The sequence below is a fragment of the Primulina eburnea genome, chromosome 3 (genome assembly GCF_022965805.1).
Source record: "Primulina eburnea isolate SZY01 chromosome 3, ASM2296580v1, whole genome shotgun sequence".
Classification (NCBI taxonomy): Eukaryota; Viridiplantae; Streptophyta; class Magnoliopsida; order Lamiales; family Gesneriaceae; genus Primulina; species Primulina eburnea.
In genome coordinates, this window is record NC_133103.1 from 53,489,198 (window position 1) to 53,559,805 (window position 70,608).

The following is a 70,608-nucleotide window of genomic DNA, read 5'->3' on the forward strand; positions in this document are numbered from 1 at the left end:
TCAGCAGGGGATGCAGGAAAAGATGGGACCGAGTGACTGCTATGATTTTCAATACAAGCCTCCGGGGGGACAAACACAGTCACCACATCCGGGCGTGGAGACCCAAGGTCATCCACGCAGTCCACAAAAGGAACGCTCTCATCGTCATCAGCCACCGAGACCTCAGGGCGGTCAAAAATAGTGGCCTCCTGATGAGAACTCAAACCGACAGAGGGATCAGGAACACCTAATCCAAGCTCCTCAGAGCCGACCTCTGTCTCCTGCAAATGGGAAAGAACTCCAAAAGAGTTCGACGCAAGAGGATCATCTCTCGGGAGAACCTGACGCACAGGCCTCCGTCTCTGTCTACGCTGGGGACCATGGCCATTGACATGAAGCTGGGGCTGTGGTCCCGGGACAATGACAGGAACAGCACCCTGAGGAGGTGCCGGAGCAGGAGGGGCCTCTTGCTGAGGATGATCACGATCAGCAGGCTTGGATCGAGCAGGTCTAGGATTTTTCCCATGGGAATAGCAAACATTGGTTGAATGGCCCAACATCTTGCAATCCAAGCAATACCCAGGTATTTTCTCATAAACAACATCAATCTCCTGGGTATGATCACCCCAGCCCACCCAAATTTGCTGAACAGGTGGTTCCAACACATTCAACTCCACACAGACCCGAGCAAAAGCACTCCGAGAGGAGTCAGCAGTAAAGTCATCCATTTTCACCGGGTTGCCCACAATCTTGGCAAGGGCAAAAAGACTTTTCTTGTTAAACAGGTGAATGTGCAAACCCGGGAAACGCACCCAAACCGGGGCTATGGGAGATTCTTCCTGAAGATTGAATTCCGGGGTCCATTTGGAAAAACGGATCCCCAGAGGTCCCACCATCATCTGCCCACGCGTCCAAAAGAGCGCATAATCCTCTTCACACTGAAGTGACAGGATCAGAAAACCCCGAGGCAAGAACCTCAAATCAAAAGATCGCTTCAATCCCAAACGAGCAAATGCCGCAGAAATACCCGAGTTTGGGACTAAGGATCTATTACCAGAAATCTTCAAAGTCGGTTTCCCATTCTTAAAAGGCTCGGTCAGAGAAGACATTACCTCATCCGGGAATAAAATACCCGGTTTCCCATTCTTCAAAGTCGGCAGGGGCATGTCATCCATAGCATTCACGACATCTCCAAAGCCATTCTTCCCCGAGCGAGGCGAAGTAGGAGCCAGAGCATCCCTAAATGACACCGGAAACGTCTTAGTCGCCCGAAAATCAGATTTTGAAGCCGAACCCGAATTGTTGACTGTTGGGTTGACTCGGTCAACTCGCTGAGTTGACCCGGCCGAGTTGACCGGCGAGTTGACCACCGGAGATGTACCAAAGATCGGCGACGGCGAGGTGGTCACGGAACCGGTCTTCAATCCACTAGAACCGGGCATAAGAGGGGTCGATTGAACCAAAGAAGGTGAAGAAAATCGAAATTGATTATGAAATTGGGGGTTTCCGATCGGTGGTCGGAAACCTGAAATTGACGATGGCAATAGACGACCCATGGCTGGACGAGGATGTTGGCCAGAGGAATCGAAGAAAGACGACGTGCCGGCGCCGGAATTTGAAGAAAGGTGGGACGTGAAATGTGCGACAGACACCGCCGGCGTAGATCTGAAATTGCCATCGGAGGCGAACACCGTTGGGGCCGATTCTGGTGGCATTATCTTCGTCTGGGAGTGGGCATTCCAGATCGGGAGCCCATTTGCACAAAGGTGGTCGGCGACGACCGGAATCGAAGAAATGAATTCCGGCGACGGAATGAACAGTGGCGGCGTCACTTTGCACGTCGAATCTGGGTGATTTACGGACTTGTTGAGGGTGGGGCTTGGACCAATCGAACCGTCTAGCAGAGACGATTCAGATGATGTATGTCCGGCGCCGGGAGGAGCGGTACTCGTCGCCGGCGAAAGTTTGGACGGAAATCCAGCTTTTTCGGACGTTAAATTGACGGGGTTGCCGGACTCCAAATGTTCTGAAATTTTGCAGGTAGACTCGCCGGAGGATGGCAGTTCAGGTGGTGGGTGTGGCCTGCCGGGATCCGGCGGCGGAAGCATGGCGGTAGAGAGGCGTGAATAGTGCCGAAGTTACTGTGTGTTTTCGCACCTTTTAGTGTGTGGTTTAGGGTTTAGGGTTTTGGGTTTAGGGTTTAGGGTTTAGGGTTTTTTTTTTTTTTTTTTAATATAAAACACCGCCGGAAGCGGGGGGGTTAGGCAGACCCCTACCTGTATATATCATCAAAACAGATATACAACATAAAACCTAACGAGAGGGGGACTATACCAAGACCTCTCGAAAAGCTACTACACAACACACAAAAAACAAAAATCTAGGGTGGCAAATAAATGAGCCAAAAGCTAAGCCCTAGCTAAAGCGCATAATACATATGAAGCTCAAGAAGCAACGCTAAATACATGGGAGTAAAATGAAATCTATCTAAGCAGTAGAGATCCGGCTCAGAAATATGTGCAAAAGACCACCGATGGTGCCCATCTCTGAGCCATCTGCCAGTGTAATACCAACCTGAAGAATATAACCTACACCGAGATCGATCTGCTGTACCCGATCTGGCAGTCAAAATAGTAAGCAGCTGGAAAGTCACTGTGCAAAAACGGTCGAAACACAAAAGGAGGACCGTAATCCAGCTCAAGTCATTGAAGCTCGAAGACATAAAGAGAGGGAGAAAGCTGACGGAGCACATAAAATCAGAGATCCAAACATGACTGTAGCTCTGAAACAAGAAGCAACCAAAACAGATCATCCAGAGCCACCAATGCACGGAACGAGAGTAGAAACTATATAAATCCCGACATGAATGAGGCTCCGGACCAGAGAAACCACTGACATAGATCATCCAGAACCACCATAAATTTCGACCAGCGAGCATAAAAGTAAGAAAGCGGCGGGCAAGGAGAAGCCTGCAGTGAGCGCCTGCCGGAAAACAGAAATAAACCAAAGAAAAGCACCAACGGAGACAGTACTGGGACCCATCCAAATCCAAAGGAACAAAACACGAAAAGTGCAAGTGTCTGGGCCAACTTGCACTGCTCAAATGTGAGATAAAAAACAACCTCCAAGGACAAAAGACCTGCAAGAAAAATAAATACATATATATAGATACAGAAAGAGAGCCAAAAGGAAGAAGGGGCTGCAAATGGCTAAGAATATCTGGATCTGAGGTAAGGGAGCCCTGAACGATCAGAACGGGCAAGAATGGAGATATGGCTGGGTAAGGAAGGACCTAACTCTAAGGTAAACTGCCTAAGGTCATGAGCCCTAGCCGCCAAAGCATCCGCCACCGAATTACCCTCCCGGTATATATGCGAGATATGAACCATACGCCCCCTCAAGAGAACCAAAATCCTCGACACAATGTGATCTAACCCCCAACGACACTGACGAGAGCGGAGGATCTGAATAGAAATCTGAGAATCAACCTCGATCCAAAGAGGGAAAAGAGAAAGATCAGAACAAAGGATAAGACCCCTCCAGACCGCCCAGAGTTCCGCTCGGATAGTAGACCCAGCTCCAATGAACTCACTGAACGATAGCAAGACCCGCCCAGAATGATCACGAACGACGCCGCCAACCGAGGAATCCCCAGGATTCCCTCTCGAACTCCCATCCACATTCAGCTTAAAACAACCAGACGGCGGCCGAAGCCAACGAACAATCGCCGTCCGATGATATCTGTAAAAGCAAACTGAAAGCCCCAGGGATCGCGCCGCCTGGAAATAACCCACCCAATGCTTGGGTTTGACAGTACGCGCAGAATGGGCGAGGCGCAGGTAAGACAAGATCTGGAACTTCACCGTCTCTCCAGAAATGGAGAGCTGGCGGTGCTTCGCATCATTCCGAGCCGTCCAGAGAAACCACAAAATAATGAAAGGGAGAAACTCCCTCACATGGCCCCCTGGAGCCCAGACCAGATCCCGCTTCCAGGCACTAAGGAATAACCGGAAATCCTCGGTGTCAGGGATACGAACCCCAAAGACAGCACCAAAAAATTGCCAAACAGGACGAGCCACCGGGCTGCGAATAAACACATGCGTGAATGTCTCAGACATATCACAACACTGACAACGAGACGCTAACGCAAAGCCACGGCGCTGAAGCACCTCATCAACTGGGAGCCACTGATGCCAAAATCTCCAAAGAAAGAATGACATCGTAGGCCTCAACCAGCTACCCCAACAGGGGCGATTAAAACCAGAGATCGGGGCGCGCAAACGGATCAACTCCCAAGCGGACTTGACAGAAAAATCACCATCGGAGCTATGGATCCATCGAGCCGAATCCAACTCTCCCGAAAGAATCGGGACCAACACAATCTGCTCCGCAAAGGAAGGAGCAACAACTGAACAAAGAAGGTCAAAATCCCAGGTTCCCTCCGAAAGAAAATGGGAAACCCGGACACCACGATCCCCACAGACCTCAGTCTGACTGGACAGGGGAACATCCCTGAACCAACAATCATCCCAAAAAGAAACATCTCCATGGCCAACACGCCAGCGAATACCACTCTCCGCACGAGGCCTGATCTGGAGCAAACGCCGCCAAGTGGGAGAGATAAAACCACGAGAAGAAACACAAGCTGGGTGCGCCAAGAGACAATATTTCCTCATCAAAAATTTGGCCCAGAGGGAAGATCCCTGCCTGAACCGAAACCACAGTTTTATGGAGAAGCTATCCACGAGATCTTTCAATCTCCGGAAGCCAAGACCCCCCTCTTCCACGGGGAGGCAAGCCCGAGACCAGCGAGCCCAGTGCCATTTCTTCTCCAAGGGCCTGGACCCCCAAAGGAAGGCATTAAAGGCTCTCTCGAGTTTCTCCATGACAGCCAACGGAGGTTGAACAACCTGAAACAAATATATGGGCATCGAGAGGAGCACGCTACGAATGAGGGTCATGCGGCTCCCCGGAGAAAGAGTACGAGTCTCCCAACCCTCCAACCGCCTCCTCACAGACTGTAAGAGGGGCTCAAAAAGAGAACACGTCCTATTGCCCCGAAATAAGGGGACACCTAGGTACTTGATCGGCAAGTGACCCTCCTCAAAGCCAGTGATACGCAAAAGTCTAGAGCGAAGGCGCTCAGAGCATCGCGGAGGTAAAATCAGGGAACTTTTGACAGCATTCACCATCTGTCCCGAACAGTTCTCATAGTGATGCAGAAAGTCTAAAAGACGCTGCATCCCACGAGACCCACCATTGGCAAAAATAATGATATCATCAGCATAGGCCAGGTGGGAAATCAAAAGATCACAACTAGAACGGTACCTAATAGCAGGATGACGCAAGTAGAGTCTGTCAAAGCCACGCGAAAGATACTCCGCCCCTAAGATGAAGAGAAGAGGGGACAATGGGTCTCCCTGCCTGAGGCCCCTGGTAGAACCGAAGAACCCCGAGAGAGAACCATTGATACTAACGGAGAAATGACAATGAGAAATACAGGCCGAGACCAACGCCACAACCCGCTCTGAGAAACCAAAACTACGCAAAACATCAAAAAGGAAAGGCCATTGGACCCGGTCATAGGCCTTAGCCATATCCAGCTTCAAAATCACATTGCCACCACGAGTGGGAAGAGTAAGACTATGAGTCAGCTCCTGAGCAAGGAGGATGTTATCAGAAATCATCCGTCCCGGAACAAAGCCACTCTGATTCAAAGAAATAAGTCTCTCCGCCACAGCCCGCAAACGAGAGTACAACAACTTAGAAATGATTTTGTTCGTGACATTACAGAGGCTAATCGGACGGAAATCCGACCAAGCCCAAGCACCCTCGACTTTTGGGATCAAAGTAATCGTGGTGGCAGTAAAGCTCTGAGGCAGGGGAGAACCTCGGAAAAAATCCAAAACCGCATCCAACACATCCTGATGAACGATCTCCCAGCAGTGCTGAAAAAATGCTGAAGAAAATCCATCAGGGCCTGCCACACTATCAGGAGAAATGGAGAAAACAGTCGCCCGCACCTCCTCCAAGGAGGGGGTAGCAGTAATCCCATGATTCTCCTCATCAGAAATCACCGAAGGAAACCCCGAAAAATCAGGACGATCAAGCACAAAGGGATCCCCAGTGAGTAAATGCTGAAAAAACGAGGCACCCGACTGTTGAATCAACTCAGGAGACGTCAGGCAAACCCCATCATCCCATATGCGGAAAATCTTATTCGCCACACGCTTCTTCTTAACCATGTTATGAAAGAGTTTGGTGTTCCGCTCACCATCCTCTAGCCAGTTGCATGCAGCTTTTTGTCTCCAAAAATCCGCCTCCATGGCGGTGACACGAGCCAGATCCTCATTACGATCAGACAGGACAGTCCAATTCGAATCAGAAGGATCGGCCTCACATGCAAGCTCAGCAGAACGAACCGCACTCTCAGCCTGCAGTGATTTTATCAAAGATGTTACCAAAAACATCCCGATTCCACCACTTGAGGTGATTCTTAAGGCGCTTCAACTTGACAAAAAGACGCGGCATACCAATCAGACTGCAAGGTAAATCCAATTGAGCCTAACAGTCTGCAAAAAACCATGATGCCGAATCCACATACGCTGAAAGCGAAACGAACTCGGCCCACGGGCAAAAACTGGAGCAGTAACCAAAAGAGGACAATGATCAGAAACAGTGCGGGCAAGATGTTCAACTCGAATGGAGTTGAAATGATCTCCCCAATCAACAGAAATCATAACCCTGTCCAACCGCTTCCAGATGGTCTTATTCGTCCAAGTGAACGAAGACCTCTCAAAGCCAGCATCAACTAGACCAGACTCCAAAATGAAAGTGTTGAACTCCTCCATGGGTAGAAGCCTACCACCACGGGTGCCCAAACACTCAGAAGCATCTCTGACGACATTAAAATCTCCCCCAACCAGCCAAGGACCTAGAGCAGGCTTAACCTGAAGAAGGGAAGTCCAGAGATCTCTACGCTCAATGTAGTCGCATCTGGCATAAACAAAAGAGCAGTAAATCTCAGTCGGCAAAAAAGATGCAGACACCTTGATGTGCAGAAACTGAGCATGATCAAAAACACACTCAGCCCGCACATCAGCAGCAAAAAAAGCCCAAATATGACCAGAAAGATTCGAAATGACTCTAGAAAAGCCCAAACGGCGAGTCATGAATCTCTGATCCAACTCAATCATCGGCTCCAAAATAACCAGAACCTTAACCTGCTTCTCTTTCACAAAGGCATGCAGCCTCTGCTGGGACCCCGAATTCCGAAGTCCCCTAATATTCCAGATCATGAAATTCATAAAGAGTGGGCATCAGGATCACCCTGTCGCCTCTTGGACGAATCCTCAAATTCGTCCACCTTCCTCTTCTTCACCTCAGACATACTAATTTCTGGGACACCAGACGCAGAGTGTCTATCAAATCCCGTGCCGGGGTCCTCCTCAGACACCTGTCTGGCAACAAATTCAGAAACAGGGGGCCCCTGTGTAGCAAACAGTTCCTCCACCATGGAGGAAACCTCCGGAGAAGCAGGAAGGGAAGGAATCGAATGGCTACTATGATTCTCCAAACACAGAACCGAATCATCAAACAAAGGAGCCACCCCAACTTTCGGAGAGCCCAGCTCATCCATACAATCCTGAAAAGGAATAGACTCCTCATCCTCAAAGACCTGATCACGAGACTGATCAGACACACCAACCGTGCCTGAAGGGAGCATCTCAATGGGGGAAGTACCCGAACGAACAAAATCAACACCAACAGGAGAAATCTGCTCCAAGGGAGCATCACCAGATAAACCAGCTCCCACGTCCCCCAAAGGGAAAACAGCATCAGGGCTGTCTCCAACTACCATGGAATCACTACCTCGCTCTGCCTCCGCCTGCCAAGGTGACAAGACATCAAAAGCATTCGAGGTGCCCACCGGGACAACATGCCCAAATGGAGGAGCCCTCACATGAGGAACACGAGGAGCAGCCCTCCTCCTCCTCCTACGCCTAGGGCCAACAAACGGCTCAGGATTGGGGTCCTGAGGACCCTGAACAACCTCAAGGGCCACACCCTCCTGGTGTGTCTTGCCCACAGTCTCCTCCTGAACCGGGGGAACAGGACCAGCAGGCCTGGTCCGGACTGGACGGGGATTCTTACCATGTGAATAACAAACAGTGGTCGCATGCCCCAGCATCTTGCAATCAGTACAATAAGCTGGGATCTTCTCATAGACGACCTCAATCTCCTGAGAATGATCACCCCAGGACACCCAGATGGACTTGACAGGGGGATCCAAGACATTGATCTCAACACAAATGCGAGCAAAGGCCCCCCGAGTACCATCAGCTGTGTGATCATCAATCTTAATGGGAGTGCCCAAAAGCTTCGCAAGAGCACAAAGGCTCTTCTTGTCATAAAGATGGAGCGGTAACTCCGGAAGTCTGACCCAAACCGGGGCTAAAGGAGACTCCGCGTGGAAATTGAACTCCGGTGTCCACTTGGATAGTCTGATACCCAGTGGACCAATAAACAGACTGCCCCTAGTCCAGATACGAGCATAGTCCTCCTCACAAGAGAGAACTATCACAAGAAAACCCCGTGGCAAGAATTTCAAGGTATACGGTCGCGCAAACCCGAAATTGGCAAAAGCCGTAGATATAGCATGATTGGGCACAATCGATCGGTTGCCAGAAATTTTACCGACCAACGCAAACTTAAATGGTGCAGATAAAGATGAGATGATCTCATCCGAGAAGTGAATGCCCGGCTTACCATCCTTAAATGACGGTGCGGGCATCTCATCCATCGACCCAAGAACATCCTCGAAACTGTTCTTGGTCGTCCGAGAGGACGACGGGGCCAAAATATCACGAAATGACAGTGCAGGTGTAACAGGTGCAATCTTGCGAGTAGAACCCACAAAATTACCTGGATTGACAGAATTCAAACGCCGAGTTCGCAGAGTTGACTGATGATTGTTGACCGTTGACTTTCCAGTTGACTTTTCGACCGATGAACCAGCGGTGAACGGCGAGGTCCCAGGGAGCATGGAACCGGACCCAAACACTGCAGAACCGGGCGGCAGAGGGGGGAAATCGGCGTGAACAGTTGCCGAAAATTGACTAGAAATCGGAATTTGGGCGTTTTTGTCTCCGGTGGGATTTTCCGAAATTGAAGTCATAGGACTCTTACCCATGACTGGACGAAGCTTACTGGAAGATGAATTGAAAAATTGCGCCGGAACGGCGCCGGAATTTGAGCTTGAATCGGACGGAATCTGCGCGACAGAAGCTACCGGCGTAGATCTGAAATTGCCGCCGGAAGAGAACACCATTGGACCTGATTCATGAACCAATGTCTTCGTCTGGACCTGAGGATCACAGATCGGGGTCACTTGTGAATTTTGGATGACGGAGGTAGCCGGAATCGGCGAAATAACAGACGGCTGCGCAGTGAACAGTAACTGCGCAGCTTTAACCGGAGAATACGCCAGAACGAGGAACCAGCTGGTCGCGCAGGTGTCGGAAATGAAAGCTGAGACTGAGGCGAAGAGAAGGAAGTAAGGCTAGCACTAGGAGGAGTGGTGGTTGCCGGCGACGAAGAAGGTGAAGATTTGGCCGGAAATTCGATAGGAGAGAAGACGGGGCAATCGGACTCCGATTGACCTGAGATTTTGCAGGGAGGTTCGCCGGAGGGAGGTGGTTCAGGTGGGTGAGGTTGCCGGCCGGAATCCCGCGGCGGAAGCATGGTGGCGAAGACTGTGTGAAAAAAGCGTGTTTTACAGTGTGAAATCGCACCTAGTACTGTGTATTTTTCAGAGAAAAAATTTTGGGGGCGAAAAGGTGGTTCCCGGTTAGGGTTTAGGGTTTGGGGTTTGGGGGTTTCGGGTTTAGGGTTTAGGGTTTTAGGGGTTTGGGGTTTGGGGTTTAGGGTTTAGGGTTTTAGGGTTTAGGGTTAGGGTTTAGGGGTTTAGGGTTTTAGGGTTTAGGTTTTAGGGTTTAGGGTTCGGGTTTAGGGTTTAGGGGTTCGGGTTTAGGGGTTGGGGTTGGGGTTGGGGTTCGGTTCAGGGTTCAGGATTCAGGGTTCAGGGTTGAAGGTTTGGGGGGTTTGGGGGGTTTCGGGTTTAGGGTTTAGGGTTTAGGGTTTAGGGTTTTTTTTTTTTTTTTTTTTTTTAAAAAAAACCACCGCCGGAAGCGGGGGGTTTAGGTAGACCCCTACCTGTATATATCATCAAAACAGTGATACAACATAAAACCTAACGAGAGGGGGGACTATACCAAGACCTCTCGAAAAGCTACTACACAAACACACAAAAACAAAAAATCTAGGGTGGCAAATAAATGAGCCAAAAGCTAATCCCTATGTAAAGCGCATAAAACATATGAAGCTCAAGAAGCAACGCTAAATACATGGAAGTAAACGAATCTATCTAAGCAGTAGAGATCCGGCTCAGAAATAAGTGCAAAAGGCCACCGATGGTACCCATCTCTGAGCCATCTGCCAGTGTAATACCAACCTGAAGAATAAAACCTACACCGAGATCGATCTGCTGTACCCGATCTGGCAGTCAAAATAGTAAGCAGCTGGAAAGTCACTGTGCAAAAACGGTCGAAACACAAAAGGAGGACCGTAATCCAGCTCAAGTCAGTGAAGCTCGAAGACCTAAGGAGAGGGAGAAAGCTGACGGAGCACATAAAATCAGAGATCCAAACATGACTGTAGCTCTGAAATAAGAAGCAACCAAAACAGATCATCCAGAGCCACCAATGCACGGAACGAGAGTAGAAACTATATAAATCCCGACATGAATGAGGCTCCGGGCCAGAGAAACCACTGAAATAGATCATCCAGAACCACCATAAATGTCGACCAGAGAGCATAAAAGTAAGAAAGCGGCGGGCAAGGAGAAGCCTGCAGAGAGCGCCATGCCGGAAAACAGAAATAATCCAAAGAAAAGCACCGACGGAGACAGTACTGGGACCCATCCAAATCCAAAGGAACAAAACACGGAAAGTGCAAGTGTCTGGGCCAACTTGCACTGCTCAAAAGTGAGATAAAAAACAACCTCCAAGGACAAAAGACCTGCAAGAAAAATAAATACATATATATAGATACAGAAAGAGAGCCAAAAGGAAGAAGGGGCTGCAAATGGCTAAGAATATCTGGATCTGAGGTAAGGGAGCCCTGAACGATCAGAACGGGCAAGGATGGAGATATGGCTGGGTAAGGAAGGACCTAACTCTAAGGTAAACTGCCTAAGGTTATGAGCCCTAGCCGCCAAAGCATCCGCCACCGAATTACCCTCCCGGTATATATGCGAGATATGAACCATACGCCCCCTCAAGAGAACCAAAATCCTCGACACAATGTGATCTAAGCCCCCAACGACACTGACGAGATCGGAGGATCTGAATAGAAATCTGAGAATCAACCTCGATCCAAAGAGGGAAAAGAGAAAGATCAGAACAAAGGATAAGACCCCTCCAGACCGCCCAGAGTTCCGCTCGGATAGTAGACCCAGCTCCAATGAACTCACTGAACGATAGCAAGACCCTGCCCAGAATGATCACGAACGACGCCACCAACCGAGGAATCCCCAGGATTCCCTCTCGAACTCCCATCCACATTCAGCTTAAAACAACCAGACGGCGGCCGAAGCCAACGAACAATCGCCGTCCGATGATATCTGTAAAAGCAAACCGAAATCCCCAGCAATCGCGCCACCTGGAAATAACCCACCCAATGCTTGGGTTTGACAGTATGCGCAGAATGGGCGAGGCACAGGTAAGACAAGATCTGGAACTTCACCGTCTCTCCAGAAATGGAAGAGCTGGCGGTGCTTCGCATCATTCCGAGCAGTCCAGAGAAACCACAAAATAATGAAAGGGAGAAACTCCCAAATAATGGCCCCCTGGAGCCCAGACCAGATCTCTCTTCCACGCACTAAGGAATAACCTGAAATCCTCTGTGTCAGGGATACGAACCCCAAAGACAGCGCCAAAAAAATGCCAAACATGGCGAGCCACCGGGCTGCGAATAAACACATTTGTGAATGTCTCAGACATATCACAACACTGACAGCGAGACGCTAACGCAAAGCCACGGCGCTGAAGCACCTCATCAACTGGGAGCCACTGATGCCAAAATCTCCAAAGAAAGAATGACATCGTAGGCCTCAACCAACTACCCCAACATGGCCGATTAATATCAGAGATCGGAGCGCGCAAACGGATCAACTCCCAAGCGGACTTGACATGAAAAAGCACCATCGGAGCTATGGATCCAACGAGCCGAATCCACCTCTCCCGAAAGAATCGGGACCAACACAATCTGCTCCGCAATAGAAGGAGCAACAACTGAACAAAGAAGGTCAAAATCCCAGGTTCCCTCCGAAAGAAAATGGGAAACCCGGGCACCACGATCCCCACAGACCTCAGTCTGACTGGACAGGGGAACATCCCTGAACCAACAATCATCCCAAAAAGAAAGCATCTCCATGGCCGACACGCCAGCGAATACCACTCTCCGCACGAGGCCTGATCTGGAGCAAACGCCGCCAAGTGGGAGAGATAAAACCACTGAGAAGAAACACAAGCTGGGTGCGCCAAGAGACAATATTTCCTCATCAAAAATTTGGCCCAGAGGGAGGATCCCTGCCTGAACCGAAACCACAATTTTATGGAGAAGCTATCCACAAGATCTTTCAATCTGCCGGAAGCCAAGACCCCCCTCTACCACAGGGGAGGCAAGCCCGAGACCAGCGAGCCCAAGTGCCATTTCTTCTCCAAGGGCCTAGATCCCCAAAGGAAGGCATTAAAGGCTCTCTCGAGTTTCTCCATGACAGCCAACGGAGGCTGAACAACCTGAAACAAATATATGGGCATCGAGAGGAGCACGCTACGAATGAGAGTCATGCGGCTCCCCGGTGAAAGAGTACGAATCTCCCAACCCTCCAGCCGCCTCCTAACAGACTGTAAGAGGGGCTCAAAAAGAGAACACGACCTATTGCCTCGAAATAAGGGAACTCCGAGGTACTTGATCGGCAGATGACCCTCCGCAAAGCCAGTGATACGCAAAAGTCTAGAGCGAAGGCGCTCAGAGCATCGCGGAGGTAAAATCAGAGAACTCTTGACAGCATTCACCATCTGTCCCGAACAGTTCTCGTAGTGATGCAGAAAGTCTAAAAGACGCTGCATCCCACGAGACCCACCATTGGCAAAAATAATGATATCATCAGCATAGGCCAGGTGGGAAACCAAAAGATCACAACTAGAACGGTACCTAATAGCAGGATGACGCAAGTAGAGCCGGTCAAGGCCACGCGAAAGATACTCCGCCCCTAAAATGAAGAGAAGGGGAGACAATGGATCTCCCTGCCGGAGGCCCCTGGTAGAGCCGAAGAACCCCGAGAGAGAACCATTGATATTAACGGAGAAATGACAATGAGAAATACAGGCCGAGACCAAAGCCACAACCTGCTCAGAGAAACCAAAATGACGCAAAACATCAAAAAGGAAAGGCCATTGGACCCGATCATAGGCCTTAGCCATATCCAACTTCAAAATAACATTACCACCACGATTGGGGAGAGTGAGACTATGAGTGAGCTCCTGAGCAAGGAGGATGTTATCAGAAATCATCCGCCCTGGAACAAAACCACTCTGATTCAAAGAAATGAGTCTCTCCGCCACAGCCCGCAACCGAGAGTACAACAACTTAGAAATGATTTTGTTCGTGACATTACACAGGCTGATCGGACGGAAATCCGACCAAGCCCGAGCACCCTCGACTTTTGGGATCAAAGTAATCGTGGTGGCTGTAAAGCTCTGAGGCAGAGGAGAGCCTCTGAAAAAATCCAAAACCGCATCCAACACATCCTGATGAACTATCTCCCAGCAATGCTGGAAAAACGCCGAAGAGAAGCCATCAGGGCCTGCCACACTGTCAGGAGAAATAGAGAAAACAGTCGCACGCACCTCCTCAAGGGAGGGGGTGGTAGTAATCCCAGAATTATCCTCATCAGAAATCACCGAAGGAAACCCCGAAAAATCGGGACAATCAAGCACAAAGGGATCCCCAGTGAGTAAGTGCTGAAAAAACGAGGCACCCGACTGCTGAATCATCTCAGGAGACGTCAGGCAAACCCCATCATCCCATATGCGGAAAATCTTATTAGCCACACGCTTCTTCTTAACCATGTTATGAAAGAGTTTGGTGTTCCGCTCACCATCCTCTAGCCAGTTGCATGCAGCTTTTTGTTTCCAAAAATCCGCCTCCATGGCGGTGACACGAGCCAGATCCGCATTCCGATCGGACAGGGCAGTCCAATTCGAATCTGAAGGATCGGCCTCACAAACAAGCTCAGCAGAACGAACTGCACTCTCAGCCTCGGTGATTTTATCAAAGATGTTACCAAAAACATCCCGATTCCACCACTTGAGGTGAGTCCTTAAGACGCTTCAACTTGACAAAAAGACGCGACATACCGCTCTGACTGCAAGGCAAATACCAATTGAGCCTAACGGTCTGCAAAAAACCATGATGCCGAAGCCACATACGCTGGAAGCGAAACGAGCTCGGCCCACGGGCAAAAACCGGAGCGGTGACCAAAAGCGGACAGTGGTCAGAAACAGTACGGGGAAGATGTTCAACTCGAATGGAGCTGAAATGATCACCCCAATCAACGGATACCATAACCCTGTCCAACCGCTTCCAAATGGTCTTATTCGTCCAAGTGAACGAAGACCCCTCAAAACCAGCATCAATCAAACCAGAATCCATAATGAAAGTGTTGAACTCCTCCATGGGTAGCAACCTACCACCACGGGTGCCCAAACACTCAGACGCATCACGAACAACATTGAAATCCCCACCCACCAGCCAAGGACCCAGAACAGGCTTGACATGAAGCAGGGAAGACCAGAGATCACGACGCTCAATATAATCACATCTGGCATAAACAAAAGAACAAAAAACAGATGTGGGCAAAAAAGGAGCAGAAATCTTAATGTGAAGGAACTGAGCATGATCAAGAACACACTCAGCCTGCACATCAGCAGCAAAAAACACCCAAATGTGACCAGAAAGATTCGAAATGACCCGAGAAAAACCAAGACGACGAGTCATGAATCGCTGATCTAAATCGATCATCGGCTCCAAAACAGTCAAAACCTTAATCTGTTTCTCCTTAACAAAAGCGTGAAGCCTCTGTTGGGACTCCGAACCCCGGAGTCCCCGGATATTCCAGATTAGGAAATTCATGATGAACGGGCAGCAGAAATGCCCGATCGCTTCCTGAGCGACCCAGGGAGGTCATCCCTCCCCCTCTTTTTCTTAACATCTGGCATATCTGAGTCCAGGATGCCGTCCTCAGAAGCACGACCATCACCTGGTTCAGAATGTCTATCAAAACCCTGGTCAAGATCCTCAACAAGCCTCTCACAGACAACCCTCTCAGCAACAGGAGAACCCTGCCTATCAACCAAGTGAGATGAATAAAGAAGAAGCATCGGCAGGGGACGGAGGGCCAGAAGGTATCGAGTGAGAACTATGATTCTCCAAACAGATCACGGGTTTCAGAAAACACCGTGTCAATACCAGCATGCGGAGATCCCAAAACCTCCGCACAGTCCACAAAAGGAGTGACATCCTCCTCCTCCAAACTTTAGCCCCAGACTGGGCTGACACACCTACCTAAAGCCAACGGGAGAAACCTCAACGGTGGGTGAACACACATCTTCAGAACCCATACCCCCGGAGGGATCAAGCTCCAAAGGAGGACCACCGGTGATATCAACACCCACCTCCCCCAAATGGGGCCCACTAACCAGAATTTTGTCCAACCAAATCATCAGGGTCAAAACGCTGGGCCTCATTACGCCAGGGGGATAGGACTTCAAAAGCATTAGACGAAACCAATCCCTGCGGGACAACAGTGTCGGGGGGGGTAACTCCAGCAGGGGGACCCCGACGCACAGGACGCCTCCTCCTCCTCCGTCTGGGACCGAAGCCTATTTCTTGAAGCTGGGGCTGTGGTCCCGTAGGAAAAGCAGGAGTGACACCCTCCTGGGGTGTCTGGACTGTAGGAGCAACTGGCTGCTTAGGATTAGAAGAAGCCTGATTAGGCCTAGCAGGCCTAGGGTTCTTCCCATGAGAGTAACAAACACTAGTGGAATGTCCCAGCATCTTGCAATCGGTGCAATACGTAGGGATTTTCTCATAAACAACATCAAGAACCTGGGTATGTTCTCCCCAACCAACCCAGACCTGCTTAGTGAGAGGCTCTAAGACATTAACCTCCACACAAACACGAGCAAAAGATCCACGAGAAGCATTAGCAGTGTAGTCGTCCATTTTCACCGGTTTACCCACAAGTTTAGCCAAAGCAAAAAGAATGCGTTTGTCAAACAAGTGCAGGGGTAAACCTGGAAAACGAATCCAAACTGGAGCAATGGGAGATTCTTCTTGTAACTGAAATTCAGGAGTCCACTTAGAGAATCTGATCCCCAGTGGTCCCACCATCATGGTCCCCCGCGTCCAGATACGCGCATAGTCCTCTTCACAGGAGAGGGAAATAACAAGAAAACCCCGGGGCAAAAATTTTAAATCAAAGGAACGCACAAGCCCCAATTTACCAAAAGCCGCAGAAATCATTGAATTAGGAACAAGTGACCGGTTGCCTGAAATTTTTCCAACCAAAGCATATTTGAAGGGCTCAGTCATGAAGATATGACCTCAACCGGGAATCTGATACCCGGCTTACCATCCATCAAAGACGGTGCAGGCATCTCTTCCATCGAATTGAGGACATCATCAAAGCTTTTCTTCACCGTACGAGGGGACGGTGGTGATAAAACATCACGAAAAGACACAGGAAAAGAAGCCACAGTATTCGTACCTGAGCTGGCCGGTGGAACAGGAGAGTGGACTGTAGAGTTGACTCCATTGAGTTGACTGAGTGACTCGACCGAGTTGACTGGCGAGTTGACTGCCGGAGCACCACCGGGGGCCGGCGAAGCAGCGGAGAACATGAAACCGGTACCCAATCCAGCAGAACCGGGCGGAGGAGGGGCGAAATCGGGAAAAACAGTCACCGGAAAAGGAGATGAAATCGGATTTTGGGCATTTCCGATTGCCAAGCTATTTCCAGAAATTGAAGGCATGGCAATGTTACCCATGACATGGGAGTAAACGCCATGGACGAATTAAGAAAAGGAGTAGCGACGCCGGAGTAATTGAGCGGAGAAGTAGTCGCAGTCGGTGAACAGTAGCTGAAAATCGTAGATCTAAAATTGTCGTCGCATGCGAACGGCGTTGGGGCTGATACCAGAGGCGAAATGATCGTCTTGGAGAGGGGATTCAAGATCGGGGTTCCATTAGCAAAGAGGTTACCTGAGGTGGCCGGAATCGGAAGAAAACCAGACGGGGTCCCAATGAACAGTGCAGGCGAGGAAGAAAATGCAGTTTCCGGCGGCTGTGGTACAAGAATGGATCGCGCAGGTGTACCAATGGAAAGCTGATGAAATTCCGAGCCAGGTGAAGTGCAGCCGGCGCCGGGAGGAGCAACGTTCGCCGGCGACGAAGAAGAAACAAAAAGCGGCGAGTTTTCGATCGGGAAATAGACGGTGTTGCCGGAGTCAGATCGGTCTGAAATTTGAGTATGGTGGTCGGCGAGGGAAGGCGGTTCTACTGGTGGTGGTGGCCGGCCGGGATCCGGCGGCGGAGGCATGGCGGCTGTTTGGGGGTGAATAGTGACTGATTTAGTGTGTTTTTTCGCACCTTGACTGTGTGTTTTTTCAGAGAAAATTTTTTGGGGGCAAAATGGGTTTTTTGGTTTGGGGTTTGGGGTTTGGGGTTTCGGGGTTGGGGTTTAGGGTTTAGGGTTTAGGGTTTTTTTTTTTTTTTTTTTTTTTTTTTTTAAAAAAACACCGCCGGAAGCGGGGGGGTTAGGCAGACCCCTACCTGTATATATAATCAAAACAAAGATACAACATAAAACCTAACGAGAGGGGGACTATACCAAGACCTCTCGAAAAGCTACTACACAACACACAAAAAACAAAAATCTAGGGTGGCAAGTAAATGAGCCAAAAGCTAATCCCTAGGTAAAGCGCATAAAACATATGAAGATCAAGAAGCAACGCTAAATACATGGAAATAAAACGAAATCTATCTAAGCAGTAGAGATCCGGCTCAGAAATAGGTGCAAAAGACCACCGATGGTGCCCATCTCTGAGCCATCTGCCAGTGTAATACCAAACTGAAGAATATAACCTACACCGAGATCGATCTGCTGTACCCGATCTGGCAGTCAAAATAGTAAGCAGCTGGAAAGTCATTGTGCAAAAACGGTCGAAACACAAAAGGAGGACCATAATCCAGCTCAAGTCAGTAAAGCTCGAAGACCTAAGGAGAGGGAGAAAGCTGACGGAGCACATAAAATCAGAAATCCAAACATGACTGTAGCTCTGAAATAAGAAGCGACCAAAACAGATCATCCAGAGCCACCAATGCATGGAACGATAGTAGAAACTATGTAAATCCCGACATGAATGAGGCTCCGGGCCAGAGAAACCACTGAAATAGAACATCCAGAACCACCATAAATGTCGACCAAAGAACAGAAAAGTAAGAGAGCGGCGGGCAAGGAGAAGCCTGCAGTGAGCGCCAGCCGGAAAACAGAAATAATCCAAAGAAATGCACCAACGGAGACAGTACTGGGACCCATCCAAATCCGAAGGAACAAAACACGGAAAGTGCAAGTGTCTGGGCCAACTTGCACTGCTCAAAAGTGAGATAAAGAACAACCTCCAAGGACAGAAGACCTGCAATAAAAAATAAATACATATATAAAGATACAGAAAGAGAGCCAAAAGGAAGAAGGGGCTGCAAATGGCTAAGAATATCTGGATCTGAGGTAAGGGAGCCCTGAACGATCAGAACGGGCAAGTATGGAGATGTGGCTGGGTAAGGAAGGACCTAACTCTAAGGTAAACTGCCTAAGGTCATGGGCCCTGGCCGCCAAAGCATCCGCCACCGAATTACCCTCCCGGTATATATGCGAGATATGAACCATACGCCCCCTCAAGAGAACCAAAATCCTCGACACAATGTGATCTAACCCCCAACGACACTGACGAGAACGGAGGATCTGAATAGATATCTGTGAATCAACCTCGATCCAAAGAGGGAAAAGAGAAAGATCAGAACAAAGGATAAGACCCCTCCAGACCGCCCAGAGTTCCGCCCGGATAGTAGACCCAGCTCCAATGAACTCACTGAACGAAAGCAAGACCCGCCCAGAATGATCACGAACGACGCCACCAACCGAGGAATCCCCAGGATTCCCTCTCGAACTCCCATCCACATTCAGCTTAAAACAACCAGACGACGGCCGAAGCCAACGAACAATCGCCGTCCGATGATATCTGTATAAGCAAACTGAAATCCCCAGCGATCGCGCCACCTGGAAAAAACCCACCCAATGCTTGGGTTTGACAGTACGCGCAGAATGGGCGAGGCGCAGGTAAGACAAGATCTGGAACTTCACCGTCTCTCCAGAAATGGAGAGCTGGCGGTGCTTCGCATCATTCCGAGCAGTCCAGAGAAACCACAAAATAATGAAAGGAAGAAACTCCCTCACATGGCCCCCTGGAGCCCAGACCAGATCTCTTTTCCACGCACTAAGGAATAACCTGAAATCCTCAGTGTCAGGGATACGAACCCCAAAGACAGCGCCAAAAAAATGCCAAACATGGCGGGCCACCGGGCTGCGAATAAACACATGTGTGAATGTCTCAGACATATCACAACACTGACAACGAGACGCTAACGCAAAGCCACGGCGCTGAAGCACATCATCAACTGGGAGCCACTGATGCCAAAATCTCCAAAGAAAAAATGACATCGTAGGCCTCAACCAACTACCCCAACATGGCCGATTAATATCAGAGATCGGGGCGCGCAAACGGATCAACTCCCAAGCGGACTTGACTGAAAAAGCACCATCGGAGCTATAGATCCAACGAGCCGAATCCACCTCTCCCGAAAGAATCGGGACCAACATAATCTGCTCCGCAATAGAAGGAGCCACAACTGAACAAAGAAGGTCAAAATCCCAGGTTCCCTCCGAAAGAAAATGGGAAACCCGGGCCCCACGATCCCCACAGACCTCAGTCTGCCTGGACAAGGGGACATCTCCGAACCAACAATCATCCCAAAATGAAGCCTCTCCATGGCCGACACGCCAGCGAATACCACTCTCCGCACGAGGCCTGATATGGAGCAAACGCCGCCAAGTGGGAGAGATAAGACCACAAGAAGAAACACAAGCTGGGTGCGCCAGGAGACAATATTTCCTCATCAAAAATTGGGCCCAGAGGGAGGATCCCTGCCTGAACCGAAACCACAATTTGATAGAGAAGCTATCACAAGATCTTTCAATCTGCGGAAGCCAAGACCCCCCTCTTCCACAGGGAGGCAAGCCCGAGACCACCGAGCCCAATGCCATTTCTTCTCCAAGGGCCTAGATCCCCAAAGAAAGGCATTAAAGGCTCTCTCAAGTTTTTCCATGACAGCCAACGGAGGCTGAACAACCTGAAACAAGTATATGGGCATCGAGAGGAGCACGCTACGAATGAGAGTCATGCGGCTCCCCGGAGAAAGAGTACGAATCTCCCATCCCTCCAGCCGCCTCCTAACAGAATGTAAGAGGGGCTCAAAAAGAGAGCACGACCTATTGCCTCGAAATAAGGGAACTCCGAGGTACTTAATCGGCAGATGACCCTCCGCAAAGCCAGTGATACGCAAAAGTCTAGAACGAAGACGCTCAGAGCATCGCGGAGGTAAAATCAGGGAACTCTTGACAGCATTCACGAGCTGTCCCGAACAGTTCTCGTAGTGATGCAGAAAGTCTAAAAGACGCTGCATCCCACGAGACCCACCATTGGCAAAAATAATGATATCATCAGCATAGGCCAGGTGGGAAACCGAAAGATCACAACTAGAACGGTACCTAATCGTTTTGGGATCGAAGTAATCGTGGTGTCTGTAAAACTCTGGGGCAGGGGAGAGCCTCGGAAAAAATCCAAAACCGCATCCAACACATCCTGATGAACGATCTCCCAGCAATGCTGGAAAAACGCCGAAGAGAATCCATCAGGGCCTGCCACACTATCAGGAGAAATGGAGAAAACAGTCGCACGCACCTCCTCAAGGGAGGGGGTGGTAGTAATCCCAGAATTATCCTCATCAGAAATCACCGAAGGAAACCCCGAAAAATCGGGACAATCAAGCACAGAGGGATCCCCAGTGAGTAAGTGCTGAAAAAACGAGGCACCCGACTGCTGAATCATCTCAGGGGACGTCAGGCAAACCCCATCATCCCATATGCGGAAGATCTTTTAGCCACACGCTTCTTCTTAACCATGTTATGAAAGAGTTTGTTGTTCCGCTCACCATCCTCTAGCCAGTTGCATGCAGCTTTTTGTTTCCAAAAATCCGCCTCCATGGCGGTGACACGAGCCAGATCCGCATTCCGATCGGACAGGACAGCCCAATTCGAATCTGAAGGATCGGCCTCACAAACAAGCTCAGCAGAACGAACTGCACTCTCAGCCTCGGTGATTTTATCAAAGATGTTACCAAAAACATCCCGATTCCACCACTTGAGGTGATTCTTAAGACGCTTCAACTTGACAAAAAGACGCGACATACCGCTCTGACTGCAAGGCAAAAACCAATTGAGCCTAACGGTCTGCAAAAAACCATGATGCCGAAGCCACATACGCTGGAAGCGAAACGAGCTCGGCCCACGGGCAAAAACCGGAGCGGTGACCAAAAGCGGACAGTGGTCAGAAACAGTACGGGGAAGATGTTCAACTCGAATGGAGCTGAAATAATCACCCCAATCAACGGAGACCATAACCCTGTCCAACCGCTTCCAAATGGTCTTATTCGTCCAAGTGAACGAAGACCCCTCAAAACCGGCATCAATCAAACCAGAATCCATAATGAAAGTGTTGAACTCCTCCATGGGTAGCAACCTACCACCACGGGTGCCCAAACACTCAGACGCATCACGAACAACATTGAAATCCCCACCCACCAGCCAAGGACCCAGAACAGGCTTGACGTGAAGAAGGGAGGACCAGAGATCACGACGCTCAATATAATCACATCTGGCATAAACAAAAGAGCAAAAAACAGATGTGGGCAAAAAAGGAGCAGAAACCTTAATGTGAAGGAACTGAGCATGATCAAGAACACACTCAGCCTGCACATCAGCAGCCAAAAACACCCAAATGTGACCAGAAAGATTCGAAATGACCCGAGAAAAACAAAAACGACGGGTCATGAATCTCTGATCTAAATCGATCATCGGCTCCAAAACATTCAAAACCTTAATCTGATTCTCCTTAACAAAAGCATGAAGCCTCTGTTGGGACTCCGAACTCCGGAGTCCCCGGATATTCCAGATTAGGAAATTCATGATGAACGGGCAGCAGAAATGCCCGATCGCTTCCTGAGCGACCCAGGGAGGTCATCCCTCCCCCTCTTTTTCTTAACATCAGGCATATCTGAATCCAGGATGCCGTCCTCAGACGCACGACCATCACCTGGTTCAGAATGTCTATCAAAACCCTGGTCAAGGTCCTCAACAAGCCTCTCACAGACAACGCTCTCAACAACAGGAGAACCCTGCCTATCAACCAACTGAGTGAACAAAGAAGAAGCATCGGCAGGGGACGGAGGGCCAGAAGGTATCGAGTGAGAACTATGATTCTCCAAACAGATCACAGGTTCAGAAAACACCGTGTCAATACCAGCATGCGGAGACCCCAAAACCTCCGCACAGTCCACAAAAGGAGTGACATCCTCCTCCTCCAAAACTATAGCCCCAGACTGGGCTGACACACCACCTAAAGTCAACGGGGAAACAGCAACGGTGGGTGAACACACGCCTTCAGAAACCAGACCCCCGGAGGGATCAAGCTCCAAAGGAGGACCACCGGTGATATCAACACCCACCTCCCCCAAATGGGGCCCAGAACCAGAATTTTGTCCAACCAAATCAGGGTCAAAACGCTGGGCCTCATTACGCCAGGGGGATAGGACTTCAAACGCATTAGACGAAACCGCTCCCTGCGGGACAACAGTGTCGGGAGGGGTAACTCCAGCAGGGGGACCCCGACGCACAGGACGCCTCCTCCTCCTCCGTCTGGGACCGAAGCCTATTTCTTGAAGCTGGGGCTGTGGTCCCGTAGGAAAAGCAGGAGTGACACCCTCCTGGGGTGTCTGGACTGTAGGAGCAACTGGCTGCTTAGGATTAGAAGAAGCCTGATTAGGCCTAGCAGGCCTAGGGTTCTTCCCATGAGAGTAACAAACACTAGTGGAATGTCCCAGCATCTTGCAATCGGTGCAATACATAGGGATTTTCTCATACACAACATCAAGAACCTGGGTATGTTCTCCCCAACCAACTCAGACCTGCTTAGTGAGAGGCTCTAAGACATTAACCTCCACACAAACACGAGCAAAAGAACCACGTGAAGCATTAGCAGTGTAGTCATCCATTTTCACCGGTTTACCCACAAGTTTAGCCAAAGCAAAAAGAATGCGTTTGTCAAACAAGTGCAGGGGTAAACCTGGAAAACGAATCCAAACTGGAGCAATGGGGGATTCTTCTTGTAATTGAAATTCAGGGGTCCACTTAGAGAATCTGATCCCCAGTGGTCCCACCATCATGGTCCCACGCGTCCAGATACGCGCATAGTCTTCTTCACAGGAGAGAGAGATAACAAGAAAACCCCGGGGCAAAAATTTTAAATCAAAAGAACGCACAAGCCCCAATTTACCAAAAGCCGCAGAAATCATAGAATTAGAAACTAGTGACCGGTTGCCTGAAATTTTTCCAACCAAAGCATATTTGAAGGGCTCGGTCAATGAAGAAATGACCTCAACCGGGAATCTGATACCCGGCTTACCATCCATCAAAGACGGTGCAGGCATCTCTTCCATCGAATTGAGGACATCATCGAAGCTTTTCTTCACCGTACGAGGGGAAGGTGGTGATAAAACATCACGAAAAGACACAGGAAAAGAAGCCACAGAATTCATACCTGAACTGGCCGGTGGAACAGGAGAGTTGACTGCAGAGTTGACTCCATTGAGTTGACCGAGTGACTCGCCCGAGTTGACTGGCGAGTTAACTGCCGGAGTACCACCGTGAACTGGCGACGCAGCGGAGAACTTGAAACCGGTGACCATTCCAGCAGAACCGGGCGGCGGAGGGGAGAAATCGGGAAGAACAGTCGCCGGAAAAGGAGATGAAATCGGAATTTGGGCATTTCCGATTGCCAAGCTATTTCCAGAAATTGAAGGGATGGAAATGTTACCCATGACATGGGGAGTAAACGCCATGGACGAATTAAGGAAAGGAGAAGCGACGCCGGAGTAATTGAGCGAAGAAGCGGTCGCAGACGGTGAACAATGACTGAAAATCGTAGATCTGAAATTGCCGTCGCAAGCGAACGGCGTTGGGGCTGATACCAGAGGCGAAATGATCGTCTGGGAGAGGGGATTCAAGATCGGGGTTCCATTTGCAAAGAGGTTACCTGAGGTCGCCGGAATCTGAAGAAAACCAGACGGTGGCGCGATGAACAGTGTGGGCGAGGAAGAAAATGCAGATTCCGGTGGCTGTGGTACAAGAACCGATCGCGCAAGGGTACCATTGGAAAGCTGAGGAAATTCCGAGTCAGGGGAAGTACAGCCGGCGCCGGGAGGAGCAGTGTTCGCCGGCGACGAAATTGAAACAAAAAGCGGCGTATTTTCGATCGGAAAATCGGAGGGGTTACCGGACTCCGATTGGACTGAAACTTGGACAGAGTGGTCGCCGTGAGGAGGCGGTTCAGGTGGGGTGGTTCGCCGGCCAGGATCCGGCGGCGGAGGCATGGCGGCAGGTAGGGCGTGAATAGTGACGGTTTTAGTGTGTTTTTTCTCACGTTTTACTGTGTGTTTTTTCAGAGAAAATTTTTTAGGGGCAAAATGATTTGGTTTGGTTTAGGTTTAGGGTTTAGGGTTTAGGGTTTCGGGTTTTAGGGTTTAGGGTTTAGGGTTTAGGGTTTAGGGTTTTTTTTTTTTTTTTTTTGGATAAAACACCGCCAGAGTGGCGGGGGGTTAGGCGGACCCCAACCTGTATATAAATAAAGTAGTAAAAGATGTCCGTACAACAAAATTAAAACCTAGGTGAGGAGGGGTACTAGCCCAAGACCTCCTCAATCAGCTAAGCACTAAAGACATAGGCGAAACCAGAATAAAAGAAAGCAAATAAAACGATAGCATCTAACGGAGAAAAGAGACAGCAGGCCCTGAATGGCTGAACGGGACCAAATCCATGAGAGCATAGTAAAGCCTAGTAGGGACACAGGACTGTCGAGCAAGCAGATGAAAGAGCTGTCCAGTGCCAAATCCACGAAATCAGGGTGGACTTCGGAACACGTCAAGACTCCTGGGGAAGCGTATTCACAAAAACGGCCGAGGAAAAAGGCCGCAAGCAAGAGTCCAAAGACCAAGAACCAAGTGGGGCAGATGGATGAGACACCGAGAATCCATAGCGAATGAAGGGAGCGTCTGAACCCGCCTGGGTGGAACAGCAAGCTCCAAGAGCACGGCTGGCGCAAGAGGGCCATCAAACAGCACCGAGTAGAACAAACCAAACGCACGCACGCGGGGAACGGGGGTAGAGAAACACACGCACGCACCCACGCACTCACACACACAACCCGAGAACAACAACACGCACGCACGCACGCGGGGAACGGGGGAAGAGAAACACACGCACGCACCCACGCACTCACACACACAACCCGAGAACACCAACACGCACGCACGCACGCGGGGCCTCTAACACACGCACACTAAGAGAGGAACACAAACTAAATAACAAAGGGGAAGACAACAAAAAGGAGAGCAAAGCAAAGAAAAAAACAAAAATAATACCCGAATTTTTTTTTTTTTTTTTTCCGGGTTTTTTTTTTTTTTTTTTTACCCGGAATTTTTTTTTTTTTTTTTTTTTCCGGATTTTTTTTTTTTTCCGTTTTTTTTTTTTTTTTTTTTCAAAAAGAGGACCTCGATCTGAGGTACGGGAGCCCGGTAGAGTCTGAACGGGCAAGCATCGAAATATGACGAGGCAGGAAAGAACTGAACTCTACGCTGTACCGTCGAAGCGAGTGGGCAACCGTCGCTAGAGCATCCGCAACCGAGTTACCCTCCCGATAAATGTGAGTCAGATGAACTGAACGCCCTCTCAACAGGCCGTGGATACGGGAAACAATATGGTCAAAACGCCACTGACACTGACGAGAACGGATGATCTGAATAGATATCAAGGAGTCGGTCTCGATCCAAAGTGGAAAAAGGCTAAGGTCAGAACAGAGTAGAAGACCTCTCCACACCGCCCACAGCTCCGCCCGAACATTGGTCCCAACTCCGATGAACTCGCTGAAAGACAAGACAACACGGCCCGACGAGTCCCGAACAACCCCGCCAACAGAAGAATCACCCGGGCTACCTCTCGAGCTCCCATCAACATTGAGCTTGTAGACCCCGGGAGGGGGTCTAAGCCAGCGAACAATCGTCATCTTCAGGACAGGCCGAAGAATGACGGACACTCCAAGCAACCCAGCCGCCTGAGAAAAGCCCAACCAGAGTTTAGGCTTGACGAGGGAGGCCGAGTGAGCGAGACGAATATAAGAGAGGATTTGATGTTTGACCGTCTCCCCAGAGATGGGCCTACGACGGTGTTTGGCATCATTACGCGCAGTCCAAAGGAACCACAAGATCATGAAGGGGAGAAATTCCTTCATATGGCCCCCTGGCGTCCAAGCCAAATTCCTCTTCCAGGAGCTGAGGAAGAGTAAGAAATCAGAGGTATGGGGTATCTGGACCCGGAAAACTGCCCCAAAGAAGTGCCACACAGAGCGGGCAACGGGACCATCAAGGAAAATGTGACAGAAAGTCTCCGGCATGGCGCAACATTGACATTTCGACCCAAGGGAAATGCCGCACGATTGGAGGACCTCATCCACCGGAAGCCACCGATGCCAAAGCCTCCAAAGGAAGAAAGAGATGGTAGGACGAAGACACCTCCCCCAGAAAGGGGTGAAAATGTCAGAAACAGGTGCTCTCGTTCGAATCAGCTCCCAGGCCGATTTCAACGAGAAGACACCATCAGCACTATGAGTCCAGCGCGCCACGTCTGACTCCCCAGCAGTAACGGGGATCAGGGTGATCTCCGTAGCAATGGAGGGGGGAACGATAGAGCAGAGGCTATCGAAGTCCCAGGAACCCTCCGAAAGAAAACTAGAAACACGGGCGGCACGAGGCCCCCAAACCACACTCTGGTCAGATAAAGGGGTATCCCCAAACCAAATATCATCCCAAAAAGAGACATCTCCAGAACCGACTCGCCAACGAATGCCGGGCTCGGCACGAGCCCGGATCTTAAGAAGGCGATGCCACGTGGGAGAAACGGAGCCACGAAGGGGGACGGAAGCAGGATGGTCAAGACGACAATATTTCTGCAGGAGGAAACGCGCCCAAAGAGAGGCGCCCTGTCTGAACCGGAACCACAGTTTGACCGAGAAGCTGTCAACCAGGTCTTTCAGCCTGCGAAACCCAAGGCCTCCTTCCTGAGTAGGAAGACAAGCACGAGACCAACGTGCCCAATGCCACTTTTTCTCGAGAGAGCGGGAACCCCAAAGAAAACCATTAAAAATCAGCTCAAGCTTTTCGATAACTGCTAGGGGGGGCTGGATGACCTGAAAAAGGTAGATCGGCATAGAGAGTAGAACACTGCGGAGCAAGGTCAAACGACTACCCGGAGAGAGGGTGCGGGACTCCCACCCTTCGAGTTTTTTCCTGACGGCCATCAGAAGAGGCTCGAAGAGGGTGGACTTGCGGTTCCCCCGGAAGAGAGGGACTCCAAGATACTTCAGAGGGAGCTGCCCTTCCGCAAAGCCAGTGATACGCAGTAAGCGTGTGCGGAGGCGCTCAGGAGATCTGGGTGGAAGGATGATCGCACTCTTAGCTACATTGACCAGCTGGCCAGAGCAGTTTTCGTAGTGCCAAAGAAACTCTTTGATGCAACGCATCCCGCGGGCCCCACCGTTGGCAAAGATAATGATATCATCAGCATAGGCCAGGTGGGAGATGAGTATGTCGCAGCCGGAGCGGAACTTAAGGCTCGGATGACGAAGGAAAAGGGAGTTCAGGCCTCGAGAAAGATACTCAGCCCCAATGATGAAGAGGAGAGGGGACAGAGGATCGCCCTGTCGAAGACCCCGCGTGGAGGCAAAGAAACCAGCCGGGGTACCATTGATGTTGACGGAAAATTTGCAATGAGAGATGCAAGCAGAGACAAGAGACACCACAGGTTCCGAAAAGCCAAGATGTCGGAGGACAGAAAGGAGGAAAGGCCACTGCACCCGATCGTACGCCTTAGCCATGTCCAATTTGAGGATGACATTACCCCCGCGAGAGGGTAGACCTAGGCTATGCGTGAGCTCATGAGCTAGGAGGATATTGTCAGAGATGACTCTCCCCGGCACAAACCCGCTCTGGTTCGGGGCAATAAGTTTTCCCACCACCTTCGACAGACGCGAGTAGAGAAGTTTAGAAATGATCTTATTGGTGACGTTGCAGAGGCTAATAGGGCGGAAGTCCGTCCAAGCCTGAGCGCCCTCAACCTTTGGGATCAGGGTGATGGTGGTGGCAGTGAAGGATTGCGGCATAGGGGAGCCGCCGAAGAAATCCCGGACAGCAGCAAAAACATCCTGGTGGATGATCTCCCAACAATGCTGGAAGAAGGCAGAAGAATACCCATCAGGGCCCGCCGCACTATCTCGATGAATGGAGAAAACAGTGGCTCTAACCTCCTCAAGAGTGGGGAGGGCAACGAGACAGTTGTTCTCTAGATCAGAAATGACCGGAGAAAAGTCATGAAAGACCGGGCGATCCCAAGCTGAGGGGTCCCCAGTAAGCAGGTTCTCGAAGAAAGCAGCCCCCGATTGCTGGATGAGGGCTGGGGAAGTGAGACAAGTCCCATTGTCCCAGATACGAAAGATTTTATTCGTGACACGCTTCTTCTTAACCATATTGTGGAAGAGTTTGGTGTTTCTCTCACCATCCTCAAGCCACTTGCAAGCAGCTTTTTGTTTCCAGAAGTCTTCCTCCATTGCTATGGTTTCGGCAAGCTGAGCATTACATTCAGAAAGCCGGGACCAGTGTAGGGTGGAGGGATTAGTCTCACAAGCAGCCTCAGCTAATTTGACCGCTTTCTCGGCCTGAATGATGTTATCAAAGATATTCCCAAAGACATCTCGATTCCACCACTTGAGGTGATTCTTGAGGCGCTTCAGTTTGGCAAATAACCGGGGCATGCCTGCCCCATGACAGGGCAGGTTCCAGTTAAGCCTAACTGTCTGAAGGAACCCATGGTGCCGGGTCCACATACTCTGGAAACGAAAGGAACAGGGGCCACGGGACAGAGGGTGGGCAGACACGAACAGAGGACTGTGATCAGAGACAGAACGGGGGAGGTGTTCCACTCTGATAGAGTGAAAGAGATCACACCAACCCGCAGAGACAAGGACTCTATCCAGACGCTTCCAAATGGTTTTGTTGGTCCAAGTGAACGAGGAGCCTTCAAAACCAGCGTCGATGAGACCAGAGTCAAGGATAAAGGAATTAAACTCATCCATGGGGAGGAGTCGTCCACCGGAGGAGCCAAGACACTCCGAGGACTCCCGACCGACATTGAAATCGCCTCCCACGAGCCAGGGACCACTAGCGGGCTTCACTTGGATGAAAGAATCCCAAAGGTGGCGCCGCTCAATGTAGTCGCACTTAGCATAAACGAAGGAGCAAAATACATCAGAAGGAAGAAAAGGGGCAGAAAGTTTGAGGTGGAGGAATTGCTCATGGTCAACCACGAGCTCGACCGTCACACCCTCGGAGAAGAAGACCCAAATCTGATTAGAAACATTAGAGACAACACCGTGAAAGCCTAATCGCCTAGTCATGGAACTAGGGTCAAGGACAGACATAGGTTCAAGAATGGCTAGGATCTGAACACGCTTAAGCTGAATTAAGGCATGAAGCCTCTGTTCAGATTTCGTGTTCCGGAGACCCCTGATGTTCCAAATGAGACAATTCATGGGGAACAAGCAGAGGGGGACCTCGTCCGACGCCGAGGGGACCTGGCTCTGCGCCTGTTCTTTTTCGGTTGGAAGTCACCCGAATCAGTGAGGCGCTTATTAACTTGGGACATATCAGTGTCCCGGATCTCACCGTCAAGGTCAGTCCCATCACAGGATTCAGCTCGACGGCCATGAAAGAGCGAGTCATCCCCAATCGAGGGGGAAATGAAAGAATGGGGATCAGAATGGGGGGCACCCTGGCTACGGACAAGCTCCGCTAACGACTGGGAAGAGACCTCCGGAGGGGAATTAGGATTAAAGAGAGCTCGCGGGTCAGTGATGGAGACAGTAGGGACCGAATGACTACTGTGATTGGCCACACAAAGGCCAGGGACAGTCGCAGGATCAAGAGGGAGGGGGTGCGGGGAACCAAGATCCTCCACACAGTCGACATAGTGAGCAGCATCCTCCTCCTCCACCTCCTTGGCCCGTTGAAGAGCTAGAGGGGCACATTTAACCGAGAGGGATGGCTGTGTATGACCGACAAGATGAGGCTCACCGACAGTAGTGAGCGGGGAAGCAGAGGAAGCCACAATGACGTGCGGGTCCAGATCAGGAGAGGCCAGAGCGGGTATAGGAGGGACCTGAATCTGGGGGGTGGGTGCAGAAGGCCCATCCTCTTCTAGGTTCCGAAGAACTTCGAAGGCATTGGAGTGAGTGGGAGCTTTGATATTAGGGCCAGGATGGGCCGGCCGCCTGTTCCTGCGACGAGGGCCCCAAATAGCAGCACCCGCTTGGGGCTGGGGGTTCAAAGGAGAGGCGTGTTGGGTGGGGAGGAGGCCATCAGACGGCATATGATTAGTATGAGAGGGGAAATGGGCCGAAGGAGACTCAGTGGGGAAAGGCTTGGGACGAGCCGGCTTGGGGTTCTTCCCATTGGAGTAACAAACGCTCGAGGAGTGTCCTAACATCTTGCAATCTGTACAGTAAGCTGGGATTCTTTCATAAACCACATTAATTTCTTGCGAGAAGTCGCCCCATCCAACCCAAATTTGGTCCCTACGGGGTTCTAGGACATTGAGTTCCACACAAACACGGGCAAAGGCACCACGAGACACCTCAGCAGTGAAGTCATCTATCTTAATCGGGTTCCCCACCAGTTTGGCAAGTGCATAGAGGCTCTTTTTATTGTAGAGGTGTAAGGGTAATTCAGGAAAACGAACCCAGACTGGGGCAATAGGTGATTCGGCCTGAAGTCTGAACTCAGGCGTCCATTTGGAAAAGCGTATGCCGAGAGGTCCCACCAACATCACACTCTTAGACCAAAGGAGCGCATAGTCTGATTCACAAGAAAGTGTTATTATTAAGAAGCCCTTGGGCAGAAAGTTCAACTTATAATCCCTGGTGAAACCCGTTTTGGAGAAAGCTGAAGTTATATGAGCATTGGTGACAAGAGATCGATTACCAGAAATTTTCCCCACCAATGCAAATTTAAAAGGCTCAATTAAATCAGAGATAAATTGGTCCGGGAATTTGATTCCTAATTTGCCATTTAAAAGAGATGGTTCCGGAAGATATACCATCGAGTGACGGATATCCTCGAAACTTTTTTTCCTGGATCTAGGTGAAGGGGGAGTCAAAGCATCACGAAAAGATACAGTAGGAGTAGAATGGCTCGTACCTGGGGGCATAGCTGCCGAGTTAAGGGCTGAGTTGACCAGGGCGGGTTGACTCGGTCGAGTGGCTGGGTTGACTCGGCAGGGGACTATCGGAGCACAGCCGTGGGCCGGCGAGGTGGAGGAGAAGACGAATTGGGGCATGTGACCAGGAGACTCGGTCAAATCAGAGGTGAATCGGCCTTGACTCGGTGACGAACTCGGATGGAGGGGTGGGTATTGGGCGTTTTCGATCGGGGCACTCAATCCGAAATTGAGGACACAGAAATGTTACCCATGAAATTGTGAGTCATGTGTGAAAATGAATTGAAAAACGGAGGAGAGCCACCGGAGTAATTTGAATTGAAAGCCGGCGGCGTTGGCGCAGTGGGTGGCGCAGCATTAGATCTGAAATTAAGGCCGGACACGGCCGGTATTGGGGTTGGGACTTGGGGCGTTTTGTGCGACTCAGAGTGGGTAGTGCGAATCGGGGCTTGATTGCAGCTGGAACGGCGGGAGTCGGCCGGAATCGACGAAATACCCTCCGCCTGCGCAGTGAACAGTACAGGCGAGACTTGAACTGTAGAATCGGGAGGGCAAATCAACTCCGAATGGCTTGAAATTTTTACAGTAGATTCGCCTTGAGGAGACGAATCCAACGGTACCTCATTTGTAAAAAACGGGGTTGCCTTCGCCGGAGACGAATTTTTGGCCGGAATTAGCGTATTTTCTGGCATGAAATTGACGGGGCAAACGTTTTCCGATGGAGTTGATATTTGATTATGTTGGTCGGCAGGTGAAGGCGGTTCGATTGTGGGTGGTGGCCGGCCGGGATCCGGCGGCGGAAGCATGGAGGCAAGTGGGCGTGAATAGTGACGAATTTAGTGTGTTTTTTCGCACCTTTTAGTGTGTGTTTTTACAGAGAAAATTTTTTGGGGGCCTAGGGCTAGAATCAGTAGAACAAGAAGCAGCCGAAAACAGAGGGGCATTCCGAGAATTGAACTCGGGAATAAAAGCTGGAATAAATAGTAATAGGGTTTAGGGTTTAGGGTTTAGGGTTTAGGGTTGGGGTTTAGGGTTTAGGGGTTTAGGGGTTAAGGGGTTAGGGTTCCGGGTTCCGGGTTCCGGGTTTAGGGTTGAGGGTTTAGGGTTTAGGGTTCAGGGTTCAGGGTTCAGGGTTCCGGGTTCCGGGTTCCGGGTTCCGGGTTGAGGGTTGAGGGTTGAGGGTTTAGGGTTTAGGGTTTTTTTTTTTTTTTACCATCAAAACAACAATACAAGATAACACCTTAAGAGAGGAGGATGAAACCAAAGCTCTCTAAAGGCTAGTCATACAGAACATAAAAAACAAAGACCTAGGGGGGCAAATACACGAGCCAAAAGCAAATCCCTAAGTGAGATGCATAATAAAACAGAACACCTAAGGGCAGCGCTAGAAACATGAAAACAAATCGAAACATATGTAAACAGTAATGATCCAGCTCAAAAGTAGGTGCAAAAGACCACATGAACCATATCGAGCATGCGCAATGTAATACAAACTGAAAAGTCAAATGATACTGTACGATCAACTGTGCGGATCCCATGAAGAGAGTATCAGCTGAAGTCCAATCATAACAGTCGAAGCACCAAATAGACCGAATCCAGCTCAAATCATGAAGTCCCAGACCAAGAAGAGAATGCGACGGCAAGCTCATAAATCAAATGGCCAGGAAAATCATGAATCCACACTGTGACGAATAAAAGAAACAACAATAGAGAACATCCAGAGCCCCAATTCCCGCACAAAGTATATACCTACGAAGCCCCAACATGAAGGAGATCCCGGAAATGAAACCCATGAAAAGATCACCAGAGCCATCCATAACAGTCGGCAGTAAAAGAGCGAAGTCGTCGGGCAAGGAGAAGCCTGCAGTAACGCCCGCCGGGGTCCAGGAATGGACCCAAGAGAAGCACAAACAGAAATAGCGCTCCAGGGAATATGAGAGGGCCAAAGAAAAGCACCAATAGGGAGAGTGCAAGAGCCCACCTAATCCCGAGGAGACCAAACATGTAGTGTGCGAGTGTCTGAGCCCACTCACACCAGTCTGGCAGAACAGGGGAAAAGAGAAACCCCCTAACTAACAGTACCTGCAAAGAAAAAATATACATATACATATAGAGAGGCAAAAGAAATGGATCCAAGAGAAGGGAAGGGCTGCAAACAGCTAAGAACATCTATATCTCAGGTAGGGAAGCCCGGAGGTATCCGAGCGAGCAAGTATGGAAATGTGCCTAGGTAGGGAAGGACCTAACTCTAAGGTAAAGTGCCTAAGGTCATGGGCCCTCGCCGCCAAAGCATCCGCCACCGAATTACCCTCCCGGAATATATGCAAAATATGAACAGACCGCCCCCTCAAAAGGACCAGAATCCTGGAAACAATGTGATCAAGACCCCAGCAACATCGACGGGAACGAATGAGCTGAATAGAAGTCAGAGAATCAAGCTCAATCCATAGAGGAAAAAAGAATGATCGAACAAAGGAGAAGACCCCTCCAAACCGCCCAAAGCTCAGCCCGGAGAGAAGACCCAGCTCCAATGAACTCGCTGAATGAGAGCACAACCCTCCCGGAATCATCCCGAACAACGCCACCAGCAGCAGGAGTCCCCAGATAAACCACGCGAGCTCCCATCCACATTAAGCTTGAAGCACCCGGACGGCGGTCGCAGCCAGCGAACAATCGCCGTCCTATGTAATCTGTGGAGAGCAACCGAAATACCCATTGATCTCGCCACATGAAACACAACCAGCCAATGTCTGGGCTTGACAGTACGCGCAGAGTGGGCGAGACGCAGGTAAGACAAAATCTGGTACTTCACCGTCTCCCCAGAAACAGGGAGATGACGGTGCTTAGCATCGTTCCGCGCAGTCCAGAGGCACCACAGAACTATGCAGGGGAGAAACTCCCGCACATGGCCCCCCCGGGACTAGACCAAAGCTCTCTTCCACGCACTGAGGAACAAACTGAAATCCTCAGTGTCGGGAATATGAACCCGAAACACGGCGCCAAAGAAGTGCCAGACAGACCGAGCAACCGGGCTGCGAATGAATATGTGTGTGAATGTCTCAGACATATCACAACACTGACATCTCGAGGCTAACGCAAAACCCCGGCGCTGGAGCACCTCATCAACTGGGAGCCACTGATGCCAGAATCTCCAGAGGAAGAACGACATGGTAGGCCTCAACCAACTCCCCCAACACTGACGGAATATATCAGAAGACGGAGCACGCTGACGGATCAGCTCCCAAGCAGATCTCACGGAGAAAGCACCATCGGAGCTATGGATCCATCGTGCCAGATCAGGGTCTCCCGAAAGAACAGGAATCAAAACAATCGCCTCGGCAACCGAAGGAGCAACAACCGCACAAAGGCGATCAAAATCCCAGGACCCCTCAGACAGAAAATGAGAGACCCGAACATCACGGCCCCCATGGACCACATACCGGGAGGACAAAGGAACGTCCCCAAACCAAGTGTCATCCCAAAAGGAAACATCTCCAAGACCAACACGCCAGCGAATGCCAGGCTCCGCACGAGGGCGGATCCTAAGGAGACGTCGCCAAATGGGGGATATAGAACCACGGGCGGGGACACAGGCAGGAGCATCCAGCCGGCAATACTTCCGGAAAAGGAATCTCGCCCATAGAGAGGAGCCCTGCCGAAATCTGAACCATAATTTTATAGAAAAACATTCCACGAGATCTTTCAATCTGCGGAATCCAAGGCCCCCCTCAAGCACGGGGAGGCAAGCCCGGGACCACCTGGCCCAGTGCCAATTCCTTTCCAAGGGCCTCGACCCCCAGAGGAAGGCATTAAACACCCGCTCAAGCTTCTCCATGACAGCCAGAGGTGGCTGAACCACCTGAAACAGATAAATCGGCATGGAGAGGAGCACGCTACGTATCAGGGTCATGCGGCTACCCGGGGAGAGGGTCCGAATCTCCCAACCCTCTAACTTCCTACGAACAGACTGTAGGAGGGGCTCAAAAAGGGAGCACGTGCGATTACCCCGATAATGGGGAACTCCGAGGTACTTGAGGGGCAGATGACCCTCGGCGAAACCGGTGATGCGCAAAAGCCGGGAGCGGAGGCGCCCAGAGCACCTCGGAGGCAAAATCAAAGAACTCTTGGCAGCATTCACACGCTGGCCCGAACAGTTCTCGTAGTGATGCAGAAAATCGACAAGGCGCTGCATACCACGAGACCCACCACTGGCAAAAATAATGACGTCATCAGCATAAGCCAGATGGGAAATCAAAAAATCACAATCAGAACGGTACCTCAGCGCAGGATGCTGCAGGTAGAGGCGGTCAAGGCCACGAGAAAGATATTCCGCCCCCAAAATGAAGAGAAGGGGAGACAATGGATCACCCTGCCGGAGGCCTCTGGTGGAACCAAAAAACCCCGATAGAGATCCATTAATGTTCACAGGAGAAATGACAATGAGAAATACAGGCCGAGACCAAAGCCACAACACGCTCGGAAAAACCAAAATGTCTCAAAACGTCAAAGAGGAAATGCCACTGGACTCTATCATAGGCCTTGGCCATATCCAACTTCAAGATGACATTACCACCACGAGTGGGGAGAGTAATGCTGTGAGTGAGCTCCTGGGCAAGGAGAATATTATCAGAGATCATCCGACCCGGAACGAAGCCACTCTGATTCGGGGAAACAAGTCTCTCCACCACATCCCTCAACCGAGAGTACAACAGCTTCGAGATGATTTTGTTCGTGACATTGCACAGACTGATCGGACGGAAGTCCGACCAAGCTCGTGCACCCTCGACTTTGGGAATCAGAGTGATCGTGGTGGCGGTAAAGCCCTGAGGCATAGGAGAACCCTGGAAAAAATCAAGAACAGTACCAAAAACATCCTGATGGACAATCTCCCAGCAATGCTGAAAGAACGCCGAAGAGAAGCCATCAGGGCCAGCAACGGTATCAGGGTGGATAGGAGAAGACAGTCGCGCGGACCTCCTCCAAAGAGGGAATCGCAGCAATACCATCATTATCCACAGCAGAGATGACCGAGAGAAAATCCGAAAAATCAGGGCAATCGATCGCAGAGGGCTCCCCGGTAAGAAGATCCTGGAAAAACAAGGCTCCCGACTGCTGAATCAAATCCTGAGATGTCAGGCAAACCCCATTCTCCCAAATGCGGAAAATCTTATTCGCCACACGCTTTTTCCTCACCATAGTTATGGAAGAGTTTGGTGTTCCGCTCACCATCCTCAAGCCAATGACAAGCCGCTTTCTGTTTCCAAAAATCCGCCTCCATGGCGGTGATACAGGCCAGATCCTCATTGCGATCGGACAGGCAAAGTCCAATTCGCGTCAGAAGGGTCGGCCTCACAGACAGTCCTCAGGCTGAACGAACAGCCCTCTCAGCCTCAGTGAGTCTATCAAAGATGTTACCAAAAACATCCCGATTCCACCACCGGAGGTGATGCTTGAGACGCTTCATCTTGGCAAAAAGCCGAGGCATGCCGCTCAGACTGCAATGGCAGATTCCAATTAAGCCTCACAGTCTGCAAAAAACCATGGTGCCTAACCCACATTCGCTGGAAGCGAAACGAGCTCGGCCCACGGGCAAAAACAGGAGCGGTAACCAAAAGCGGACAGTGATCCGAGACAGTACGAGCGAGATGTTCAACCCGAATCAAGTTGAAATGATCTCCCCAATCAACAGAAACCAAGACCCTGTCCAACCGCTTCCAAATGGTCTTATTCGTCCAAGTGAACGAAGACCCCTCAAAACCAGCATCGATCAGGCCAGAATCAAGAATAAAAGTGTTGAACTCCTCCATGGGTAGCATCCTACCACCACGGGAGCCCAAGCACTCAGACGCATCCCTGACGACATTAAAGTCGCCCCCAACCAGCCAGGGACCCAAAACAGGCTTAACCAAAAGCAAAGAAGCCCAAAGATCCCTACGCTGAACATAATCACATCTAGCATAGACAAAAGAACAAAATATCTCTGTCGGTAAGGAAAGAGGCAGAGACTCTGATGTGAAGGAACTGAGCATGATCAAAAACACACTCCGCCCTCACATCAGCAGCAAAAAATACCCAGATATGATCGGAGAGATTAGAGATGACTCCAGAAAACCCCAAACGGCGAGTCATGAATCTCGGATCCAGATCAATCATGGGCTCCAAAATAGCCAAAACCTTAATCTGTTTCTCCTTCACAAAGGCATGAAGCCTCTGCTGGGACTCCGATCCTCGAAGTCCCCGGATATTCCAGATTAAGCAATTCATGGGGAACGGGTGGAAGAAGGATCCAGATCGCTTTTTACGCGATCGCCGACCATCATCCTGAGGTCTTTTTCTGGGATTGGACATGTCAGTGTCCAGAATACTACACTCAGACCCACAGCTAACTCCAGACACAGAATGTCGATCAAAATCCTGATCAGGATCATCAGCCGACATGTGACTGGGGATCATCTCAAGAATAGGGGGTCCCTGTCGAGCAATCAACTCGTCCAGCATAGAAGTGGCATCAGCAGGGAGATGCAGGAAAGGATGGGACCGAGTGACTGCTATGATTTTCAATACAAACCTCCGGGGGACAAACACAGTCACCACATCCGGGCGTGGAGATCCAAGGTCATCCACGCAGTCCGACAAAAGGAACACTCTCATCGTCCTCAGCCACCGTGACCTCAGGGCGGTCAGAAATAGGGGCCTCCTGATGAGAACTCAAACCGACAGAGGGATCAGGAACACCTAATCCAAGCTCCTCAGAGCCTACCTCTGTCTCCTGCAAATGGGAAAGAACTCCAAAGAGTTCGAAGCAAGAGGGATCATCCCTCGGGAGAGCCTGACGAACAGGCCTCCGTCTCTGTCTACGTCGGGGACCATGGCCATTGACATGAAGCTGGGGCTGTGGTCCCGGGACAATGACAGAGGCTGCACCCTCAGGAGGTGCCTGAGCAGGAGGGCGCCTCTGGCTGAGGAGGCTCTCGATCAGCAGGCTGGATCGAGCAGGTTTAGGATTTTACCATGAGAATAGCAAACGTCGGTCGAATGGACCCAACATCTTGCAATCCAAGCAATACCCAGGGTATTTTCTCATAAACAACATCAATCTCCTGGGTATGATCACCCCAGCCCACCCAAATTTGCTTGAACAGGGTGGTTCCAACACATTCAACTCCACACAGACTCGAGCAAAAGCGACTCCGAGAGGAGTCAGCAGTAAAGTCATCCATTTTCACCGGGTTGCCCAAAATCTTAGCAAGGGCAAAAAGACTTTTCTTGTTAAACAGGTGAATGGGCAAACCCGGGAAGACGCACCCAAACAAGGGGCGATGGGAGATTCTTCCTGTAGATTGAATTCCGGGGTCCATTTGGAGAAAACGGATCCCGAGAGGTCCCATAAACAGACTGCCCCTAGTCCAGAGACGGGCATAGTCCTCCTCACAAGAAAGAACAATCACAAGAAATCCCCGTGGCAAGAATTTCAAGGTATACGGTCGTGCAAACCCGAAATTGGCAAAAGCCGTAGATATGGCATGATTGGGCACAATCGATCGATTGCCAGAAATTTTACCGATCAAAGCAAACTTAAAAGGTGCAAATAAAGATGAGATGATCTCATCCGAGAAGTGAATGCCCGGCTTACCGTCCTTGAAAGACGGCGCAGGCATTTCATTTATTGACCCAAGAACATCCTCGAAACTGTTCTTTGTCGTCCGAGAGGACGACGGGGCCAAAACATCGCGAAAAGACAGTGGTGGTGTAATAGTAGCAGTGGGGCCAGAAAAACCCGAAGAAGTACCTAGATTAACCGGAGAAACATTCGGCGATCTCGGGTTTGACCGTTGACTGTTGACCGCAGACCGTTGACCATTGACCATTGACCGTTGACTGTTGACCGTTGACTTTCCGGTCGAGATACCACCATAGAACGGCGCCGGCGAGAAGAACACAGAACCGGTACCAACCGGAGCAGAACCGGACGGCGGAGGGATCAAACCGGAGTGAACAGTAGCCGGAAATTGAGATGAAATCGAAATTTGGGCGTTTTCACCTCCGATGGATTTTGCAGAAATTGAAGGTAGGGAAATTTTACCCATGTCTGGACGAAGAGGATCGTAGGTGGAATTGAACAAATTCGCCGGGACGACGCCGGAATTCGAGATTGAAATGGACGGAAACTGCACATCTGAAACTCCCGGCGTAGATCTGAAATTGCGACCGGAGGAGAACACCGTTGGGGCTGATTCCGGTGGCATTGGCTTCGTCTCTGAGTGGGCATTCAAGATCGGGAGCCCATTTTTACAACCGTGGTCGGAGTCGGCCGGAATCGAAGCAAGGAATTCCGGCGATGGGAGGAACAGTGACGGCGTCACTTTGAACGTCGATTCTGGGTGATTTACGGACTTGTTGAGGGTGGGGCTTGGACCAATCGAACCGTCTATCAGAGACGATTCCAATGATGTAAGTCCGGCGCCGGGAGGAGCGGTACACGGCACCGGCGAAATTTTGGACGGAAATCGTGTTTTTTCAGACGTGAAATTGAAGGGGTTTCCGGACTCCAAATGTTCTGAAATTTTGCATGTAGAGTCGCCGGAGGACGGCAGTTCAAGTGGTGGTGGTGGCCGGCCGGGATCCGGCGGCGGAAGCATGGCGGTCGAGAGGCGTGAATAGTGTCGAATTTAGTGTGTGTTTTCGCACCTTTTAGTGTGTGTTTTTTCCGAGAAAATTTTTTGGGGCAAAATGGGTTTTAGGGTTTAGGGGTTTAGGGTTTCGGGTTTCGGGTTCAGGGTTTCGGGTTCAGGGTATAGGGTTCAGGGTTTTTGGGGTTTGGGGTTTAGGGTTAAGGGTTCAGGGTTTTTTTTTTTTTTTTTTTTTTTTTTTCCGGAAAACACCGCCGGATGCGGGGGGGGGTTTAGGGTTTATGGGTTAGGGGTTTAGGGTTAAGGGGTTGGGGTTAGGGTTTAGGGTTTAGGGTTTAGGGTTTTTTTTTTTTTTTTTTTAAAAAAAAAAAAACCGCCTTAGTGGCGGGGGGTTTGGCAGACCCCTACCTGTAAATAACTGAAACATAAAAATATCGTCCGTACAAAGAAAAGAAAACCTAAGTGAGAAGGGGGACTAGACCAAGACCTCCTCAAAAGGATAAACGCATCTGTCATCAATAGAACGCAAATAACAAACAGAAAATAAAAGGGTCACCTAGAGAAAGCAGAGTGACAACCTAAAACCGTGATGAGATATATAATCATAGACTAAACTGATGCAAGGAAGGCGTATGATCCCGCCAGAACTCCCGGGTAAGTGGAAAGCTACAGTGGCGAGCCAATGCGCTGAAAGCAAGCATCTAAATCTCCAGCATACATGTGTCCAAATGGGTAACACTCCTAAACCTCGTGAATATGGCAATGGGCGTTTGGTCCCGCCCTGGAGGCAAAGCCGTCCTCCTCAACGAGTGCGTCTGGCGTCTAGGACCCGCTAGTGGGGGACGCTCAAAATCCAGCAACAAGACAAGGTCTGAGGCGGCTGACCCGCCGAAAGACTAACTGGCAAATATGAACCGAGGGACAAACACACACACAACTCACTGACACAAGGGCGCTCACGCACACAAACGGACGCTCGCACTCACACGAACACCCACGCAAACAAGGACTCACACGCACACGCACACAAGGGCGCGTTCACGCATGTACATGGACGCTCGCACACACACGAACACCAACGCGAACAAGAGCTCACACACGCACGCCTAGTGACCAAACACACCCAAACGCACGCACACAAGCGACTACTCGCAAATGCCCGCACGCACACACACAGACGCACTCACTCAAACCCAAACGAACGCGCACACACAGACGCATGCACGCACGCGAGAGGAACCACACACACACCCACAAGAGAAAACAGAGGAAACTAGAGAGCAATTTTTTTTTTTTTTTTTTTTTGGCCGATTTTGATTTTTTTTTTTTTTTTTTTTTTTTTAAGAAAACCTGGAACGCAAGTACGGCAGCCCAGAGTGGTCTGAGCGAGCAAGAATCGAGATATGTCTGGGGAGAGCCGGCCCTGGCGTGAAAGTGTATCGCCGAGAAGTGTGGGCCTCGGTCGCTAAAGCATCCGCCACTGAGTTACCCTCCCGGTAAATATGAGAAATATGAATAGCACGCCCCCGCATAAGACAGCGAATCCTAGAGACAATAAGGTCAAGAGCCCACTGACACCTACGAGAACGGAGGATCTGGATGGAAATCTGGGAATCGGTCTCAATCCAAAGGGGAAAAAGGCTAAGGTCAGAACAATGAAGGAGTCCTCTCCAAGCAGCCCACAGCTCCGCCCTGATGTTGGTCCCGACTCCGATGAACTCGCTGAATGAAAAAAGTACCTGCCCCGAAGCATCACGAGCAACCCCTCCAACAGTAGACTCCCCGGGGTTACCTCTCGAGCTACCATCAATGTTGAGCTTGAAGACCCCAGGAGGAGGTCTGAGCCATCGAACAATGGTCATCTTCAGCATGCGCCGAAGACCGACCGAAATGCCTATCTGTCTCGCCACCTGAAGTGAACCCAGCCAGTGCCTGGGCTTAACAATGGAGGCGGAGTGAGCAAGACGAAGATAGGATAAAACCTGATGCTTGACCGTCTCCCCAGATATGGGTAAGTGACGGTGCTTCGCATCGTTGCGAGCTGTCCAGAGGAACCAAAGAACGATGAAGGGCAGGAATTCCTTCACGTGGCCCCCCGGAGTCCAGTCTAGAGTCCTCTTCCAAGAGCAGAGGAACAACTTGAGATCCCCAGTCAGGGGAATTTTAATGCGGAAAACGGCACCGAAAAAGTGCCAAACATGACGGGCAACGGGGCTGTCAAGGAAGATGTGCGTGAATGTCTCCGACAAAGCACAACACTGACACTTGGAAGCAAGAGCCACCCCGCGCCGCTGAAGAATCTCATCGATCGGGAGCCACCGATGCCAGAGTCTCCAGAAGAAGAAAGACATGGTGGGTCTCATCCACCTGCCCCAGCAGGGGATAAGATATCAGACGTAGGGCCACGTTGACGAACCAGCTCCCAAGCTGATTTCGTCGAGAAAACCCCGTCCGAGCTATGAATCCAACAGGCAGAATCCGGCTCACCCATAAGAATGGGGACCAAAGTGATAGCCTCCGCAACGGAGGGGGCAACAACAGAGCAAAGACGATCGAAGTCCCAGGCCCCCTCCACCAAGAAACTAGAAACGCGGGCCTCACGGTTCCCTCTAACCTCCCTCTGATCGGACAGAGGGGTATCACCAATCCAGATATCATCCCAGAATGATAAGTCTCCGTGACCAATTCTCCAGCGAATGCCAGGCTCAGCGCGGGGCCGAATCTGTAAGAGGCGCCGCCAAGAAGGGGAGATGAACCCACGACAGGGGACACGGGCTGGGTGCATAGTCTTGCAGTACTTCTGCAGCAGGAACTTCGCCCAGAGGGAAGATCCCTGTCTGAATCTGTACCACAACTTAATAGAGAAGCTATCCACAAGGTCTTTCAACCTGCGGAAGCCCAGACCTCCTTCTAAGGTCGGGAGGCACGCACGGGACCACCGGGCCCAGTGCCATTTCTTCTCCTGCGGGCGAGAGCCCCACAGGAAGCCATTGAAGATCAGCTCAATCCTCTCCATGATAGCCAGAGGTGGTTGGACCACCTGAAACAGATAAATCGGGATCGAGAGGAGGACGCTTCTGAGAAGAGTCATGCGACTCCCTGGAGAGAGAGTACGAGTCTCCCATCCCTCGAGTTTTTTCCTGATCTGAAGCAGGAGGGGCTCGAACAGCACGCATTTCCTGTGCCCCCGGAATAACGGTGCGCCCAGGTACTTCATAGGGAGGTGCCCCTCAGCAAACCCAGTGATGCGCAGGATGCGGGAGCGGAGGCGCTCCGGGCATCTCGGGGGCAGAATGACGGCACTCTTAACCACATTGACCAGCTGGCCAGAGCAGTTCTCGAAGTGCCCCAAGAAATCTTTGATGCGCTTCATCCCGCGGGTGCCACCATTTGCGAAAATGATGACGTCGTCAGCATATGCAAGGTGGGAGATCATGAGATCACATCCCGAACGGAAGCGAAGCTCGGGGTGCTGGTAGAACAGACGGTTCAGACCCCGCGAGAGATATTCGGCCCCAAGAACAAAGAGGAGAGGGGACAGGGGGTCGCCCTGGCGAAGCCCCCTGGTCGAGCTAAAGAAACCAGCAGGGGTCCCATTGATATTGACGGAGAACTTGCAGAGGGAAATGCAAGTCGACACCATCGCCACCACCTGCTCAGAGAAACCGAACTTCCGGAGTACATCCAGGAGGAACGGCCACTGGACCCTATCGTAGGCCTTGGCCATGTCCAGTTTCAAGATAACATTACCTCCCCGGGAGGGGAGGTTCAGACTATGAGTAAGCTCCTGGGCCAGGAGAATGTTATCCGAGATCAGTCTACCCGGAACAAAACCACTCTGATTCTGAGAGATAAGGTCTCCGACAACAGTCTTCAACCTCGAATACAAGAGCTTAGAGATGATTTTGTTCGAGACATTGCACAGGCTAATGGGGCGGAAGTCCGTCCACGCATGTGCGCCCGCCACTTTGGGAATCAAAGTGATCGTGGTGGCGGTGAAACTCTGAGGGATCGGGGAGCCATGAAAAAAATCACGGACTGCATCAAAGACGTCCTGCTGAACAATATCCCAGCAGTGCTGATAGAAAAGCGAGGAGTACCCGTCGGGGCCAGCCACACTGTCTCTAGAAATGGAGAAAACCACAGCGCGCACCTCCTCCAAGGTGGGGGTGGCGACCATACTGTGGTTCTCAGATTGCGAGATGATAGACGGGAAGTCAGAGAAGTCTGGGCGGTCAAGCACAAAGGGGTCCCCAGTGAGGAGATTTTCAAAGAAAGCAGCCCCAGATTGCCGGATAAGCTCTGGAGACGTGAGACAAGTCCCATTGTCCCAGATCCTGAAGATTTTGTTGGCCACGTGCTTTTTCTTAACCATATTGTGGAAGAGCTTAGTGTTCCTCTCCCCATCTTCAAGCCAATTGCACGCGGCTTTTTGCTTCCAAAAATCGGCCTCCATAGCCGTGACATTAGCCAAATCCGCGTTACACTTGGATAGGCTTTGCCAGGAGAGATCGCTGGGGTTATTCTCGCAGGCCACCTCCGCGAGTCGCACCAACTTCTCCGCCTCATTGATTTTGTCAAAGATGTTGCCAAAAACATCTCGATTCCACCATTTCAGGTGGTTTTTAAGTCTTTTCAGTTTGGCAAAGAGGCGGAGCATACCAGTCAGGTGGCACGGCAAGTGCCAATTAAGCCTGACGGTTTGGAGAAAGCCATGGTGGCGAATCCACATGCTTTGGAACCTAAAAGAGCTAGGTCCACGAGCGAAAATCGGAGCAGAGGCCAGGAGGGGACAGTGATCAGAGACTGTGCGAGGGAGGTGTTGGATTCGGATGGAATTGAAGTGATCTCCCCAGTCTACTGAAACGAAGACTCTGTCGAGTCTTTTCCAAATGGTTTTATTGGTCCAAGTGAACGAGGACCCTTCAAACCCGGCATCGACTAATCCTGACTGGAGGATGAAGTCGTTGAATTCCTCCATAGGGAGGGATCGGCCTCCAGAGGTGCCAAGGCACTCGGAAGCATCCCTCACGACATTGAAGTCGCCACCCACAAGCCAGGGGCCACTGGCTGGCTTAGCCTGTATGAGAGAATCCCAAAGGTGACGGCGCTCTATGTGGTCGCACTTGGCATAGACAAAGGAGTAGAAGACATCTGCCGGGAGAAAGGCAGCGGAGACGCGGAGGTGGAGGAACTGGTCGTGATCAAGCAGGCGCTCGACCTTGACGTCCTCCGACGAGAAGACCCAGATCTTATTATTGGAGTTGGAAATGACCTGGTGGAACCCTAACTGCGAGGTCATGAAACGATGATCCAAGACAGTCATGGGTTCGAAGATGGCCAAAATGTTGACACGGTGGCGATCCACTAAGGTGTGGAGCCTCTGGAGGGACTTAGTGTTACCTAGTCCCCTGATATTCCATAGGAGGCAATTCATGAGGAACGAGCAGTAGGAGATCTCGATCTGAGTCGAGGGGACCTAGCTCTACGCCTATTCTTCTTCGGTTGAAAGTCTCCCGATTCAGTTAGGCGTTTATTGACTTGGTTGGACATATCAGTGTCGTGGATGTCCTGATCCAAGTCTCGACCATCACATGACTCAGCACGGCGCCCGTAGAGGTCAGGGTCTTCCCCAACAGAGGAGGTGGAAACAAGAGTAAAATCAGAGTGTGGGGGACCTTGATGGTGGACGATCTCCTCAAGAGTGTAGGAGGAGATTTCGGGCGGAGAATTAGGATTAAAGAGAGCTCGAGAAGCCGGGAGAGAGACAGTCGGGATCGAGTGGCTACTGTGGTTAACCACACAGAGAGAAGTATCAAGCACGGGGTCAATCACGGGGTCAACAAGGAGAGGGTGCGGGGATCCAAGGTCCTCCGCGCAGTCAAGAAACTGAGCAGCATCCTCCTCCTCCACCTCCTTGGCCCAGGGACGAGCTAGAGGGGCACATTTGATCGAGAGGGATGCCTGCGACGGACTTGGAAGGGTAGACTCACTAGCAGGAGTGAGCGGGATAGCAGGAGAAGGGTGTGAAGGCACGAGAGGGGGATCGACGGGGGTAACAGAGCTGTCAGGGGGGTTGCTGGTCTCGGCTTCTTCTGAAAGAGTGTGGAGACATTCAAAGGGATTGGAGGAGCGAGGGTCCTTGTTCAGAGCGGGCCTGGCAGGGCGAGCAGGGCGCCTGCGTCTGCGCTTAGGGCCCGGACCAGCAGCTTGAGGCTGTGGTCGGAAATTCTGATCAGGCGGGTTAGTGGGACCATGCAGAGGGGTATCGGCTTGGGTAGTGTCCGCCGTCTGCTGTGGTGCAGATCCCTTGGGTGGAGGACGGGCAGGGCGAGGGTTTTTACCATGGGAGAAACACACACTCGTAGAGTGGCCTAGCATTTTGCAATCAGTGCAATAAGCTGGGATTTTTTCGAATATCACATCGATCTCTTGAGTGTGGTCACCCCAACCCACCCAGATTTGCTTGACTAGTGGGTCGAGGACATTAATCTCAACACAGACCCGAGCGAAGGCACCTCGGGTCACATCAGCAGTGTAGTCGTCCATTTTGATTGGGTTTCCCACGAGTTTAGCCAAAGCGAAAAGGCTAGCTTTCTCGAAAAGGTGGAGGGGAAGTTCAGGGAGCCGGATCCAGACAGGGGCCATCGGGGACTCAGCTTGGAATTTAAACTCAGGCGTCCACTTTGAGAAGCGGATGCCAATTGGGCCCACAAACATATTCCCACGGGTCCAAATACGAGCATAGTCACCCTCACAGGTGAGGGTTAGCACTAGAAAACCACGGGGTAAGAATTTAAGGTCAAAAGGACGAGAGAGTCCCAATTTGGCAAAAGCAGCTGCTATATCAGTGTTTGGGACCAGTGTCCTGTTGCCCGAAATTTTTCCAACCAGAGCAAATTTATAAGGAGCTGCAAGGGATGAAATTACCTCGTCCGGGAATCGAATACCCGGCTTTCCATTGATGAATGTCGGGTCTGGCAGATCTGACATCGAGCTGCGGACTTCATCAAAGCTCTTCTTGGTAGTCCTAGGAGACGGGGGCGCCAGCGCATCACGGAACGAGATGGGGTGGGCTGCCGGTTTGGGTTGGGAGTTGGGCGGCCGAGTCGACTCGGCCGAGTTGACTCGGTGGTTACCAGTCGGGGCCATATCCAGGGACGGCGGGGTGCTGAGAGTTCTAGAACCGGTGGTAAAAATGGTGGAATCGGGCGGAATAGGGCTGAACTCGGACAAAGAATGGCCGAAACTCGGCGAGTCAACACCAAATTGGGCGTTCACGATCGGGGGCGGGTTTTCCGAAATTGATGTGGGGGAAATACTACCCATGGCTGGTCGATCACGTTGGTAAGAGGAATTCAAAAACGGAGTTGATATTGGTGGGCAATTGATCGAAATATTAGTCGCATCTAGGGTTCTTGAGGGGCGAGTCGTAGATCTGGAATTGATCGTCGGTTGCAACATGGATCCTGGAATTGGTTGAGGGCTATGAAGCGTCTCATCAAGGCGATTCCAGATCGAGGTCGGAGGTTTCCTGGGGACGCCGGAGTTGGCCGGAATTGAAGAAAATGTCACCAGCGGCGCGGTGAAGATCGACGGCGAGACTTTGAAGGTGCAATTGGAAGGGCAAATGGACTCCGATTGACCTGATATTTTGGCAGCAGGATCGATTAGACAAGACGAATTCAACGGTATATTAATTGTGCCGATCGGAGTTGAGACGACCGGCGGCCGTACAGTGGACGAAATTTTCGGGGTTTCAAAAGGCGATTTGGCGGGGCATACGGTGTCCGATTGATCTGAGATTTTAGTATGTTGTTCGCCTGACATAGGCGAGTCAGGTGGGGTAGGTGGCCGGCCGGAATCCGGCGACGTCATGGCGGCGGTGGTGGCGGCGATTTTTAGGAGGTATTAGGGTTTTTTTGGCTTGAGAGCATATTGAAATTTTTTCAAAATATCATGTCTGAAAATTCAAAAGATTTGACCCCCACAAGGTATTTATGGAGGCCAAGGTCTTGTATTTCAGTATTTATATAATATCCCAGGCAGTTTATACTCATGTCGGTAAGGAGTTAGATCCCATATATTTTAGACTCATGATGGTCCGGAGTCCCATTAGATTATACTCGAGATGGGCCACGAGATTTCGAACTCCTACATCATGGGCCTTCCGGATCAAGAGGGCCCATTGGGCCCAATAATATTTCTTTCCGGCCCACTTCAGGCGTTTGATAAATTGTTACTGCCCCTACCTCATGGGCTAGTAGATCGATGGGGCCCAGAGGGCCCAATTGTCCAATAACCCACTTCAAGGACTGAAATCCAGGGTTACAATTAATTCGTCCTCGCTGAGAATTGAACCCTGGTCTCCTCACTATGAAGTGAGTACATAACCATTGAGCCAAAGGCTACTTGGTTAAAAAATTTGGACCATTTCTCGATTTATGCGTGTCATCCTTGCACAGGGGCCATGCTAATCTTCTCCATGTATCGTTCCAATTTTATCGGATGTCCCCGAAGGGACAAAAATCAATAAAATAAATAGGGTTTAGGGTTTAGGGTTTAGGGTTTAGGGTTTTTTTTTTTTTTTTTTTTACCGGAAAACACCGCCGGATGCAGGGGGGTTAGGCAGACCCCTACCTGTATATATCCACAAAATAAAAAGTAACAGCAAAAAGAAAACCTAAAAGAGGAGGGGGATTAAACCAAGACCTCCTCAAAAAGGCTAAAGCAGTAAAAACATAAATACCAAGTAGCCTAGGGACATAAATACATAAGCAAAAATAACCCTAGACTACGACAAAAAATGCGCCAGAAACTAATCAAATATGAACTGCGCTAAGAGTCAACACGCCGAAGAAGACCAAATGATAACTGGGAGATGAGTGCAGAATCCATGGAGAAATTCTCATCTCTAAGCCATCACCCTGAAGAAGCCAATCTGTCAAAACGACTCTAATCTGAAACCGAGTAACTGTATGAATCCCAGCAGTCAAAATAAGAAAAGGCCAGGAAATCACTGTACAATGACGATAGAAGAGCAAAATGAAGATCGCAATCCAGCCAGAACAAAAAGGATCCAGCATCTGAAGTATAAATCTGACGAAGGTATCATAACAATGAAGAGGATCGTCCGGAAAGAATCCCTGGAACCACCACGACATCCAGTAAACTCCTGTAAAAGAACTGAGACGGCGGGCAAGGAGAAACTGCAGTAAACGCCCGCCAGGGACCAGAATTGGACCAAAGAGAGGCCCAAACAGAAATAGCGCTCCAGGGAATATGAGAGGGCCAAAGAAGAGCACCAAGAGGGTAAGTGCGAGAGCCCACCCAATCCCGAGGAGACCAAACATGTAGTGTGTGAGTGTCTGGGCCCACTCACACCAGACTGGCAAAACGGGGGAAAAGAGAAACCCCCTAAGTAACAGTACCTGCAAAGAAAAAATATACATATACATATAGAAATATCGAAGAAATGGGATCCAAGTGAAGGGAAGGGCTGCAAACAGCTAAGAACATCGATATCTCAGGTAGGGAAGTCCGGAGGTATCCGAACGTGCAAGTATGGAAATGTGCCTAGGGAGGGAGGGACCTAACTCTAAGGTAAAGTGCCTAAGGGTATGGGCCCTCGCCGCCAACGCATCCGCCACCGAATTACCCTCCCGGAATATATGCGAAATATGAACAGACCGCCCCCTCAAAAGGACCAGAATCCTGGATATAATGTGATCAAGACCCCAGCAACATCGACGGGAACGAATGAGCTGAATAGAAGTCAGAGAATCAAGCTCGATCCAAAGAGGGAAAAAGAATGATCAGAACAAAGGAGAAGACCCCTCCAAACCGCCCAAAGCTCAGCCCGGAGAGAAGACCCAGCTCCGATGAACTCGCTGAATGAGAGCACGACCCTCCCGGAATCATCCCGAACAACGCCACCAGCAGAGGAGTCCCCAGATAATACCACGCGAGCTCCCATCCACATTAAGCTTGAAGCACCCGGACGGCGGCCGCAGCCAGCGAACAATCGCCGTCCTATGAAATCTGTGGAGAGCAACCGAAATACCCAGCAATCTCGCCACATGAAACACACCCAGCCAATGTCTGGGCTTGACAGTACGCGCAGAGTGGGCGAGACGCAGGTAAGACAAAATCTGAAACTTCACCGTCTCCCCAGAGATGGGAAGATGACGGTGCTTAGCATCGTTCCGCGCAGTCCAAAGGAACCACAGAACAATGCAGGGAAGAAACTCCCGCACATGGCCCCCCCGGGACCAGACCAAATCTCTCTTCCACGCACTGAGGAACAAACTGAAATCCTCAGTGTCGGGAATACGAACCCGAAACACGGCGCCAAAGAAGTGCCAGACAGACCGAGCAACCGGGCTGCGAATGAATATGTGTGTGAATGTCTCAGACATATCACAACACTGACATCTCGAGGCTAACGCAAAACCCCGGCGCTGGAGCACCTCATCAACTGGGAGCCATTGATGCCAGAATCTCCAGAGGAAGAACGACATGGTAGGCCTCAACCAGCTCCCCCAACACGGGCGGAATATATCAGAAGACGGAGCACGCTGACGGATCAGCTCCCAAGCAGATCTCACAGAGAAAGCACCATCGGAGCTATGGATCCATCGTGCCAGATCAGGGTCACCCGAAAGAACAGGAATCAAAACAATCTCCTCGGCAACCGAAGGAGCAACAACCGCACAGAGGCGATCAAAATCCCAGGACCCCTCAGACAGAAAATGAGAGACCCGAACATCACGGCCCCCGCGGACCACACACCGGGAGGACAAAGGAACGTCCCCAAACCAAGTGTCATCCCAAAAGGAAACATCTCCGAGACCAACTCGCCAGCGAATGCCAGGCTCCGCGCGAGGGCGGATCCTGAGGAGACGACGCCAAATGGGGGAAATAGAAGCACGGGCGGGGACACAGGCAGGAGCATCCAGCCGGCAATACTTCCGGAAAAGGAATCTCGCCCATAAAGAAGAGCCCTGCCGAAATCTAATCCATAATTTGATAGAGAAACATTCCACGAGATCTTTCAATCTGCGGAATCCAAGTCCCCCCTCAATCACGGGGAGGCAAGCCCGAGACCACCTGGCCCAGTGCCACTTCCTTTCCAAGGGTCTCGACCCCCAGAGGAAGGCGTTGAAGGCCCGTTCAAGCTTCTCCATGACAGCCAGAGGTGGCTGAACCACCTGAAACAGATAAATCGACATGGAGAGGAGCACGCTACGTATCAGGGTCATGCGGCTACCCGGGGAGAGGGTCCGAATCTCCCAACCCTCTAACTTCCTACGAACAGACTGTAGGAGGGGCTCAAAAAGGAAGCAAGTGCGATTACCCCGATAAAGGGGAACTCCGAGGTACTTGAGGGGCAGATGACCCTCGGCGAACCCGGTAATGCGCAAAAGCCGGGAGCGGAGGCGCCCAGAGCATCTCGGAGGCAAAATCAAAGAACTCTTGGCAGCATTCACACGCTGCCCCGAACAGTTCTCGTAGTGGTGCAGAAAATCGACAAGGCGCTGCATACCACGAGTACCCACCACTGGCAAAAATAATGACATCATCAGCGTAAGCCAGATGGGAAATCAAAATATCACAATCAGAACGGTACCTGAGCGCAGGATGCTGCAGGTATAGGCGGTCAAGGCCACGAGAAAGATACTCCGCCCCCAAAACGAAGAGAAGGGGAGACAATGGATCGCCCTGTCGGAGGCCTCTGGTGGAACCAAAAAACCCCGAGAGAGAGCCATTGATGTTCACAGAGAAATGACAATGGGAAATACAGGCCAAGACCAAAGCCACAACACGCTCTGAAAAACCAAAATGTCTCATAACGTCAAATAGGAAATGCCACTGGACCCTATCATAGGCCTTGGCCATATCCAACTTCAATATGACATTACCACCACGAGTGGGGAGAGTAATGCTGTGAGTGAGCTCCTGGGCAAGGAGAATATTATCCGAGATCATCCGACCCGGAACGAAGCCACTCTGATTCGGGGAAACAAGTCTCTCCACCACATCCCTCAACCGAGAGTACAACAGCTTAGAGATGATTTTGTTCGTGACATTGCACAGGCTGATCGGACGGAAGTCCGACCAGGCGCGTGCACCCTCGACTTTGGGAATAAGAGTGATCGTGGTGGCGGTAAAGCCCTGAGGCATAGGAGAACCCTGGAAAAAATCAAGAACAGCACCAAAAACATCCTGATGGACAATCTCCCAGCAATGCTGAAAGAACGCCGAGGAAAAGCCATCAGGGCCAGCAACGCTATCAGGGTGAATGGAGAAGACGGTCGCGCGGACCTCCTCCAAAGAGGGAATCGCAGCAATACCATCATTCTCCACGGCAGAGATAACCGAGGAAAAACCCGAAAAATCAGGGCAATCGAGCGCAGAGGGCTCCCCGGTAAGAAGATCCTGGAAAAACAAGGCTCCCGACTGCTGAATCAAATCCTGAGACGTCAGGCAAACCCCATTCTCCCATATGCGGAAAATTTTATTCGCCACACGCTTTTTTCCTCACCATATTATGGAAGAGTCTGGTGTTCCGCTCACCATCCTCAAGCCAATGGCAAGCCGCTTTCTGTTTCCAAAAATCCGCCTCCATGGCGGTGATACGAGCCAGATCCTCATTGCGATCGGACAGGGAAGTCCAATTCGCGTCAGAAGGGTCGGCCTCACAAACATCCTCAGCTGAACGAACAGCCCTCTCAGCCTCAGTGAGTCTATCAAAAATGTTACCAAAAACATCTCGATTCCACCACCGGAGGTGATGCTTGAGACGCTTCATCTTGGCAAAAAGCCGAAGCATGCCGCTCAGACTGCAAGGCAGATTCCAATTAAGCCTCACAGTCTGCAAAAAACCATGGTGCCTAACCCACATACGCTGGAAGCGAAACGAGCTCGGCCCACGGGCAAAAACAGGGGCGGTAACCAAAAGCGGACAGTGATCCGAGACAGTACGAGCGAGGTGTTCAACCCGAATCGAGCTGAAATGATCTCCCCAATCAACAGAAACCAAGACCCTGTCCAAACGCTTCCAAATGGTCTTATTCGTCCAAGTGAACGAAGACCCCTCAAAACCAGCATCGATCAAGCCAGAATCAAGAATAAAAGTGTTGAACTCCTCCATGGGTAGCAACCTACCACCACGGGAGCCCAAGCACTCAGACGCATCCCTGACGACATTAAAGTCGCCCCCAACCAGCCAGGGACCCAAAACAGGCTTAACCAAAAGCAAAGAAGCCCAAAGATCCCTACGCTGAACATAATCACATCTAGCATAGACAAAAGAACAAAATATCTCTGTCGGCAAGAAAGAGGCAGAGACTCTGATGTGAAGGAACTGAGCATGATCAAAAACACACTCCGCCCTCACATCAGCAGCAAAAAATACCCAGATATGACCGGAGAGATTAGAGATGACTCCAGAAAACCCCAAACGGCGAGTCATGAATCTCGGATCCAGATCAATCAAGGGCTCCAAAACAGCCAAAACCTTAATCTGTTTCTCCTTCACAAAGGCATGAAGCCTCTGCTGGGACTCCGAACCTCGAAGTCCCCGGATATTCCAGATTAAACAATTCATGGGGAACGGGTGGAAGAAGGACCCGATCGCTTTTTATGCGATCGCCGGACCATCATCCTGAGGTCTTTTTCTGGGGTTGGACATGTCAGTGTCCAGAATACTACACTCGGACCCACAGCTAACTCCAGACACAGAATGTCGATCAAAATCCTGATCAGGATCATCAGCCGACATGTGACTGGGGGTCATCTCAAGAATAGGGGGTCCCTTTTGAGCAATCAACTCGTCCATCATAGAAGTGGCATCAGCAGGGGATGCAGGAAAAGATGGGACCGAGTGGCTGCTATGATTTTCAATACAAACCTCCGGGGGGACAAACACAGTCACCACATCCGGGCGTGGAGATCCAAGGTCATCCACGCAGTCCACAAAAGGAACACTCTCATCGTCCTCAGCCACCGTGACCGCAGGGCGGTCAGAAGAAGGGGCCTCCTGATGAGAACTCAAACCGACAGAGGGATCAGGAACACCTAATCCAAGCTCCTCAGAGCCAACCTCTGTCTCCTGCAAATGTGAAAGAACTCCAAAAGAGTTCGAAGCAAGGGGGTCATCCCTCGGAAGAGCCTGACGAACAGGCCTCCGTCTCTGTCTACGCCGGGGACCATGGCCATTGACATGAAGCTGGGGCTGTGGTCCCGGGACAATGACAGGGGCTGCACCCTCAGGTGGTGCCTGAGCAGGAGGCGCCTCCGGCTGAGGAGGCCCTCGATCAGCAGGCTTGGATCGAGCAGGTTTAGGATTTTTACCATGAGAATAGCAAACGTCGGTCGAATGACCCAACATCTTGCAATCCAAGCAATACCCAGGTATTTTCTCATACACAACATCAATCTCCTGGGTATGATCACCCCAACCCACCCAAATTTGCTTAACGGGTGGTTCCAACACATTCATCTCCACACAGACTCGAGCAAAAGCGCTCCGAGAGGAGTCAGCAGTAAAGTCATCCATTTTCACCGGATTGCCCAAAATCTTAGCAAGGGCAAAAAGACTTTTCTTGTTAAACAGGTGAATGGGCAAACCCGGGAGATGCACCCAAACAGGGGCGATGGGAGATTCTTCCTGTAGATTGAATTCTGGGGTCCATTTGGAGAAACGGATCCCGAGAGGTCCCACCATCATCTGCCCACGCGTCCAAAAAAACGCATAATCCTCCTCACAATGAAGTGAGAGGATCAGAAAACCCCGAGGCAAAAACCTCAAATCAAAAGATCGCTTCAATCCCAAACGAGCAAATGCCTTAGAAATTTCCGAGTTTGGGACTAAGGATCGATTACCAGAAATCTTCCCAACTAAAGAAAACTTAAAAGGCTCGGTCAGGGAAGACATTACCTCATCCGGGAAAAGAATACCCGGTTTCCCATCCTTAAGAGTCGGCCGGGGCATTTCTTCCATAGCATCCACGACATCTCCAAAGCCATTCTTCCCCGAGCGAGGGGAAGTAGGAGCCAGAGCATCCTTAAATGACACCGGAAACGTCTTTGTCGCTCGAAAATCAGATTTAGAAGCCATACCCGAGTTGTTGACTGTTGAGTTGACCCGGTCAACGCGCTGAGTTGACCCGCCCGAGTTGACCGGCGAGTTGACCACCGGAGAAGTACCAAAGATCGACGATGGCGAGATCACGGAACCGGTCTTCAATCCACTAGAACCGGCCGGCAGAGGGGTCGATTGAACCAAAGGATGAGAATAAAATCGAGGTTGCCCTAGAATTTGGGGGTTTCCGATGGGTGGCCGGAATCCCGAAATTGAAGGAGGCAAAATCCTACCCATGACTGGACGATCAAGCTGTGAAGAGGAATTGAAAAAATTCGCCTTGACGGCGCCGGAATCGGACGGAGAAGGAGACGTGAACGGCGCGACTGTAGCAGAAATCGTAGATCTGAAATTGCCGCCGGAGGAGAACACCATTGGACCCGATTCCGGTGGCAATAGCTTTGTCTCAGAATGGGCATTCCAGATCGGGAGCCCTTTTTCACAGAGATGGTCGGAATCAGCCGGAATCGGAGAAAAACCAGTCGCCTGCGCAGTGAACAGTACTGCCGAGGCTTCAATCGGAAAATGCGACGGAACGGCGGGGTTATCCGGTCGCGCAGGTGTGGGAAAATGACGGGGAGGAAGAGGCGAGTCTAATGGGTGGTCGCCGGCACCAAGAGGAGCGACAGTGACCGCCGGCGAAGAAGGTGAAGAAACGGCCGGAATTTCAAACGCGTAATCGGAGGGGCAAACGGACATGGAATGATCTGAAATTTTGGTATGTTGGTCGCCGTGAGGTGGCGGTTCAGATGGGGTGGTTGGCCGGCCGGGATCCGGCGGCGGCGGCATGGCGGTGGTTAGGGCGTGAATAGTAACGTTTTAGTGTGTTTTTTCGCACCTTTTACTGTGTGGTTTAGGGTTTAGGGTTTAGGGTTTTTGGGGTTTAGGGTTTAGGGTTTAGGGTTTAGGGTTTTTTTTTTTTTTTTTTTTTTTTCCCGGAAAACATTGCCGGATGCGGGGGGGTTAGGCAGACCCCTACCTGTATATATCCACAAAATAAAAAGTAACAACAGAAAGAAAACCTAAAAAAGGAGGGGGACTACACCAAGACCTCCTCGAAAAGGCTAAAGCAGTGGAAACATAAAGACAAAGTAGCCTAGGGACATAAATACGTAAACAAAATAACCCTAGACTACGGCAAAAAGTGCGCCAGAAACTAATCAAATACGAGCAGCGCTAAGTGGCAACACGCCGAGAAGATCAAATGATAACTGTAAGATGAGTGCGGAATCCATGAAGAAGCTCTCATCTCTGAACCATCACCCTGAAGAAGCCGGTCTGTCAGAACGACGCTAATCTGAGACCAGGTAACTGTATGAATCCCAGCAGTGATCATAAGATCTGGCCAGGAAATCACTGTCCAATGACGATAAAAGGGCAAAATGAAGATCGCAATCCAGCCAGGACAAAAAGGATCCAGCATCTGAAGTATAAATCTGACGAAGGTATCATAACAATGAAGAGGATCGTCCGGAAATAATCCCTGGAACCACCACGACATCCAGTAAACTCCTGTAAAAGAACTGATACGGCGGGCAAGGAGAACCTGCAGTAAGCGCCCGCCAGGAGCCAGAAATGGACCAAAGAGAGCCACAAACAGAAATAGTGCTCCAAGGAATATGAGAGGGCCAAAGAAAAGCACCAATAGGGTAAGTGCAAGAGCCCACCCAATCCCTAGGAGACCAAACATGTAGTGTGCGAGTGTTTGGACCCACTCACACCAGACTGGCAAGACGGGGGAGAAGAGAACCCCCCAAAAGAACAGTACCTGCAAAGAAAAAATAAACATATATATATATATATATATATATATATATATAGATAGAAAGTTAGAAGAAATAGATCCAAGTGAAGGGAAGGGCTGCAAACAGCTAAGAACATCTATATCTCAGGTAGGAAAGTCCGGAGGTATCCGAACGTACAAGTATGGAAATGTGCCTAGGGAGGGAGGGACCTAACTCTAAGGTAAAGTGCCTAAGGGTATGGGCCCTCGCCGCCAACGCATCCGCCACCGAATTACCCTCCCGGAATATATGCGAAATATGAACAGACCGCCCCCTCAAAAGGACCAGAATCCTGGATACAATGTGATCAAGACCCCAGCAACATCGACGGGAACGAATGAGCTGAATAGAAGTCAGAGAATCAAGCTCGATCCAAAGAGGGAAAAAAGAATGATCAGAACAAAGGAGAAGACCCCTCCAAACCGCCCAAAGCTCGGCCCGAAGAGAAGACCCAGCTCCGATGAACTCGCTGAATGAGAGCACAACCCTCCCGGAATCATCCCGAACAACACCACCAGCAGAGGAGTCCCCAGAAATACCACGCGAGCTCCCATCCACATTAAGCTTGAAGCAACCGGACGGCGGTCGCAGCCAGCGAACAATCGCCGTCCTATGGAATCTGTGGAGAGCAACCGAAATACCCAGCAATCTCGCCACCTGAAACACACCCAGCCAATGTCTAGGCTTGACAGTACACGCAGAGTGGGCAAGACGCAAGTAATACAAAATCTGATACTTCACCGTCTCCCCAGAAACAGGGAGGTGACGGTGCTTCGCATCGTTCCGCGCAGTCCAGAGGAACCACAGAACGATGCAGGGGAGAAACTCCCGCACATGGCCCCCCCGGGACGAGACCAAATCTCTCTTCCACGCACTGAGGAACAAACTGAAATCCTCAGTGTCGGGAATACGAACCCGAAACACGGCGCCAAAGAAGTGCCAGACAGACCGAGCAACCGGGCTGCTAATGAATATGTGTGTGAATGTCTCAGCCATATCACAACACTGACATCTCGAGGCTAATGCAAAACCCCGGCGCTGGAGCACCTCATCAACAGGGAGCCACTGATGCCAGAATCTCCAAAGGAAGAACGACATGGTAGGCCTCAACCAACTCCCCCAGCAATGACAATGCTGTTCACAGAGAGAGAGCCATTGATGTTCACAGAGAAATGACAATGGGAAATACAGGCCGAGACCAAAGCCACAACACGCTCTGAAAAACCAAAATGTCTCATAACGTCAAATAGGAAATGCCACTGGACCCTATCATAGGCCTTGGCCATATCCAACTTCAAGATGACATTACCACCACGAGAGGGGAGAGTAATGCTGTGAGTGAGCTCCTGGGCAAGGAGGATATTATCAGAGATCATCCGACCCGGAACGAAGCCACTCTGATTCAGGGAAACAAGTCTCTCCACCACATCCCTCAACCGAGAGTACAACAGCTTCGAGATGATTTTGTTCGTGACATTACACAGACTGATCGGACGGAAGTCCGACCAAGCGCGTGCACCCTCGACTTTGGGAATAAGAGTGATCGTGGTGGCGGTAAAGCCCTGAGGCATAGGAGAACCCTGGAAAAAATCAAGAACAGCACCAAAAACGTCCTGATGGACAACCTCCCAGCAATGCTGAAAGAACGCCGAAGAAAAGACATCAGGGCCAGCAACACTATCAGGGTGGATAGAGAAGACGGTCGCGCGGACCTCCTCCAAAGAGGGAATCGCAGCAATACCATCATTCTCCACAGCAGAGATAACCGAGAAAAAACCCGAAAAATCAGGGCAATCGAGCGCAGAGGGCTCCCCGGTAAGCAGATCCTGGAAAAATAAGGCTCCCGACTGCTGAATCAGATCCTGAGACGTCAGGCAAACCCCATTCTCCCATATGCGGAAAAATTTTTTCGCCACACGCTTTTTCCTCACCATATTATGGAAGAGTCTGGTGTTCCGCTCACCATCCTCAAGCCAATGGCAAGCCGCTTTCTGTTTCCAAAAATCCGCCTCCATGGCGGTGATACGAGCCAGATCCTCATTGCGATCGGACAGGGAAGTCCAATTCGCGTCAGAAGGGTCGGCCTCACAGACATCCTCAGCGGAACGAACAGCCCTCTCAGCCTCAGTGAGTCTATCAAAGATGTTACCAAAAACATCCCGATTCCACCACCGGAGGTGATGCTTGAGACGCTTCATCTTGGCAAAAAGCCGAGGCATGCCGCTCAGACTGCATGGCAGATTCCAATTAAGCCTCACAGTCTGCAAAAAACCATGGTGCCTAACCCACATTCGCTGGAAGCGAAACGAGCTCGGCCCACGGGCAAAAACAGGAGCGGTAACCAAAAGTGGACAGTGATCCGAGACAGTACGGGCGAGATGCTCAACCCGAATTGAGCTGAAATGATCTCCCCAATCAACAGAAACCAAGACCCTGTCCAACCGCTTCCAAATGGTCTTATTCGTCCAAGTGAACGAAGACCCCTCAAAACCAGCATCGATAAGACCAGAATCAATAATAAAATTGTTGAACTCCTCCATGGGTAGCAACCTACCACCACGGGAGCCCAAGCACTCAGACGCATCCCTGACGACATTAAAATCGCCCCCAACCAGCCAGGGACCCAAAACAGGCTTAACCAAAAGCAAAGAAGCCCAAAGATCCCTACGCTGGACATAATCACATCTAGCATAGACAAAAGAACAAAATATCTCTGTCGGTAAGAAAGAGGCAGAGACTCTGATGTGAAGGAACTGAGCATGATCAAAAACACACTCCGCCCTTACATCAGCAGCAAAAAATACCCAGATATGACCGGAGAGATTAGAAATGACTCCCGAAAACCCCAAACGGCGAGTCATGAATCTCGGATCCAGATCAATCATGGGCTCCAAAACAGCTAAAACCTTAATCTGTTTCTCCTTCACAAAGGCATGAAGCCTCTGCTGGGACTCCGAACCGCGAAGTCCCCGGATATTCTAGATTAAGCAATTCATGGGGAACGGGTGGAAGAAGGACCCGATCGCTTTTTATGCGATCGCCGACCATCATCCTGAGGTCTTTTTCTGAGGTTGGACATGTCAGTGTCCAGAATACTACACTCGGACCCACAACTAACTCCAGACACAGAATGTCGATCAAAATCCTGATCAGGATCATCAGCCGACATGTGACTGGGAATCATCTCAAGAATAGGGGGTCCCTGTCGAGCAATCAACTCGTCCAGCATAGAAGTGGCATCAGCAGGGGATGCAGGAAAAGATGGGACCGAGTGGCTGCTATGATTTTCAATACAAATCTCCGGGGGGACAAACACAGTCACCACATCCGGGCGTGGAGATCCAAGGTCATCCACGCAGTCCACAAAAGGAACACTCTCATCGTCCTCAGCCACCGTGACCGCAGGGCGGTCAGAAGAAGGGGCCTCCTGATGAGAGCTCAAACCGACAGAGGGATCAGGAACACCTAATCCAAGCTCCTCAGAGCCAACCTCTGTCTCCTGCAAATGTGAAAGAACTCCGAAAGAGTTCGAAGCAAGGGGATCATCCCTCGGGAGAGCCTGACGAATAGGCCTCCGTCTCTGTCTACGCCGGGGACCATGGCCATTGACATGAAGCTGGGGCTGTGGTCCCGGGACAATGACAGGGGCTGCACCCTCAGGTGGTTCCTGAGCAGGAGGCGCCTCCGGCTGAGGAGGCCCTCGATCAGCAGGCTTGGATCGAGCAGGTTTAGGATTTTTACCATGAGAATAGCAAATGTCGGTCGAATGACCCAACATTTTGCAATCCAAGCAATACCCAGGGATTTTCTCATAAACAACATCAATCTCCTGGGTATGATCACCCCAGCCCACCCAAATTTGCTTAACGGGTGGTTCCAACACATTCAACTCCACACAGACTCGAGCAAAAGCGCCTCGAGATGATTCAGCAGTAAAGTCATCCATTTTCACCGGGTTGCCCAAAATCTTAGCAAGGGCAAAAAGACTTTTCTTGTTAAACAGGTGAATAGGCAAACCCGGGAGACGCACCCAAACAGGGGCGATGGGAGATTCTTCCTGTAGATTGAATTCCGGGGTCCATTTGGAGAAACGGATCCCGAGAGGTCCCACCATCATCTGCCCACGCGTCCAAAAAAACGCATAATCCTCCTCACAATGAACTGAGAGGATCAGAAAACCCCGAGGCAAAAACCTCAAATCAAAAGATCGCTTCAATCCCAAACGAGCAAAAACCGCAGAAATTTCCGAGTTTGGGACTAAGGATCTATTACCAGAAATCTTCCCAACTAAAGAAAACTTAAAAGGCTCGATCAAAGAAGACATTACCTCATCCGGGAAGAAAATACCCGGTTTCCCATCCTTAAGAGTCGGTGGGGTCATTTCTTCCATAGCATTGACGACATCTCCAAAGCCATTCTTCCCCGAACGAGGGGAATTAGGAGCCAGAGCATCCCTAAATGAGATTGGAAACGTCTTTTTCGCACGAGGGTCAGATTTAGAAGCCGTACCCGAGTTGTTGACCGTTGACCGTTGACCGTTGACCGTTGACTTTCCGGCCAAATTACCACCGTGGGACGGCGCCGGCGTGATGAGCACAGAACCGGTACCAACCGGAGCAGAACCGGACGGCGGAGGGGTCAAATCGGAATGAACAGTAGCCGGAAATTGAGGGGAAATTGAAATTTGGGCGTTTCCGATCACGATCGATTTTTCAGAAATTGAAGATACAGGGCTCTTACCCATGTCCAGACGATCAATTGGTGAAGTTTGATTGAAAAAATTCGCCGGGACGACGCCGGAATCAGAAGAAGAGTGGGACGTGTGCTGCGCGTCCAAGGCGGGAATCGTAGATCTGAAATTAACGCCGGAGGAGAACACCGTTCGGGCTAATTCAGGTGTCATTGGAATCGTCTGTGAGTGGGCTTTCCAGATCGGGGTCCCGTTTGAACAAAGGTGACCGGAATCGGACGCCATAGACTAAAACGTTAAAGGCGACGCAGTGAACAGTGGCGTCGCGACTTTGGAGCTAAAATCGGAGGGGCAAATGGTTTCCGATCGACCTGAATTTTTAGCACAAAGGTCGCCTTGAAGAGGCGAATCTAGTGGTATATTTGTTTCGTCGATCGGAACGGTGGATGAAGTCGGCGAGAAAATGGCCGGAATTTTCGAGATTTCAGTCGGCGATTTGGGGAGGCAATCGGGCATGGAATGGTCTGATTTTTGGATATGTTGGTCGCCGTGATGAGGCGGTTCAGATGGTGTGGTTGGCCGGCCGGGATCCGGCGGCGGCGGCATGGCAGTGGCTAGGGCGTGAATAGTGTCGAATTTTAGTGTGTTTTTTCGCACATTTTACTGTGTGTTTTTTGAGAGAAAATTTTTTGGGGTCAAATGGGTTGTTTGGTTTAGGGTTTAGGGTTTAGGGTTTAGGGTTTTTTTTTTTTTTTTTTTTTAAATAAAGCACTGCCGGAAGCGGGGGGGTTAGGCGGACCCCTACCTGTATATATCCACCAAATAAAACAGTACAAAAATAAAATCCTAAATGAAGAGGGGGACCAGACCAAGACCTCTCCAAAAGGCGACTAAACAAATAACAACAAATAAAGCCTAAGGTAGCAAATACATCAGCAAAAGCTAAACCCTAGGAAAAGCGCATAATAATAAAGCAACAAGAAACCGCAAAAAGTAATATAAATGTAGCTCGGGGCCAGAAATACCACTGAGATAAATCATCCGGAGCTGCTATAACACGCATCAAGAGAATCATAGAAGAAAAAGGCCGGCGAGCAAGGAGAAGCCTGCAGAGAACGCTCGCCAGATAGCAGTAGTGGTGTAGAGATAATCACCAACAAAGAAGGTGCTGAAGCCGGAAAGCTGGTACTGTAAAACCTCTGAAAAATCTCGGATAAATCCAGGAGATGATAGACCTACCAGAAGGAGCAAGCAGACAACACTCCAACAATGTAAACCAATAGTAACTCCAAGTCCAGAGAATGGCTCAACAGTTGGATCAAGAATATCGACCCAGACACTGTAGATGAATCGGGTGTAGAAGCTCATCCAATGAAGCAACACATCTAAGAAAATAAAAGTACACGAAACACAAACAAAAAAACGCACACACCCAGTAAGTAAAATACGCAGATGGCGCACACGAAATCTCGCACACAGACACACCCACACACTCACGCACTCAAACAATAAATATTATTTTTTTTTTTTTTTTCCGATTTTTTTTTTTTTTTTTTTTTCTTTTTTCGATTTTTTTTTTTTCTTTCTTTCTTTTTTTTTTTTCTCTCTCTTTTTTTTTTTTTTTTTTTTTTTTTTTAAATCCTACAACCTGGAACAAAGGCTAGAATCATCTGGCTCTGAGGTAAGGGAGCCCAGAGAGATCAGATTGGGCTAGGGCGGAAACATGGTCAGGGAGGGAGGGTCCTAGAACTAGGGAAAATCGCCTGAACGTGTGAGCCTCCAATGCCAACGCATCCGCCACCGAGTTCCCCTCGCGGAATATATGGGAAAAATGAACATGTCGCCCACTCAAAAGACAAACAATCCTGGTAACAATGTGATCCACGATCCAACTACACCTCCTAGATCTGAGAGTCTGAATAGTAATCATGGAATCGGTCTCAATCCAAAGAGGGAAAAAACTGAAATCAGTACAGATAAGGAGACCCCTCCACACGGCCCACAACTCTGCTCTGACATTGGTCCCGACACCAATGAACTCGGTGAAGGAAAGGATGGTCCTGCCTGAAGAATCTCGAACAATACCACCTGCAGAAGAATCACCGGGGTTGCCACGAGAGCTACCATCCACATTCAATTTGAAACAACCCGCCGGGGGACGAAGCCATCTGACAATCGTCATTTTGCGGGTTCTCAGATGACGAACCGAGATGCCCATGAGACTGGGGTTTAGGGTTTAGGGTTTAGGGTTTTGGGGTTTAGGGTTTAGGGTTTAGGGTTTTTTTTTTTTTTTTTTTTCCGGAAAACACCGCCGGATGCGGGGGGGTTAGGCAGACCCCTACCTGTATATATCCACAAAATAAAAAGTAACAACAGAAAGAAAACCTAAAAGAGGAGGGGGACTACACCAAGACCTCCTCGAAAAGGCTAAAGCAGTGGAAACATAAAGACAAAGTAGCCTAGGGACAAAAATACGTAAACAAAATAACCCTAGACTACGGCAAAAAGTGCGCCAGAAACTAATCAAATACGAGCAGCGCTAAGTGGCAACACGCCAAGAAGATCAAATGATAACTGTAAGATGAGTGCGGAATCCATGAAGAAGCTCTCATCTCTGAACCATCACCCTGAAGAAGCCGGTCTGTCAGAACGACGCTAATCTGAGACCAGGTAACTGTATGAATCCCAGCAGTGATCATAAGATCTGGCCAGGAAATCACTGTCCAATGACGATAAAAGGGCAAAATGAAGATCGCAATCCAGCCAGGACAAAAAGGATCCAGCATCTGAAGTATAAATCTGACGAAGGTATCATGACAATGAAGAGGTTCGTCCGGAAATAATCCCTGGAACCACCACGACATCCAGTAAACTCCTGTAAAAGAACTGATACGGCGGGCAAGGACAACCTGCAGTAAGCGCCCGCCAGGAGCCAGAAATGGACCAAAGAGAGCCACAAACAGAAATAGCGCTCCAGGGAATATGAGAGGGCCAAAGAAAAGCACCAATAGGGTAAGTGCAAGAGCCCACCCAATCCCTAGGAGACCAAACATGTAGTGTGCGAGTGTTTGGGCCCACTCACACCAGACTGGCAAGACGGGGGAGAAGAGAACCCCCCAAAAGAACAGTACCTGCAAAGAAAAAATAAACATATATATATATATATAGATAGAGAGTCAGAAGAAATGGATCCAAGTGAAGGGAAGGGCTGCAAACAGCTAAGAACATCTATATCTCAGGTAGGGAAGTCCGGAGGTATCCGAACGTGCAAGTATGGAAATGTGCCTAGGGAGGGAGGGACCTAACTCTAAGGTAAAGTGCCTAAGGGTATGGGCCCTCGCCGCCAACGCATCCGCCACCGAATTACCCTCCCGGAATATATGCGAAATATGAACAGACCGCCCCCTCAAAAGGACCAGAATCCTGGATACAATGTGATCAAGACCCCAGCAACATCGACGGGAACGAATGAGCTGAATAGAAGTCAGAGAATCAAGCTCGATCCAAAGAGGGAAAAAAGAATGATCAGAACAAAGGAGAAGACCCCTCCAAACCGCCCAAAGCTCAGCCCGAAGAGAAGACCCAGCTCCGATGAACTCGCTGAATGAGAGCACAACCCTCCCGGAATCATCCCGAACAACACCACCAGCAGAGGAGTCCCCAGAAATACCACGCGAGCTCCCATCCACATTAAGCTTGAAGCACCCGGACGGCGGTCGCAGCCAGCGAACAATCGCCGTCCTATGGAATCTGTGGAGAGCAACCGAAATACCCAGCAATCTCGCCACCTGAAACACACCCAGCCAATGTCTGGGCTTGACAGTACGCGCAGAGTGGGCAAGACGCAAGTAATACAAAATCTGATACTTCACCGTCTCCCCAGAAACAGGGAGGTGACGGTGCTTCGCATCGTTCCGCGCAGTCCAGAGGAACAACAGAACGATGCAGGGGAGAAACTCCCGCACATGGCCCCCCCGGGACCAGACCAAATCTCTCTTCCACGCACTGAGGAACAAACTGAAATCCTCAGTGTCGGGGATACGAACCCGAAACACGGCGCCAAAGAAGTGCCAGACAGACCGAGCAACCGGGCTGCTAATGAATATGTGTGTGAATGTCTCAGACATATCACAACACTGACATCTCGAGGCTAATGCAAAACCCCGGCGCTGGAGCACCTCATCAACAGGGAGCCACTGATGCCAGAATCTCCAAAGGAAGAACGACATGGTAGGCCTCAACCAACTCCCCCAGCACGGGCGGAATATATCGGAAGACGGAGCACGCTGACGGATCAGCTCCCAAGCAGATCTCACAGAGAAAGCACCATCGGAGCTATGGATCCATCGTGCCAGATCAGGGTCTCCCGAAAGAACAGGGATCAAAACAATCTCCTCGGCAACCGAAGGAGCAACAACCGCACAAAGGCGATCAAAATCCCAGGACCCCTCAGACAGAAAATGAGAGACCCGAACATCACGGCCCCCGCGGACCACACACCGGGAGGACAAAGGAACGTCCCCAAACCAAGTGTCATCCCAAAAGGAAACATCTCCGAGACCAACTCGCCAGCGAATGCCAGGCTCCGCGCGAGGGCGGATCCTGAGGAGACGACGCCAAATGGGGGAAATAGAAGCACGGGCGGGGACACAGGCAGGAGCATCCAGCCGGCAATACTTCCGTAGAAGGAATCTCGCCCAAAGAGAGGATCCCTGCCGAAATCTGAACCATAATTTAATAGAGAAACATTCCACGAGATCTTTCAATCTGCGGAATCCAAGGCCCCCCTCAAGTACAGGGAGGCAAGCCCGGGACCACCGGGCCCAGTGCCACTTCTTTTCCAAGGGTCTCGACCCCCAGAAGAAGGCATTGAAGGCCCGCTCAAGCTTCTCCATGACCGCCAGAGGTGGCTGAACCACCTGAAACAGATAAATCGGCATGGAGAGGAGCACGCTACGTATCAGGGTCATGCGGCTACCCGGGGAGAGGGTCCGAGTCTCCCAACCCTCTAACTTCCTACGAACAGACTGTAGGAGGGGCTCAAAAAGGGAGCATGTGCGATTACCCCGATAAAGGGGAACTCCGAGGTACTTGAGGGGCAGATGGCCCTCGGCGAACCCGGTGATGCGTAGAATCCAGGAGCGGAGGCGCTCAGAGCACCTCGGAGGCAAAATCAAAGAACTCTTGGCAGCATTCACACGCTGCCCCGAACAGTTCTCGTAGTGATGCAGAAAATCGACAAGGCGCTGCATACCACGAGACCCACCACTGGCAAAAATAATGACATCATCAGCATAAGCCAGGTGGGAAATCAGAATATCACAATCAGAACGATACCTAAGCGCAGGATGCTGCAGGTAGAGTCGGTCAAGGCCACGAGAGAGATACTCCGTCCCCAAAACGAAGAGAAGGGGAGACAATGGATCGCCCTGTCGGAGGCCTCTGGTGGAACCAAAAAACCCCGAGAGAGAGCCATTGATGTTCACAGAGAAATGACAATGGGAAATACAGGCCGAGACCAAAGCCACAACACGCTCTGAAAAACCAAAATGTCTCATAACGTCAAATAGGAAATGCCACTGGACCCTATCATAGGCCTTGGCCATATCCAACTTCAAGATGACATTACCACCACGAGAGGGGAGAGTAATGCTGTGAGTGAGCTCCTGGGCAAGGAGGATATTATCAGAGATCATCCGACCCGGAACGAAGCCACTCTGATTCGGGGAAACAAGTCTCTCCACCACATCCCTCAATCGAGAGTACAACAGCTTCGAGATGATTTTGTTCGTGACATTACACAGACTGATCGGACGGAAGTCCGACCAAGCGCGTGCACCCTCGACTTTGGGAATAAGAGTGATCGTGGTGGCGGTAAAGCCCTGAGGCATAGGAGAACCCTGGAAAAAATCAAGAACAGCACCAAAAACGTCCTGATGGACAATCTCCCAGCAATACTGAAAGAACGCCGAAGAAAAGCCATCAGGGCCAGCAACACTATCAGGGTGGATAGAGAAGACGGTCACGCGGACCTCCTCCAAAGAGGGAATTGCAGCAATACCGTCATTCTCCACAGCAGAGATAACCGAGAGAAAACCCGAAAAATCAGGGCAATCGAGCGCAGAGGGCTCCCCTGTAAGCAGATCCTGGAAAAACAAGGCTCCCGACTGCTGAATCAAATCCTGAGACGTCAGGCAAACCCCATTCTCCCATATGCGGAAAATTTTATTCGCCACACGCTTTTTCCTCACCATATTATGGAAGAGTCTGGTGTTCCGCTCACCATCCTCAAGCCAATGGCAAGCCGCTTTCTGTTTCCAAAAATCCGCCTCCATGGCGGTGATACGAGCCAGATCCTCATTGCGATCGGACAGGGAAGTCCAATTCGCGTCAGAAGGGTCGGCCTCACAGACATCCTCAGCTGAACGAACAGCCCTCTCAGCCTCAGTGAGCCTATCAAAGATGTTACCAAAAACATCCCGATTCCACCACCGGAGGTGATGCTTGAGACGCTTCATCTTGGCAAAAAGCCGAGGCATGCCGCTCAGACTGCATGGCAGATTCCAATTAAGCCTCACAGTCTGCAAAAAACCATGGTGCCTAACCCACATTCGCTGGAAGCGAAACGAGCTCGGCCCACGGGCAAAAACAGGAGCGGTAACCAAAAGCGGACAGTGATCCGAGACAGTACGGGCGAGATGCTCAACCCGAATCGAGCTGAAATGATCTCCCCAATCAACAGAAACCAAGACCCTGTCCAACCGCTTCCAAATGGTCTTATTCGTCCAAGTGAACGAAGACCCCTCAAAACCAGCATCGATAAGACCAGAATCAATAATAAAATTGTTGAACTCCTCCATGGGTAGCAACCTACCACCACGGGAGCCCAAGCACTCGGACGCATCCCTGACGACATTAAAATCGCCCCCAACCAGCCAGGGACCCAAAACAGGCTTAACCAAAAGCAAAGAAGCCCAAAGATCCCTACGCTGGACATAATCACATCTAGCATAGACAAAAGAACAAAATATCTCTGTCGGTAAGAAAGAGGCAGAGACTCTGATGTGAAGGAACTGAGCATGATCAAAAACACACTCCGCCCTCACATCAGCAGCAAAGAATACCCAGATATGACCGGAGAGATTAGAAATGACTCCAGAAAACCCCAAACGGCGAGTCATGAATCTCGGATCCAGATCAATCGTGGGCTCCAAAACAGCCAAAACCTTAACCTGTTTCTCCTTCACAAAGGCATGAAGCCTCTGCTGGGACTCCGAACACCGAAGTCCCCGGATATTCCAGATGAAACAATTCATGGGGAACGGGTGGAAGAAGGACCCGATCGCTTTTTATGCGATCGCCGACCATCATCCTGAGGTCTTTTTCTGGGGTTGGACATGTCAGTGTCCAAAATACTACACTCGGACCCACAGCTAACTCCAGACACAGAATGTCGATCAAAATCCTGATCAGGATCATCAGCCGACATGTGACTGGGGGTCATCTCGAGAGTAGGGGGTCCCTGTCGAGCAATCAACTCGTCCAGCATAGAAGTGGCATCAGCAGGGGATGCAGGAAAAGATGGGACCGAGGGACTGCTATGATTTTCAAACCTTCGGGGGGACAAACACAGTCACCACATCCGGGCGTGGAGACCCAAGGTCATCCACGCAGTCCACAAAAGGGACACTCTCATCGTCATCAGCCACCGTGACCTCAGGGCGGTCAGGAATAGGGGCCTCCTGATGAGAACACAAAACGACAGAGGGATCAGGAACACCTAATCCAAGCTCCTCAGAGCCGACCTCTGTCTCATGCAAATGGGAAAGAACTCCAAAAGAGTTCGACGCAAGAGGATCATCCCTCGGGAGAGCCTGACGAACAGGCCTCCGTCGCTGTCTACGTCGGGGACCGTGGCCATTGACATGAAGCTGGGGCTGTGGTCCCGGGACAATGACAGGAACGGCACCCTGAGGAGGTGCCGGAGCAGGAGGGGCCTCTGGCTGAGGAGGATCTCGATCAGCAGGCTTGGATCGAGCAGGTTTAGGATTTTTACCATGAGAATAGCAAACGTCGGTCGAATGACCCAACATCTTGCAATCCAAGCAATACCCAGGTATTTTCTCATACACAACATCAATCTCCTGGGTATGATCACCCCAACCCACCCAAATTTGCTTAACGGGTGGTTCCAACACATTCAACTCCACACAGACTCGAGCAAAAGCGCTCCGAGAGGAGTCAGCAGTAAAGTCATCCATTTTCACCGGGTTGCCCAAAATCTTAGCAAGGGCAAAAAGACTTTTCTTGTTGAACAGGTGAATGGGCAAACCCGGGAGACGCACCCAAACAGGGGCGATGGGAGATTCTTCCTGTAGATTGAATTCCGGGGTCCATTTGGAGAAACGGATCCCGAGAGGTCCCACCATCATCTGCCCACGCGTCCAAAAAAACGCATAATCCTCCTCACAATGAAGTGAGAGGAT

At 50.5% G+C, this 70,608-nt stretch overlaps 5 protein-coding genes, 1 long non-coding RNA gene and 1 other non-coding gene across 7 annotated transcripts; 1 reads left to right on the top strand and 6 right to left on the bottom strand.

Moving 5' to 3' along the window:
- Positions 1–10,945: 10,945 nt before the first annotated feature.
- LOC140828595 (uncharacterized) lies at positions 10,946–17,955 on the top strand. The gene is made up of 2 exons (XR_012117275.1): positions 10,946–11,149; positions 17,864–17,955. It is a non-coding gene; the product is annotated as an uncharacterized lncRNA (long non-coding RNA).
- A 3,385-nt stretch (positions 17,956–21,340) lies between these two features.
- Positions 21,341–22,465, bottom strand: LOC140827487 (uncharacterized). Its single transcript, XM_073190162.1, has one exon. It carries the CDS (start codon positions 22,463–22,465, stop codon positions 21,341–21,343), a length of 1,125 nt encoding a protein of 374 aa, XP_073046263.1.
- Positions 22,466–25,258: 2,793 nt separating this feature from the next.
- On the bottom strand, positions 25,259–31,993 carry LOC140827489 (uncharacterized). The gene is made up of 4 exons (XM_073190163.1): positions 30,234–31,993; positions 26,194–30,165; positions 25,502–25,646; positions 25,259–25,387 (listed from the first exon to the last, which is right to left on the bottom strand). Exons 1-4 carry the CDS (start codon positions 31,991–31,993, stop codon positions 25,259–25,261), a joined length of 6,006 nt encoding a protein of 2,001 aa, XP_073046264.1.
- Positions 31,994–33,673: 1,680 nt separating this feature from the next.
- On the bottom strand, positions 33,674–37,177 carry LOC140827490 (uncharacterized). The gene is made up of 5 exons (XM_073190164.1): positions 36,848–37,177; positions 36,395–36,714; positions 34,820–36,255; positions 34,367–34,563; positions 33,674–33,955 (listed from the first exon to the last, which is right to left on the bottom strand). Exons 1-5 carry the CDS (start codon positions 37,175–37,177, stop codon positions 33,674–33,676), a joined length of 2,565 nt encoding a protein of 854 aa, XP_073046265.1.
- An 11,745-nt stretch (positions 37,178–48,922) lies between these two features.
- Positions 48,923–49,027, bottom strand: LOC140828713 (U6 spliceosomal RNA). The gene has a single exon (XR_012117282.1). It is a non-coding gene; the product is annotated as a U6 spliceosomal RNA (small nuclear RNA).
- A 9,511-nt stretch (positions 49,028–58,538) lies between these two features.
- Positions 58,539–62,407, bottom strand: LOC140827491 (uncharacterized). The gene is made up of 2 exons (XM_073190165.1): positions 60,551–62,407; positions 58,539–60,410 (listed from the first exon to the last, which is right to left on the bottom strand). The coding sequence occupies exons 1-2, from the start codon at positions 62,405–62,407 to the stop codon at positions 58,539–58,541; spliced, it is 3,729 nt and encodes a 1,242-aa protein (XP_073046266.1).
- A 2,234-nt stretch (positions 62,408–64,641) lies between these two features.
- LOC140827492 (uncharacterized) lies at positions 64,642–69,438 on the bottom strand. The gene is made up of 2 exons (XM_073190166.1): positions 65,539–69,438; positions 64,642–65,253 (listed from the first exon to the last, which is right to left on the bottom strand). The coding sequence occupies exons 1-2, from the start codon at positions 69,436–69,438 to the stop codon at positions 64,642–64,644; spliced, it is 4,512 nt and encodes a 1,503-aa protein (XP_073046267.1).
- Positions 69,439–70,608: the final 1,170 nt, after the last annotated feature.

Coding starts and splice junctions, on each gene's coding strand:
- LOC140827487 (XM_073190162.1), bottom strand. CDS start 22,465: ATGAATTTCCTAATCTGGAATATCCGGGGACTCCGGAGTTCGGAGTCC.
- LOC140827489 (XM_073190163.1), bottom strand. CDS start 31,993: ATGCCCCAATTCGTCTTCTCCTCCACCTCGCCGGCCCACGGCTGTGCT. Junction 30,166..30,233: donor AAGAACAGGCGCAGAGCCAG/GTCCCCTCGGCG, acceptor TTGGAACATCAG/GGGTCTCCGGAACACGAAAT. Junction 25,388..25,501: donor CTTTTTCCTCGGCCGTTTTT/GTGAATACGCTT, acceptor TGTCCCTACTAG/GCTTTACTATGCTCTCATGG.
- LOC140827490 (XM_073190164.1), bottom strand. CDS start 37,177: ATGAGGATCTGGCCTGTATCACCGCCATGGAGGCGGATTTTTGGAAAC. Junction 36,715..36,847: donor CGATTCCCTCTTTGGAGGAG/GTCCGCGCGACT, acceptor GATTTTTTCCAG/GGTTCTCCTATGCCTCAGGG. Junction 36,256..36,394: donor AAGGCCTATGATAGAGTCCA/GTGGCATTTCCT, acceptor TGGTTCCACCAG/AGGCCTCCGGCAGGGTGATC.
- LOC140827491 (XM_073190165.1), bottom strand. CDS start 62,407: ATGGCGTCCGATTCCGGTCACCTTTGTTCAAACGGGACCCCGATCTGG. Junction 60,411..60,550: donor ATCGACATTCTGTGTCTGGA/GTTAGTTGTGGG, acceptor TGCTTAATCTAG/AATATCCGGGGACTTCGCGG.
- LOC140827492 (XM_073190166.1), bottom strand. CDS start 69,438: ATGAATTGTTTCATCTGGAATATCCGGGGACTTCGGTGTTCGGAGTCC. Junction 65,254..65,538: donor ACATTGTATCCAGGATTCTG/GTCCTTTTGAGG, acceptor TTTTCTTTGCAG/GTACTGTTCTTTTGGGGGGT.